General features: G+C 42.1%; 1 protein-coding gene across 1 annotated transcript; it reads right to left on the reverse strand.

Moving 5' to 3' along the window:
• Window positions 1-8,045: 8,045 nt before the first annotated feature.
• Slc9a4 (solute carrier family 9 member A4) lies at window positions 8,046-59,848 on the reverse strand. The gene is made up of 12 exons (XM_034521633.2): window positions 59,073-59,848; window positions 54,998-55,461; window positions 37,813-38,072; window positions 35,135-35,352; window positions 31,194-31,396; window positions 30,523-30,609; window positions 28,035-28,105; window positions 26,127-26,288; window positions 19,095-19,191; window positions 14,978-15,109; window positions 14,223-14,310; window positions 8,046-9,560 (listed from the first exon to the last, which is right to left on the reverse strand). The coding sequence occupies exons 1-12, from the start codon at window positions 59,326-59,328 to the stop codon at window positions 9,205-9,207; spliced, it is 2,394 nt and encodes a 797-aa protein (XP_034377524.1). The 5' UTR covers window positions 59,329-59,848; the 3' UTR covers window positions 8,046-9,204.
• Between the last annotated feature and the right edge of the window lie 6,830 nt (window positions 59,849-66,678).

Genomic DNA, 66,678 nt, shown 5'->3' on the forward strand with positions numbered 1-66,678 from the left:
AGACCCATTTATGAACTTTCATGTGGTACCTGCCTTGGAAAAGAATCCTGCTCAGTGACTTTAGCATGAACCCACAGCTCTGATATCTGGTCAACTTTCACATCTCACTCAGTGTTAGGAGCCAATTCCTAGCAGAAATCAGCTATCATCTTTGTAGCCATCTTGGGCCATATATTTGCAGGTTGATACTTTTCCACCCTGACAAGAGACTTGTTTTTCTAGCACAATGTTTTTGCAAACAGCCCACAACAGCTGAGCACACTCTGATAAACATCTTGTTTTTCTCAGACATATCCTGGACTTGTTGTTTAGTGTCCCCAGCTGCAAGGCACTCATGGTTAAGTGTCTCCAGCTACACTCCCCTGCTTGTGCTTATATACCCATAATTGCCTTTCAATAAACGAGACTTGATCAGACAACTGTCTTGTCTCCGTTCTTCACTTCTCTTGCCCCTCCATCCCCACGCTCTTCTTTGCAGACCCAGTTGACTGACCCGAGGGCCAAGTCAACTCGGCTCCATTTCCTACATCCTCCACAAAATACTTGCTCACCTGATTCTTTTTCAACAAGAATCCTGTTAGGTCAGTTTAACCAGATCCCAGATTCCTGAGGCTCTGTGGTTACTTCCTATCTACTTGGCCAACCCTACAGATTCTCACTTGCCTATGCTACTTTCACAGTGCAGCCCAGTCTCTCCCCATAGCATCCCACTGCAGCCTCTTTACCTGTCATAACTGTCCTTAAAAGTCTTCTTTGTCATGCTTTAGCAAGAATCATTGAATATTTTTTTCTTTAGCACACTGGCTTGTTTATTGTCAACATATCACAAGCTAGCATCATTTTTGAAGAGGGAGCCTTAGTTGAGGAAATGCCTCCACCAGACTGACCTGTGGGAAAGCCTGTGGTACATTTTCTTGCTTCGTGATTGATGTGGGAAGGCCTAGATAACTGTGGGTGGTGCTATCCCTGGGCTTGTAGTTCTGAGTTCCATAAGAATGCAGGCTGAGCAAGCCATGGAAGCAAGCTGCATCAGCTCCTGCCTCCAAGTTCCTGCTCTGTTTGATTTCTTGCCCTTACTTCCTATGTGATGGTCATGTGTGAACAAAATAAGCCCTTTCCTCCCTTCCTTTTTGGTCAGTGTTTCATCACAGCAATAGAAGCCCTAACTAAGACATTCACTACACACTATTCAGCTATCAAGTGTTGAGGCCCACATTCTGCCTCAACACTTTGCCTCAACACTTTTGGGGCTAAGTGCTCTGATCAAGAGAGAGTGTGGCTCTTGGGGCAAGAGACGCGAAGAATGGAGACAAGACAGGGTGTGATTCAGTCTCTCTTCTATTTTCTCATGTCTCCCCTATTGAAGGGAATTCTGAGGTATTTATATATACAAGCAGGAGAACACAGGTGAAAACATTTTACCACGTGCACCATACAGCTGAGGTCACTAAACAGCAAAACAAGCTATGTGGGATAAACAATATATTTATCAGAGTGTGCTTCAGCTGTTAAAGGCTTTTGACAACCAAGTCTTTCATCAGGGTATATGGTTCCAGATGGCTGCAAAGTTGATCTAGCCGCTTTCTACTAAAGTCGGCTCCCAACAATCAAGCACAGTGCTTGCATATGAGAGGGTTTTCAATACCAAAGAGCAGGATTCAAGTTCTGACATATTTTACTGCCTTCGTCCCATTGGCTCTTGGATTTCCTCTGTTCATTCATAGCTAGGCACTCAAATCACCCTAGACTTTTGAGTTCACAAAACTATGAATCTCTCTGGAATCTCAGATCCCCTTCAAGAGGTTGGTGGAGCAGATTTCAATACCCTAATTTAGGGACATGGAACTGGCTTGAGAAGTTAATGGGATCTGTCAGTCCACACAGAGAGTAAGGAAGCCAGTGTCTGGACTCACATCTTCCACTCCTGCGATCTTTTATGTAGCCAAACTGGGGGAAAAGGGCCTATAGCATCTATAGCATAAGCTTTAAGTGGATTGTGTCAGGTGGCTCAGGATAGGAAGTCACCTGCTGCAAGGTAAATGACTTCTATAATCCTAGAGAGAATTCAGAAGCCTGCAGATCGTACACTGTGGTGCTGAACCAGAACACCAGGCTGTACTCTAAGACTTGCTGATAACTTCTCTGATGGAAAGCCATCTTCCAATTCTGAGTCTCCTGTGCCTACTACCCTAACTTTGTGACAGTGCCACAATGGTGCCTTTCTCCCTCAGCTCCTCCCCTTCTCCCTAAGTCATTATGAAACCATCCCCTGCTAGGCAACGCTCAATATCCCATTGTCTGTCCTTTCTCCCTGGGAGAATTTAATTACCTGTAGTCCAGGTAGATACAGTTTCTTCTTAAGTTTTCAATTTCCTTTTGGAAACAGTGTTGAAATGTGTTTGCCTGAGCCCTGCCTGAAACGCCACATGCTGTGGAGAGAAACCTCCTCCGCAATACTGGCTGCATTGTCTACACTCAGACTTGAACTTCAGCTCTAGGGTTGTGGGTGGGGTGTGGTAAGTATTGTTTATTAAACTTCATGCTTTCAGCCCTGATGGTCTGTACCAACTGACTCTGTGGCTCCTTCTACCATGGGCATACCATGGGGTCTACTTTTGCCCCTTCTAAGAATATGCTCCATTTGGAAGACAGAATATTTATCCCGTGTCCCTCTTTCCAAATGGTGGTTTAATTTGTGCTTTAAGGGCTCTAGTGACATGTTCCCTCCCCTCCCGGTGCATGCAACCCCTTTAGAGATGGCACAGTTAGATAACAGAGCTGCCTCCTGAAAGGCGGTCCAGGGAAGCATAAATTCAAAACAAAGGTAGCTTCAGCTTGAAACAGAACACTAGTGAAACCCAGAGTTCCTCTCACCTGTTCCCGGTTTACTTAGAAAAACACCTACCAGGAAGCAAAATAAATGTAGCACTGTGGGCTCTTCCTTCCCTTAAGCTGGTGGCACCCACACTAACCAGGACACCCTCTGCTTTTAATATTTTTTAATTGGTTCTGTTTCTAGTGTTGCCATGAGCATAAGATAAAACCCAATGAGAATAAAAACGCAGAAAGCAAAAACCTGATGTAAGAAGAGTGCACATCTTTCCTTCCCTTTACTTAGCCAGAGCTCACCTTCCTGTCAGCTTTAATTAGCAGGTCCGTCGGCAGCCCGCAGACTGTATGTGTATGTGGGACAATGTCATGTCTCTATCTTGAAATTGGCTGTGGAGACTTCCCAAGTCCTGTCCTTTCTTGAAGGAACCCTAGCTTGAAGAAGGCTGCACAATGGAAATTTTTATCCCTGACCTGTTACAGTAATGTAAGCACTCCTGGCTTGGAAATGCACCAGAGTCCTGGGAAGAAAATAAATTTATTAAACCAATTATTCACAGATGAAAGGGCCCATCGCTCCCACTCACAGGGTGACTAGCCCTGTGTGGGCTTCTTGTTAACTCCTTTTGGCCAGTGACCCTCTGAGAAATCAGCTGTGACTGTTAGCCACAAGGGAAGATTTCTGTTGGTACTGCTTGGTTTTCTCAATGGCCAGGGCATTAGAAATTAAACAGTTGATAGAACTGTTTAAATCAAAACAGGTAAGAAACTACCTATTTTATTAGTGGCTAAAATATATCTCCAAAACCTTTTAACAACACCAACAACAGTTTGCTGGCTTTTACATTTGTAAATGTTAATTGGTCTGATTTGGGAGCACTGCGGGACATATCAGAAGCTCTTTTATTCTGAAAATGCACCTGTGTCTTTCTCCGCATTATCTGTACGACAGGCATGAAATCTTTTGTAGGAAAAGAAGTTCCAGGGTGACAGACTAAACCCCGGTGAGATTTTCTCAAGGAAGAGAAGTTCCTTTGCTCATGGCCTGTCCAGCACAGCAGGATGAAGGTGAGACTAATAAGTTTATTTGAAGATAAATGAAGGTTAAAGTTGTTTTCCAGGACAAATGTCCCAAATTTGGCTAAAAATAAGCAAGTGGGGTATGTGTACTTTGACTGAACATTATGATGCATTAGCCTGGCTCAGGTTTGGCTCCATATGAAACATGTCAAGCAATGTGCTGATACAGGTTTTAAATGTTCTCTGTTGCTGCTATTCACAGAGAACAGTTCCCAAATGCCACCTAAGTACCCATCATTCCTTCAGCCAGAGAACCTTTCAGCAAGCCTCAAGCGTCACTTATGCTGTGTTGGGTCACTGCAGCAGACAGTCAGTGTCTTGTGTTAGAAGTCGATGTACTTTAGCCTAAATAATAACAGACCAATCAATAGAATTATCATTACAAAGGCAAATAATAATCTGAAAATTACATGTATTATCTCATTTAACTCTCAAGTTCTCTCTCTAAGAACTATAATCCATTAATCCACTAGGATATAATCCATATCCTATAATCCATTGGCAAATTTCAGCTTAGGAATGCAATGCACTTACCTGATGAATGACATCAGAACCCACATCTTGATTTAACTATATTTATTTGATATCTATCTAAGTGGGCAGAGCAGCAAGCTTCCGAGTTGGTAAAGGACGTTTAAGGGGCTTCCTTACAGGATTCAGCATTTTCTGCTGCTGCAGCCTTGAGCTGTCTACACAGCTACATGAACGTGTATCCCTCAAGTAGGAATGGCAGTCTCATTGAAGAATTGGGTGGCATTTCCTCCACCTCAGAGGATACATAAGTTTTGTCCAAGAAGGAAAGTGCAGAAGCAAAGAGCCTCCGCAGGAGAAGGGAAATAAGTGTAATTAAGTGTGTAGAATCTCCACTTTGCTGTTGCAAGGTCCTTCTCATAGCCAATGCTTCTCTTCTTATAGAAAGACAGAGTAGGGCTATGAGCCCCGTGTCAGATTAAAGGAGAAAATATGAAGAATGTTTACCATATCAGAGAAAAAGCTTTCAAGTGGGAAACTGTGAGTTACAGGAACACGGAAAGGAAAGGAAAGGAAAGGAAGGGAAGGGAAGGGAAGGGAAGGGAAGGGAAGGGAAGGGAAGGGAAGGGAAGGGAAGGGAAGGGAAGGGAAGGGAAGGGAAGGGAAGGGAAGGGAAGGGAAGGGAAGAAGGTAAGGGAAGGTAAGGTAAGGGAAGGGAAGAAGGGAAGGGAAGGTAAGGGAAGAAGGGAAGGGAAGGGAAGGGAAGGGAAGGGAAGGGAAGGGAAGGAAAAGATCTTCACTAAACCTTGGAATCCACTGATATCCAGCACTCCTCATATTAGCAACTTGTTTTCAGATCGTTAAAAACAAGCAAAAACTCATTGGAGGAAACTAGAATTTGGGAATTTTCCATCTGGTGTTCTCTCTCTCTCTCTCTCTCTCTCTCTCTCTCTCTCTCTCTCTCTCAGGTCTCTGGGGGGGGGTTGAAAATAAAATGTTAAGTTCTTTGGTTCTTTGGGGCCTCTGGTTCGAAATGTTGACAGCTTGTGGTTGAGAAGCCAGGCCCTCGATAGGAATCCAAATGTCATTTCCCTCCCTCCCAGTGAATGGGGAACAAAAGTCAAAAGGTCCTCCCCACCCAGGTACACACCCAGGAGGAAACTCCCTCTGTTGTACAGGCTGGCACCTGCTGGAGAAACTCGCAGGTGAAACCCACAATCCAGAGCATTCTCAGGCACTTGCTAACCAACCCCCAATCCACTTCTGCCATGAGCTGCCAGTAAGGAGAATACAGGAAACAATATTACATCACACACAAAAACCCTGCTGCACGTCCACAGAGCCCATTTTAAAATGAGCCCCCCCCCCCAGACTGATAGAGCCACCAGCTGCATCACAGGGCCCTTCACCTACCTGTCACTATTTAATCAGGAGCTTTGGGGCCATCTCCAGTCTCCAATGGCCTTGGGAAGACAACACCTACTAAAATACAGTCTGTGTTGTTGCTGGGTTACAGGACTCAGTGGCCAGAGAATCGGGGTGACTGCAGCCCTAAAACATCTTTTCCCTTGGAATGTTCACCAGAATTCAGAGAGTCCAGCCTCTCCCCTTCAGTGGGCAGTAATGGAGTAAGGAAAGCAGCCAGACAGCTTAGCACAGTTTCTGTTTCTTGCTTACCTTTGCTCTTCATGGAAGAGTGGGGTTCCCTGTTGCCAAGTCCCACTTTCCACAATTTCAATCACCTATGATCAAATGCCACCTTAAACTACTAAGTGGAAGTTTCCAGAAATGAGGAATTCTCATGTTTTTAAATAGTTGTTAATAATACAGCATCGCACCTAGTCTGTTTACCATTATAGCTAATCTCTGACTGTGCCTATTTTATAGACCATACTTTATTATAACTATGTTTATGTAGCAAGAATTATTAGCATTTAGGTTTGGGGACTATCTGTGGGTGAAGGAGTCCTATGTGACCCCTGTAGGTAAGAGTGACAACTCTACAAAATAAGGCCGGACAAGTAAGCCCTGCAGCTGTGAGTCTCACCTTCTTATTCTCAATAGTATGTCAGAGGTAAGTGTCTCTGGAGTAATTGTTTCCCTGCCAATGAGCCTGGATTCTCCCCATTCTTCTTTGCTCTGAGCTCATACTCTGCCTGTCGAATGTGGCTCTTTGCTCAGCAGTGAATTTTTAAAATAACATCCACCATTATTACATCTCTCTAAATCCCAGGACCTTTCTTTTGAATGCCATCGGTGTCTGGGAGAAAACCAATGGATGCCTGTAATCCGTAGATATGACTGAGTACTCTGGGATGGAGCCCTTGTTACTTGGGTTGCTATTGCTATGTAAATGGAGTCCCAAAAAGTAGGTGCCATCTTCTGCCTCTGAAGATCCGGTTGCACACAGAGCTTTGCACCAGTGTGTTCTGGTGACCACTCTCTGCTTGTGTACCTCTAGCTGCCGATTAAAGGCTCTGACTCCTAACCTCTCTGCGAAGCATAAAGGCCTTTCTTCCTTTGATCACTGCTTCTCTGAGTTTTATGTGTGCTTCCTCCCTCAGAGCTTATTATAGTCACTTGACAGGGTCTGGATTTTATTAAAATAAAGATATTGTATGGTTTAGAAAACACATTCTAGTTCAGATTCTGAAGAACAAAGAACAGTGGCCTTCTTTGATTTTCATGTCTACTTCTACCATAGGAACCTGGGTGAAAATCACCCATGCCGTATGAGTCTGGCGCAAAGTCACATGGTCACCGCTGATAGCTTTAGGTCACAACAGAGGACAAGTCCTCCCCCCGCCCCAAGGGAAAGTGGACCCTGTGCTGGCTTTTGACACCTGAAAAAGAGTAATGTCTGATGACACCTTCTCTAATATTCCTTCCGGCTCAACAGTGTTTTCTTCTGTTCAGTATCTATGCATATTCTTCCATGTAGAAGACACTATCAGAATAATGAAAGGAAAGTTGGTGGAAGTCAAATATACACAATAAAAAAGAAAACAAGGAAAAAGTCACAACTGATAAATGGCTAAATTAATCAAACTGTACAGCCTTATTCTTTGGGTCACAAGATTAAACATATGTGCCCAGAGGACAAGCCAAGTCCCCTCGCACACCCGAGGAGCACAGGGCACCTAGAGAGTTGAGGCAGTTCTTAGCAACAGGGAGCACTTGCTGGTGGCCTTGGAAGATGTGCTTGATTAAGTCATATGGGCATGGTAGAGATGGGTAAAGCCATGATTGTTGGCATTTCCTCTAGGCTCTACTCTACAGTTACCTGGCAACAGCCAGGTGTGCCTGACTCAGTATAAAAGAGGCTGTTTGCCCCCTCCTCATTCTCTTGCTCCTGATTTCTTCTCCTCTTGCTCCTGTTTCTTACCCTCTGTCTTCCCATTCTCCTCCCCCCTTTCTCCACGTGCTCATGGCTGGCCTCTACCTCTCTCCTTGGCCCCCCCTCTCAACTCCTCTCCCCATTCCCTGAATAAACTCCATTCTATACTATACCATCTATCCATTGTGCGACAGCTGGTACCTCAGGAGGAAGGGATGTCTCAGCATGGGCCCGCAGAGGCACCCCCTTGCCCCACACCATACCATGCCACCTACAAACATATCCCTTCCTCTCTATCTTTTTATAAAACACAACAATGATGACAAAGGGTATTTATTGAATTGATTGCCATACGTCTAGTTATCTGGCAGAGTAAGTAACGTTTCAGAAATGTTATTCACATGTAGTTGTGGAGACAGAAGAGAAGGAAAGCATAAGGTGGGAAGAGAGGTAAAGAATGGCTGGTAAAACTGGCAAGCTAAAGTGTCAAGTCCAATTAGGTTTGGAATAACCACTGTGAAAAACTCAACTGAAGAATAGTTACTAAACTCCAGAGCAGAACTTCACAAGTTATAACACACAGCAGATAAATACTATTATTCATCCCATAGTTATTAAACCGTAGCTCTTATATTGTTAAAATTTATTTTAAATTAATACTTTAATTATAAAAATAGTATATAGATGTGTAAGATCAGCCTCTATAGGGCAAATCATGTCTATCAATATCACTGATTAAACATAACAGTGAGCAACAAATTTTAGCTCTCATTTGAGGTAAATTATGGTATCTTTGAAAATAAAGGAGTTCATTTAAAAAAAATGTTAAAGCCAAATGCATACAACTTGCAAGGTGACCAATATGCCACGGGACCTTTATCAATGTGTCTCAATTTGAAAATGCAAGGCGCTGAGCCAGATGAAGACCCCTGCCAGCTCTAAATGATTATAAATTGCATATACATACAACTGATAGTAATTGCTGACCAATCATGTGTAGTTCTGGACATAATGACATGGATCAGAGGGTTGTGATAGAAGGTTCCTATGAATTCTAAATGAAAACATCTTTGTTCTTTTCTTAGCAGTGGGTTTTCCTACTTGGCTTCTGTCATTACATATCTCCAAGTCCCAGCATCCCTCTTGATATCTGGGAGGAAACCAGGAGCGCTTGATGGATTTCTGTAATCCTCAGAGATGGCTGGTTACTCAGAGAAGGACGATGTTCTGCTGCACACAGAATTCGTCTACAAAGGCACAAGAGCATGGCTTAGCCTTTGAGTACACTGTGAAAGCTCACCCTACTTCTATAGAATGGTGTCCGGAAGTTTCAAAAAAAAAAAAAAAAAAACCACAAACTTAGTAACTGTTCCCGACTGGAAGAATTTTCATTTTATAAAGTAGGATATGGGACTCAGGAAAGAACCAGCAGCAATCTGAGAACGATGGTCTATTTCCTATGGAGCAAAGGACTGTGGGACGATGGTCTATTTCCTATGGAGCAAAGGACTGTGGGATTTGTGGTGCTCTCTGCTGTGTCTGTGCTCAGCTGTCCATCTGGACAGGGTTACCGAGGTCTCCTCCTCCGTGTGCTCTCCAGAGTCATACTCCTCATCTACTGCATAAAACAGTGGCTTGCGCTGGAGGACATCCATCCCATGCCATCCAGCCCGTTCCTCCCGACTGGTGTTGCTTCGGTAGCCGAAGCTAAGCGTCTTCTCTCCACTCTGCAGCCCCTTCATTGGGATCATTGCCTGGGTCGGTCGCCTTTCCTGAAGGGACCCTGCTCTTGAGTGTGTGCTGAACATCAAAGGCTGGAATCCTGAATCAGTGCCATCATCATCTAAGAAGACATCATGACAGAAATGGAAAGTACATTTGAGATCAGAGTTAAGACTTCATGCCCAGATGGCAAGAATGCTCGGGACTGCAGCTCCTGCACTCAGCGTGGCACCAGACTGACTTTTCCTTTCAACATCACAACCCCAGAGGACTGAGAAGGCAGAGGTGCATGCTTAGTATTACAAACGAGTGGGGATCCATGGAAACCTGTGCATTTAGCCACTCTTCCTTAGATGAGCAGCCGAGCATCTTCTCACAATTATGGGTTCACAGCAGCATAAATCACGTACTACAAAGATGCTCTACCCTCTACAAGGCAAATGCTCTGCCAAAGGTTCCATCAAAGTGTTTGGCTTTTACCCTGTTTCCATTTTGTTGAGGCAAGGTCTCATCCTGTCCCATAGGATGACCCTGGACTTACAGTGGTCCTCCTGCGTTAGCTTCCAAAGTGAGGTGACAGGTGTGAGTCACGTGCTTGGCTCTTAGTTTGATGTTTAATGCCTACCTCTCTAAGAGTTTTACATCTGAGTTCCACTGCTTTGACTTTCGAAATGTAATCTTGGAGAAACAGAGATGGGAGGGGTGGGGAGCCACAGAAGATCCAGGCTGTGACAGATGCTCCCCGTCAGTTGATGATGGACAGATTACGGTGGTACATGAAGATAATGGTGAAACTGAGCGCTTACCCTCATAGGGGAATGACTATGTGCCTGCCTCTGTGATAGTCATTTGCATATATTATAACATTTAATCATCTGAATGGCCTTTGAGATGGGTAAAACTATGGTCCTCATATCATATAGATAGTGCCTGAAGCTGTTCAAGATGAGGTGACTTTCACATGATACTGCTGGTACAAATAGGATGGGAGCCACTTCTCTGTATCCTAAGTAAATATACCAAGATTCACACATGCTTCAGTCTTTCATATAAAATGACACAGTATTTGCATATAATATATGCACATCCTACAGTTTTTTTTTTATTTTTCCCTTAAATGCTCTCCACAGAGTTTCAATATTTTTAGGCATTTATTTGTAAACCTGAGAATCCTGGGTTTTTTTCTCCCACTTTCTAGTCCCTCCTAAAAAGGCAAAAGGAGAAAAAGCTAAAAGAGCATTCATAAAATTAACACTGTCTGCCCAAAGATTTGTAATTGACAAAAATGTGTATATATTACTAGATGCAAGAAGATCTTAAGTACTTGATTCAGAGATGCTTTTTCCAAAATGCAGCCAAGTCACGTAGGCAGGTAGCTGGGAGACTGACAGAGAGGATGCTCTACTGGAGGTAAAGATAATAGCATCATCTATTTGCTCATTTTTTCTTTTTTACAATTCTCCTTTTATTTGTGCTGTAAGTGGAGCCTGCACCTCAGTTCCTCCAGATCCTTTGGCACTGGGAAGCCTCTCTGAGGTGTGGACACTTCTGTCTACAGATCCTGACAAAAGAGGTTTCACTTGCAAAGATGAACTCAAGATAACTAGTTCTGCCCAAAATATGAAAACTCTCTGCAAAGTAGAAGTTGAAAGGAGGAAGGACATGGACTATACCTGGTCCTCATTCACATGCTCACCTATAGTAAGCACCCAGGCCTGGCATCCCAAGGAAGAAAGATGGCTACCTCCCAAGCAATATGTGAGCGTCTTGACCTTCCACCTACCAAACATGCTTAAATACTAAGGCTAAATAAGAAACAGGTAAACAGGGAAGGTGCTTCTGCTTGGGACATAGTGAAGATAAACCCACAGGGGATTAGCTTGATCCAGTGTGAACTGTTTAGGGCCCCAGACCCAGAGAGCAGAACTTTTATATCTGTGCACATAAAAGGTACACATACACACACTTACTTAACATTTTAAACATCTCAACCTTTTTTTTTTTTTTTTTTGGTTTTTCAAGACAGGGTTTCTCTGTGTAGTCCTGGCTGTCCTGGAACTCACTCTGTAGACCAAACTGGCCTCAAACTCAGAGATCTGCCTGCCTCTGCCTCCCAAGTGCTGGGATTAAAGGCGTGTACCACCACTGCCCGGCTCAACCATTTCTAAGTACAATTTAATGTGCAGTTTAATGGCACTAAGAATGCTCATGCTTCTGTGTAATCTTTACCAATGTCAATTGCTCAAGAGCTTTTTGCATATTTTCTAATTCAATGAATTTAAACCTGCCTTACACATACAAGGAATTTTAAGGTGAGGGTCCCCATAATTGTAATACAAAATGAACCCCACAGGCAAAGGAGAGTATGCAGGTCTCTAAATCCATCATGTAATTCACGGGCATTCTGTCGGGAGCATTTGAACCTTGGCGGACCTGAAGACAGCCAGGAAGAAAAGTGGTTCTGTAGACTCAGATTGGTTGGCCAGAGACTACACAGTTGAAGAAAGCCTGATACCCAAATTCCCCCAGAGCATCCCTCTTCTTCTGGCACTTGGAAACAGGTTGCTCTCAAGTGATCAAACCCTTAGCTGCACACTGAGGACTCTGCATTTCATCCTGATTGCTACCATAATCCTTTTTTGGAGGGGGGGGACTATTTTGTTTGTTTGTTATTTGTTCTTGCATACATTTTGATATATATATTTTTAAATCATAATTAAGCAACTCTAATTTGTTCTGCCCATATATTTCTAGTTGTAGGGCCATCTACTGGAGCACAGTTGACCTAAAGAAAATGAACCCTTCCTCCCCCAGAAACCATCAACTGTCTATAGTTCATAAGTTGGGGTGGGGGTCATGAACTCCCCACTCTATGCTAGAAGGCTCGATCTCGTTCAGACAGACAACTTCAGTGAGTTCATGAGTTTTAGTCAACCCTCTTTCTTTAGTAAGTTCCTCCAACTAATAGTGTCTCATTCATATTTTCGGTTGGGGAGTAGGTGGCAGTACGAGACAGGGGATCTATAATGAGCTATGGGCAAAGTAGGAGAAATATCAAAATATACTGCATGCAAGTTTCCAAAGAATTGATAAAATATTATAACCAGGTAAGTGTTAGAGTCCCTTCACTGATTAAATCTAACGAATACATAAGTACATTTCCAAATGCTAAACAATTTTACCTTCTAGAATAAAGCACACTTCTCATGGGTTAGTATTTAGAATAACCATTTGGCCGTTTGTTATAATGCTTGTTTACATTTGTATATCCCCACCCAAAACCTGCTAGGCTGCCCCCATGTCAGAGCCCTGCAGTATTGATCATCACCCCAGAAAATAGCTGTGGGGCTCGCTTGTTTTCACTTAAAGGACAAGATCAGACTTGAGTTATTAGAATAAGAAAGATATTTTAAAACCAATCTGTTAATGTCCTGTGTTGTGTCTCTCTTCTCAATTTCCTTTACTTTTCTTTGCGAAACTCCCCCATAATATTAAATGATACCAGAGTATCATCAGGGACAGATAAAAAGAATGAAACAAAGTTACTAGTCAAAAGACCCCTTCAGAAGGAAGGTTTTTAGCACAAAGCTAGCATTTCATTTCCCAGAAGAAGATGGTGTTGGGAGGGAACACCACTTCAGCAAGCAACTTTACACGTCTATCTGACTTTTTCCATTTCCAAGGAAAGGCTCCAGATGGGTTGGAATGTAAATAAACCATGATTTTGCTCTATGCAACTGACTAGTATTTTACCATTAAAAATGACAACTAAATTTTTGTCTTCTGAGATGAGAAATCTCTCTTCTTTAGGTCACTGCCAAGTGAACTAGGAAATTTGAGGATGGGGAAGACAAAACGATCGCTAGTGTTTGATTTTATGAACAGGGTGGTGCCATGCTTTCATGAATCAGGACATCCTCTGTGGAGGTCAGGAGTGTGTGGAGAGGACTTCAGAAGGGTGCTAACTAAAATGTTCTATAGTGATTACAGCCCAGTCTTTAAAGTCTGTTTAACTCCTTCCATGTGTGTTTACTCCAGTGATGGATTTGTGTTTTACATGAAGCCTGTTTTAATAAGAAAAGCAAAGAGCAGCACAAACAAACAAAACACCCTATTTAAAAGAATAATTATACTGCCTTTAACAAATAATTATTTAAGGTCCTATGCCTTCGGTTTATTTGACTACCCCAAGTGATTTTTTTTAAAGTTTTACATAGTTTGAAAGTCATACAGGTAGCATAACATATGATCATATTATATATTACCCTTTTCTAGTAGAGATCATTTGATACATATTTTTAAAATGCTAAATTGGCTTTTATTGGAATAATAAACATTTTCAATACCTAGGACTGTCACTTATGTGTTTTATGGGAAACCACTAATCAGTAAATATGACTAAATACCTCCAATAAAAAGCTAACCTCGGATTTGAATTGCATTGGCCTGTTACAACAGTCCTGGAGTGAGCCTTTTGCATACATATCTATAAAGGCACCATGGAAGAGGTCATGGTGGTGAGATCATGTGACCTACTAATCATCTCTACCCTCAGAAAGGCAAGAAAAATTAAAAGAGGATAATAGTGTGTAACAAAATGATAATAAATCTAAGTTTCTGTGCCCATAAATAAAATTCTGGAATTTATTTATAAAGAATGCCTTCATTTTGTTCTTGGTTATGTTTCTGCATATTAGCCTTGATTGTCTCTCTTGGCCCTGGGGTCCCCAAATCTCCACCAGACCCTGCACAGGAGGAAATGCAGCAGCCAAGCATGGGTTACCTGTAGATTCAGCAGCCCCTGCCTCTCTCCTTGCTGCCTGGGGATTGTTGTAAGGGAAGGAGAGGTATCGAAAGTTCTTGGTGCCTGCCTGTGGGTAACAAGAAGAAACAAATCCAGAATTATGATACTACAGTTTCAACTGACACACAGACAAAGGGCAGGATGCACCTTTCTGCTGGGCCATTCCACGGGGTTACTGACATTTAATTACCTGTGTCTAAAGGACACATAACTCAATATGTATCCCTGCCCTGCCAATGTGGAAAGGACCCTTGTCAACCTTCCAAAGTTACTGTCACAGCCCCACTGAGGATCAGCCTTTGAGTCTGTTCTACCCAGGAGTTCCTGTGTGATGAGCATGATACAGCCTTAGCTAGTAAGATGCCATGTGCTCACTGGTGATATGAAGAGGGGGCTTGAAAGCCTAGGCAGAAGCAAATCCTTCTAGACAAGCTTTTGAGAGGCCTAGAAGCTTTCATCTGAGGAGGAGCTCCAGAAGATTCAGAGCTTGGCCGCCATGGCTCCTAGTGTGTAGACTCATCTCAGGGACCACTTGGATTCACTAATATACCTTGGAAAACATCTCCCTAATATATTTCATTCACAGATGCCTGAGTCCCTAGAGTCCTGGATCCAGAGGAGGGGGGATGCTTTGTTGCCCCCTAAGGCTTTTTCATCTCTCTGGTAGCAAGTGAAGTCTGAGTAAGTAGTACTCCCAAGGACAGGCCCAGTTATTTAGTGATAGCCTTACATACCGGCTTTCCCCAGGGCAGACTCTGGCCTTTCCGCATGCTCTCCCTCAAGGTGTTCTGGCGACGAATCAGAATCTCTTTGGCTTGCTTCTCACTCGTTTGGGGTTTGAGGTTGTATTTGTTGTAGGACAGGGTCTGTAGGTAAAGCATAATAATAGTCAGGTAATAACTCCAGGGTTATCTCCAGTGGAGTCTGAGACAGCTAGAGTAGGTAGCATGAGCTCAGATTTGCCTCTAGCATGACTGAGCAAGCTTCAGTGGGGTGGGAGTAAGGCTGCAAAAAGACTCAGGACTCTCGGGCCTGGCTATGACTGTGAATGGTGAAGCAACTCTATCTCTACCCCCAATCTTCCCTATGGCACTCACACACTGTGGCTGTCCTGAACAGTCACATTCTTTCCAAGATTATTTTCAGTGCTAAGCCATTAAATGTAATGGATAAGAAAAACATCAAAACTAATTTTGAAATTTCCACAAAGTTTCTGCTTGTAATTAAAGACTATACACACACACACACGCATACACACACACATATGCACACACACACATGCACACACACGTGGGGGAGGGGCAAAGGGAGGGAGAGAGGGAGAGGTTTCCCAATGAAAATACTTGTTAACTTACAGACCAGAGCAAGAAAGGACAGCCTGACAAATTTTAAATGACTTTTCTTTCTTGCCTTCACCTCAAGCCAATGGAAAGCTCTCATGGATAACAGGCCAATATCTAGCCATAAACATATGTTTGATTAAGTGGAACTTCTTATCCCCACTGATGCTCGCTCAAGTTCATCAGTGAATGTCTGATTTCCTGGAGTCGGTGATATGTGTGTGTGTGCTGATAAACTGCAAAGCTCTGCTGGATCAGGTCACTGTTGCCTGTGTCCTCCACTAGTTCGTGGCTTTTTTTAAAAAGATAATTGCTTCAATAACAAAAAGATGGATATTCTATTAGGAGCTATAGCAAGCAGGGGATTAAAAAAGAATAATTATAAATTTAGGTCTTCCAAAGGCTTACAGCCATCTGGGGGAGCCAAGTAGACAGGGACGTTCGCCTGTACATTCAAGTGAGATAAGATGTTAGAATCACTGGGGAGGTATGGGGAAGGGCACTTACTCTCGCATTGATGGGACAGGCTCACTGGACTGAGCCTGCTGCCCAGTAGAAGTAGTAGCTTCTACCCTGGGATAAGTGCAGGAGTGAGGGGTAGAAATGACTAACCAACTCAGAGGGAAGGTAGGAGGAATCCCAGGAAAAGATCCACTCACAGTCAAACACAGCAAGCACAGGTAAGGAGAGGTGGCAACAAGCCACACATCACCTGCCAGGTGTGAAGACCTTATCTTCCAGCCAGGTGTCTGTTGGGGAAACATGCTCTCAGATGCCATCAGATAATCACCGGAGATAAGAAATGAACATAGAAATGCATACTTCCGTACAACCCTTTCGCAGGGTTATTCGATATTTATATCATGACTCATAACAGTAACAAAATTACAGTTAGGAAGTAGCAATGAAAATAATTTTATGGGTGGGGGTCACCACAACATAAAAAAAACTGTATTAAAGAGTTGTAGCATTAGGAGAACCACTTCCTTAGACTCTGGGCTGGGCTTTATTCTTTGATACGTTTGGGGTGTGCCTTTCTGTCTCCATCCCTCCATGTTGTGGGGCTCCTTGTCTCTGTAGTTGTGCCACTGGGAATCTCCAGAATTAGACCTTCAACTCCCCCACCCATGTATATTCTATCTTAGACACACCAAAAGGAAGTGTTTTTAAAAGATGTGTCCAGAATCAGAGTGGAACCAGCACACTTTCCTATCAACTATAGCTTAGGATAGGCCAGAATCAGACCCTATATTCTTTCTGGCCCTGCCCAGACATGACTACTAAGCCCCACGACAGACTCTTCTAAATTATGCACAGTGATAAATGTCTCCAGCCATCAGTCCTGCTCCTACTGTCCAGATGCAAGGACAACAGATGACCTCTATAGTCTTCATATCAATCCCTCAAGCAGTAGACCATCCACTATACACAGTGGATAATCAGATGTTCGGGGTAGCATTTCCAGGAGATTTTCCTTTGAAGAAGTAGAAGACTTTCATAACCCTAGAAATGCTTGAGGTAGTGGAAAAAAACAGGTGTGTTGTTAGGGTTTTTTGTTCGTTTGGTTGGTGGGTTGTTTGAATGGTTGGTGGTTGTTTTGTCAACATGATACAAACTAGAGACACCTTGAAAGGGGAAAGCTCAGTTGAAGAACTGCCTTTATCATATGGCCTGTAACCCCCGGTCTTTAGGGCAATTTGTTAATTAATGATTGATGTGGAAGGACCAACCCACTGTGAGCAGTGCCATTCCCTACGCATGTGGTCCTGGGTGGTATAAGAAAACAGGCTAAGGAAGCCAGGGAACTGAGCCAGGAAGCAGCAGCGCCCCTTCTGTGATTCCCGCCTCTGTTTCGGTTTGAGTCCCACTTTGACATCCCTCAGTGATCACTGTGACTGGGACATGTAAGCCAAATAAACCCTTTCCTCCTTTCCTCCTGCTTTTCCTCAATGGCATTTGTCAGTATGGATTAATGGGGAAGGGGACTGGTGAGGTCTATTTCCAACAAACTCAAAGTAGAGGCAAAATGGTACCTGCAGCCTATCATTGTACCCTGCTCACTGATCCCATTCTGATTTGATTCTACTTAATGCTTAGCAATGAACCCTTTAATGAATGTGGGCAATAAATTCAAGGAAGGAAGCAAGAAATGTCGCATAGCTCAGAAGAGAGGATGCTGAAGACCAGGCAATAGAAGAAGGTGGCTATCTTGCCCTCCCACTCCAATCACCAATCAAGAAAATGTTCCCCAAGACTTTATTACAGGCAGCATGATGAAAGCAAGCCTGAAATCAAGGTTCCTTCTTTCCAGATGTCTCTGGTTTGTGTCAAGTTGACAGAAACCCAACAACCCACCCATTTTTCCTCTCCATCCGAGAAAAGAGAATGTGGGCAGTGGGCCATTTCAAAATGTATTGGAGTTTCAGAACTCTAACCTCCTTCCCCATATCATGAAGACGGAGAAAACACTGAGTGCCAGGTACTCAGTGGACCTGGCTCTCTCACTAAGCTAGCCACTCTCCACACCAGGAAGTTCTTATCTACTTAGTGAAGGTGAAATGTGAAACAGTTTCGCTTGGAATGATGTTAAAGCCATAGCATTTAGTGAGAACATTGTCACCGAGCTGACCTGTATTCCTTCAGCCTTTCTGACATGAGCCCCTTAGTCAAGAACATTTCTGACGCGAAACTTCAGACCACTGACCCTCACTGTCTGTGTAAGTCTGGAGTCTTAGAAAGAACACCAGGCAGAAGCTCAGCAGAGAACTCTTAACTTACATGTGTCTTATAACCTTGACTCAATCCGATCGACAAGTTTGCTAATCCCAGCATCTACTTGAGAATGAAGAGCTTAGACAGTTTCTTAACCTCATCCAAAGCATGATCTATGGCATTACCAAGAACAGAAACCCTCACAAGAGACATATTTAATCATAGACAAGAGACAGGATGGACAAATGAGCCATCAGACTTGAAAAGGCTTCTGCAGGGATGATGATGATGATTTACCTGTCATTAACTCAGACCCTTTGCTAAAGACTAATGAAGAGACCATACCGATTTCCAGACCAAAACACCAAGATGCCAGTATTTTCCCCCATAGTCCTGCTTTTAGCAATATAGCACCCTGATCCTGATCCAATAAGCTCTGTTGGTTAACTTTTAATATAGTTGACCCCACTGGATAACCTGATGGCTGTCAGGATCCTGGTGCCATCTTTTCTTCACTACAGGAGGATGGCTGCATCTGTCTTCCCTTTGAGGACAGGCAGATCTATGGGTTCTGAATGCTTTAGCTGCAGGGCTGGGGCAGCCTGACCCCTACAGCCAGCAATTGGATTTGCATTTATTCTAAGGCCACTGGTGCCAGCCTCACAGCTGACAGCTAGCTTTCCCTTCTCCAAACACAGCACAGAGGCTACTTCAGGGAGGGTAGTGTAAACAAGACCTGAAGACCTGGTAGGGGCAAGGTAAAGTAGGGCAGGAGGCGGTGCATAGGGTTCACACATACTCTTTGCCGAACTTGGTACATGTTTCTTGTGAGAATGTCCCTCATGGACTCCACATCTTCAGGAGAAAGCCGCTTGATTCTCTGTATCCTCTCAGGCCTGGAAACAACAGTGGTGAAAAGGCATTATTTTTCTGTCTGGGCAAGAAGTGCCATGAAGAAATTTTGGGCCTTGCTCCAGCCTGGAGGAATTCCTAAATTCCAGGATTATATGCGTACATAATTCTTCTTGCTACCCTAGCAAATCAATTAAGTCCAAACATATGTTTTGACTTACAGATTTAAAAATATTGCTCCCTTAAAGTTTCCATGTGGTTATTATTATGACCAATTTCTAAAGCGGACTCAGCAAGGTCGTGACTACCATCTAATTTATAAAATACAATAAAATCAATTTTAGGAAATGATGCCATAAAATGTAGAAATAAAACAAAACACCAAATCAAAGGTTTGTGTGGCTGTCATTGTTAGCCCGGTGCTCAGATAGGCAACACACAGTTCAGGGACCAACACCATCCACACCACTTCACTTTGAGTCTCAGTGATATGTTGGGTTTTTAAGGTTACATGAGTAAAGTTCTCTGGTATTTGTGTAGTTAAGGGCCTATAATGGGTAGTTTTAATTGTCAGTTTGAAATGACCTAGAACCATGTATGAAGAGAGCGTTACTGTAGACAAACCTGTGGAAGATTGTCTTGACTGCCTTAACTGATGGAGGAGGACCCAGACTGAAAGTGCAGGCACTATTCCTGGTCCAGGGCCCTGGGCTGTGTCAGGGCAGACAAAGATAATAAAACACTTATGCTGCACGATTGCCTTCTCTTGGCTAATTTGACTGTCATGTGATTAGTTGTTTCAGGTTTCTGCCTTGACTTTCCCAAAATGATGGACTTTGATGTAGAACTGTGAACCAAACTAACAATGTCTCCCTACATTGCTTAGTATCAGGCATTTGTTTTGTTTTGTTTTAGTCGTTTGTTTTTTAAATCACAGCAACAGAAACAAAACTAGGGCAGGACCTTATTTTTGGTTAAAGGATAATCAAGAACGGAGAATCACATTTTACAAACAGAATCAAACTATTTGTGCCCTGAAGGTCAACCCAGCTGAGGCACTGAGCATCCAAAGACTTTAAAACCTAGCATCAGGGCCAGGTTAGCAATCAATGCCCGTTTGTCCTCTGGGATTTCAAAGCTAAGACCTAGCTATGAAAAAGAAATCTCAAGTGACAGATGTATTTGATTACAATCTAGTGTCATTAATTGAGAAAAACCTTTTCATTACACTGGAAATATACATTCGCTCTAGAACAGGCATTTAACTACAAGGAGCTGAAGGTTCAGTCTGCCTTCCGACACAGTCTGGCTTCCTAACACGCTGTTACTGCCCATGAAGCTTTTACTTTACCAGTCTCTGTTCACTTCTTTGAATAATAAAGGTACTGATGGCTTCAATATCTTTCTTCCAAGTTGTCAGGATAATTAACCACAGGAATGAATCATTAATTTCAATACAGCCGACGTTTGAAGTATTGCCCCACAAACCTTCCAACCATTTAACAATAAAAGTGCTTTGGATGTAATGTGCAATTGATAAAATAAAGCTCTTTTATATGGGGTATTATGGTATACCCAGGCTTTATCAATTGCTATCAGCATAATGTTCAACACCGTTTCTATAAAATGACTGAAATTTAGTGACTTTGATGAGTGTGTGAATGTCCTCCAAAAAAATTTATTCTGACTTAGGTACACCTGCTCACACAATCTGAACAATACATTCCACCAGTGTGTGTGTGTGTGTGTGTGTGTGTGTGTGTGTGTGTGTGTGTGTGTGTGTAAAATGGATTACTAAACAGAAACACCAGCTAGTCAAACATTTCTATGTTCTATATTCATACAAAACAAATAGAAAGAAAAAAACCAGTGATAAAGGAAATGGCAGGTGAAACTTGATACAGCATCAGATCTGGCATTTGCACCAGCTTATAATTGACCACTCCAGGAAGAACCAGGCTTAATTAAAGTCCTCTTGGGTTGCTGGCTGAAGTGAGTAGCACAGGATTCGCACAGCTGCACCTCCCTCTGACTCACACTAATAAGTGGCAGCTACAGCCATACAAAAACACTGTTTTGCTGGAACTAGGTGATGCCTGGGGTTGTCTTTATGTCACTTCAGGGACACAGCTATCCCTGAAATACTCACATCATCGGTGCAAGAAAGACATCACCTTTAGAAAACAGTATTAGTGGAGACCTTAAGGACCAGTGATTCAGAATATAAAAGGTAAAACCCGTTTCTCTGGAGCATTCATTTCTTATAGGTAAAGGGGATCACAGTTGCTAATATAAAACAAGGAAATCTAAATCCAATAGCATCTGAATACAAGGTTCACATTTGTCATGAATTCTTTACTTCCTGCTGTCTTTCTCCCTTCCTTCCTTTCATGAGATGCTACACCCATGTAAAGAGACTTTACAGCAATTGTGAGACCCAACAAGCATTATGTTCACACCATAGTTAAGGATATCAAAAGGTCAACTACTGGGCCCTAATTCCTTGAGAAAAATAAATCTTTCAATAGTCCAGTCATGAACTTCTTCATGACTAGAGCTCGAAGGGGTGACTGGTGGTCCTTGCGGTTTGCAGTTAGTATTCCTCATGAGTTACTCTGTCTGCATGGCTGCATGCAGTGTTCCTCAGGAAACACTCTGTCTATATGGCTGCCGCATACAGTGTTCCTCATGAGTTACTCTGTCTGCATGTCTGTCTTGCATCCTTTTGAAAGGTCACTTAAACATCCAACTCTAGCATGAGTGAAGTGTGGCTTACAAGATACATGATATTTTATCTTGGAATTTACGTCAGAAACTACATCACATAGTTGTCTGTCAGAATGGTGGTATAAGAACTTAATCCCGTCAATGTGAAGTTGATTAAAAGAGTTTTTAAACTACAATAAATTTACCTAATTATTAAAAACACACACACACAGACAGGAAGCTGGAGAGAGGACTTGGCAATTAAGAGAACATAGTACTTTTGCAGAAGACCTGCATTCAATTCCCACCATGCACTTCAACTCTAGGGGAAGTAGATGCCGCAGGTCTCCAGGAGCACTGCCCACACACAGACATTCACACATACACATGATTTAAAAAGCAAAAGAGCATGGCATGCCTGGACTCTTCAGAGTTTAGACATAGAATAATTTGAGATTATATAGGTAGCTAGTTACCTGGTAATTTATGGCTATTTTAATACCTAAAATATTAATCTCTATAAAATTATCAGTGTATCTGAGACAAGGTTTTGTGTAGCTCAGGCTGGCTTCAAACTTCTGCTCTTCCTGTCTCTGCTTCCCAAGTGCTGAGATTACAGGCTGCACCACCACACGCAGCGTGGTACTGGGAATCGAACTCAAGGCTTTACACATGATAGGCAGGTACTATAGCAACAGAGCTGTATTTTCAACCCTACACAAACTGCAAAAAAAGAACTGTATTACATTTTCGTATCCACTGCGTGTGTGTGTGTGGATATGTGTGCTGGTGCACACGTGCAATGGTGAACTTTAGAGGCCAGAAGTTGGTTCTCTTCTTTTACAATGTGGGTGCAGAAGATCAAACTCAAGTCATCAGAAGGCTTGGCAGCACAAACCTTTACCCACTGAGCCACCACACAAGCCTGCAAGCTTCAACACCTAGCACGCTGAATTGCTATTGTTTTGTAATCTCCAACAGTTTACAAGTCCAGTGTGAGATAGATAGCTCTATATTTGAAATAACAATAGAAGTGCATATTCCAGATCTCCCATAGGGAAGTTTGGGGAATTCAAATAAGTGCTACTATAAAATATTATGGCAGGAGGAGAACAACGGGATGCCACAGAAGCAGCCTCCATGCTGCACCAGCCTTCTCCCAAAGGCTCCAGGACTCAGAAACTAAACAGTTGCCTGACAATTGCTTAAACTCATAAAGCAAAGCTATATGTGCATTTGTCTCTTCTCCTCTCCTACTGGATCCTGAGAGGCGGCTGAGTGCGCAGCTTTTTCCTATTATTGTGTGAAGGCTTGGTTTGTGTTCTGTTTGTTTTGTTCCATTTTGTTTTAGGAATCAGCTACTTTGATCTCTGGAGAGGATTTCCTTTTTTCTTGGTGTCCTACAGATTTCTACTGAGATCAAATAAATATAAGTTAAATACTAAAACCGTATTCAACACCGACTTTAGCAAAAAAAAAAAAAAAAAAAATCTTTCTCACTCCGGTGAACTTGCTTGATTGGGATATATGAGGTGGAAAAAAAATCTCTTACCTGTGAGACTCCTAGGGATCTTAAATCACAGTCTGAAGAAATGATTGACTCAGAGAGAGGAGGGGAGTGTGCCAAGCAAAACCAGCTTAAAAATAGCTTTGTGGTCGGGTCTGAAGCAGATACTTATGGCTAATACGTCGTCATGCTGTACAGAAGTTCAAAATATGTTTTAGCCCAATAGACTGAAACATAGATGAGATTCTAGCCAGAGATAAGAGATAAGCACCCGAACATTCCCAGACCGAGTGATCATATAAGTAGGGTGCAAAGTGCTTAAGGAAGTTTCTAGTGGTTTTGGTCTGTCTGGAGTTGTCCAGCCTTTCACTGCCTCTGCATTAACTACAGTACATCCTTTGATGGGTAGGCCATGCAGCAGGAGGTCATGTGACACACACTGCTCCTATACTCACATTGATTTTTATTCTTTATTATAATGTACTGTGAGGTCTCTTCTGTTAAGGGCATGCTTTGTCCATGTCTAGGGCCAGGAAGGGCAGGACCTAGGACAGTGTTCATGGTGTTTAGCACACATACTAGGTGCCTAACAGACAGGCCATGAGCTAAGGTACAAAGTATAAGGAGTTAGCCAGAAACCTTGGTCAAATGTAGGATTTGAGGGCATTGTCTTAAAAAGTGAAATAAAACATAGCACACACACACACACACACACACACACACACACACACACACTCACAGAGAGAGACAAAGACAGACAGATAGAGACAGTGAGAGAGACAGAGAAAGACATAGACAGTGAGACAAAGAGAAAAACAGAGAGAGACAAAGACAGTGAGAGAGACAGAGAGTGAGAGAGACAGAGAGTGAGAGAGACAGAGAGAGACAGAGACTTAGAAGGATAAAATAGCAACACAGTGAATGAAAACAGAATCTGCCCTCCCGGTTTTTCTAGTCAACCTCTGGCTCCACTGTGGCTCTAGGCAGCATTGCCAATAAACATTTGGTAGCACATTCCCATTTTAGCATCAAGCGTCTCCTTTTAGTTACGTAATGGGCAGCACAAAACAAACAAACAAGCCACTGAAAACAATCCCATAGATAAATAAGGTAGAAGGCTTTCCGTTTAGACTGGGCGCCTTTGGGGACACTTGTTTACCTGTTTCCCTGGCTATATGAGAAGACACTGGTGTTTCTGATTCATTAGCAGGTGAAGGGGGAGGTGTTACCTGTGAAATAACACTCTGGCAGTTTGTGACAATTTTATTGGTATCTATTCTTAGCTCTGTTCTCAATCTACTGTCCTGATGTGAAGGCATAATTGAAGCTCATGATCAAGTGTCATTAGCTAAAGAAGACGAAGGGGGGGGGGCCTGCAACATCCTTTCCCTAAATATATGCTGTGATTAACATTTGCAACCTATAAGTCATTGCTCAGAAAAAAGCTGGGCATCTTTAGGGGTTAAATCTTGAAATACTGAAGGAACTGTTATAAAATGTCACAGAATTAAAGCAGTTTTTAAAAATATCCAGCTCTGGGGACAATTGGTTAGCAGATGGTAGAAGATTCACACCAAATAAGGCATCTCCCCATGCCTTGCCTCCACATGGATTCTGACTCATATTGTCTTCTTCTTGCTTGGAAGCCAGACAGCAATTCCAAGCTGCTCTTGTGGATTCAAGATGAGTCTCACAATCTCAGGTAGACTCTATCTGAAGCCCATAAGCTAACACACCTATTAAGCCACCTCATATCCTCCCTGCCATGGTTTAAAGGAAGTCTTTCTCAAAGGTCCACGTGTAAAAGCTTAGTTTCCAGGGTGGTAGTATTGGGAAGTTCCTGTGGGCCTTTATACAGTGTCCCCTAGCAAGAGGCTTTTAGGTCATTGGAAGTGTGATCTCAAAGGGGACTCACTCTAGTAATGCCTCTCCCACTCTGTCCTTATCAAAGGCCCAAGGACTTGACCTGAGACTGGAACTCCCAAAACTCTAAGCCCAAACTACCCTCCCTGCCCTTTTATAAGTAACCTGGTTCATATATTTCATTGTAGTAACACATGAGGATAGATGTATACCCCAAATCCAAGTCAGCATCCCAGACAGCTGATACCTCTCCCCATGGAAGTCATAAGGAAAAAAAAATAAAGCTTTCACAAAATACAACAGTAGAAGAAACAGAACCACAGAATCATGTGGACGGAGCATGTAGGGAAGAAGTTTCTAATCAAGAAGAAAAGGAAGAAATTTTATAAAATATCCTGCCTGTCTATGACTTTACCTGAAGAAAGCAACTTTGTAATTCTCCCAAACTGGTGAAACTGCTTGAGGCAAAGCACAAAGATTTAGAAAATTATAATTCCTTCCTCATAGCTAAAGCCCATGTCATAATTCTTTGGTTTGCAGCCCATAGCACTACTGGGAAATGAGGGACCATTATGATATGGTATCCAGTGGGAGAGTTTTAGGCCTTTGGGTGCCTGTTGTTGAATGACACATTGGGACATCCATCTCCTCTTCCATCAGATGAATAGTTTTGCCATAACGATGATCATAATATGCCACAAATCGCCAACAGGTCATCTATTGAAACCCCCATACCATGAGGTACTAAACAGACTAACTCAGGTATTTCTTACAGTATAGAATGTTAACTGCCACCTCTATCTTTCCCCTCTTTCCTGTTTGCTACTTGTTTCAAACGGAGCCAGGACTTAGCCTTGAAATTCAGATATTAAAAGTCTAGATCAAAAGGCAGATGGAACTCACTGATAGGATGCCGGAGAAGCCACAGAGCTCAGTATTCCGGTCTCTACCATCTCAATGGCCTGCTTCATCTCCAGTTTCTTATACAAAGAAACGATGCTTGATTTTGGCAGGTTCCTCCGGATTAGAATTTTCCGTAAATATCTATGGTCAAACTTCTTGAACCTAAACATGAAGACCAACATCTTTATTTTTTTTTCTTCTTTAAACAAACGTCAACTTAATTCTACTCTGAAAAATATCAAGGCAATGCCTAAAATCTGCTACATATGAACACATTTTTTTTTTAAATCAAAGCATTTGTGTGTGTGTTTTTTTTTTTTTTAATAGCAAATAATAGCCTTTTGACCCAAATACAATGAAATCAACTAAACAAAAAAAAGAGACAAGGTGCAATCAGGGCAGAAAGTGTGCATAAGAAAAGTCAGGGTAGCCTAGTCCCACTCAGCTTCAACTATAAGAAAACAATTGAGTCGGCTGAGGCTTTTGAGAAAGCATTGCCTCCTAAGAGCTCCTGACAGCCACAGCTGCACTTACAGTAATGTTGATCTATTCAGTCGGAACCCTGTAAGTTTAATATGGTTGCTAGTTAGAGGGTAGTTCTGCCTCATTGTGGTTCAGGTCACTTTGAATCCTGCCAATTAAAGAAGACAACTACCCCCCACCCCAACACACACACACACACACACACACACACACATCACTTCAACAGTCTAAATAATAGACGATCTGAATAGGCCCAACTCTAATGGCAGCTCTGACTATCGCCTTGAACTTCTGGTCGACCATTAGCCTAAGCTGCACACACGCAGTGATTCCTTAAGACGTTAAAAGCCTCTCTGGAGTCACAATTTTCAAGGCTTCCACTTATTTCACTTTCAAAGGGGCAGTTGTTCTGTGTGCTTTGGTTTTTGATGGGGCACGTAACTTCCTGGAATGTGGGCTTATTATGTAGGGTTTGTTCCCCTGGACCATGAGGTAAGCAAGCACCATCAGTTAAGTCCTCTCAGAGTAAGGTAGGCTGTCCTCCTGAGCTTTGTCATTTTTTCTTTTCAAGTCACCCGATCTTCTCAAATAGGTCACCCCTTGACCCTCTGACCTTTGTCATGAGATACTAAAATTCTTCTACAACCCTCCATAATCAGCTCTCCCAAACCCATCTTCACAATGTACTTGACATTTCTCTTGCAGTCTGTCTTGACCTTGTGCTTGCCAACTCTTGTGGCTGCCATTGTCCTCTTGATGTGCCAGGCCCTTCCTGTCACATTGATTCCTCCTGCTCCCCTCCCATCCTCTCTGTTCACTTCTTCCTGGCTTCATTTGCTCTCCCATTTCCTCATCATCTGCATGTTCAGTCTGCTTCTCTCCATGCCTTTCATATAATTGCACACATGCCCACAAGGTAGCTTCTAACTACCTGCTGATGACTAACTACCTGCTGATGTCTAACTACCTGACGATGTCTTACCATCTGTGACCAGCCACGTTTTTCTTTCTCAGGACTAAAAGAAACCATTCAAAATGTAGGGTCTGGTAACGAGAAGGCTCTGGGCTCTCAGAAGAATCAGTGTATGATTAAATCTTAGAAATCTCAAGCTAGGGTTTCTCCAGGCCCTAAGTGAGTCACTAAAGTCCTGCACAACTTCATAAAGTTGGTCACATAGTTGACTGACTTTTATGAGTGCTGGGAGGCACTTTCTAGTTTCTACCATTTCTTGTGGGATTCCAATTTGAACCAACCTGCCCCACCTCTACGGCTCTTTCTTGAGACCTCTCATTTCCCATGCTGGGCATGTCCAGCTGATTCCTGTATAGTGTAACTCCTAGGTCCTTCATCTTCCTGGCCCACTATTCTTCAAGAAGCCAGCCTCAAGGATCCATTATTAGGTAATGGAACCCTACCCTGCTTACTTATCTCTCACTTGGTAGTGACTCCACTGTCCACACACATCTTCAATCCCAGCTTTCAGATGATCCATAAGCTGCCAAAGCAAACATAAGAAGATGAAGTAGATGAAATACTAGAGAAATATGAAAATATGAACTCTAAACGGCATACACCACACACACACACACACACACACACACACTATAAGCTTTGGAGGCTAAGGAAGGCTTTAATTTACTTGAGCATAAACCTCTACTGTAGCACTCTGGTCATATCCCTGGAATATGTCATGCCTTTTATAGAAATTCAATTGCTCTTCCTTATTGGAAGATTCTGCAGACTGATAATATGAATCAAATACAATAAAAATAGGGTACCTGGCACTTGGTTTGAATAATATTTTTCTGGGAAGATCTAGAAATTTCTTATTACTGAAATCATGTGGAGGAAAATTGTAATCATTAGCTATTACTTTCATTGTGAAAAGAAAATCACATTTCTAGTTTCCAAAACATTATTCTTTAGATGTTCTTTTATCATAAGTACATTTGTTTATATTCTTCATTTTTTTTCCACATCAGACATATAATGTGTGAACATCATAAGAAGTTTGAGGGAGGCAAAGGCTAAATACCCAGTGGATTCACACTAACAAACCAATATAAGATCTTCATCTTCATCCTAAAAATTCAATCCTTTAGTCTGGAATTTACCGTTCAACGCACAATTCCACATTTGTTTTGTTTATGATGGCTTAGAAGAATTTTGGAGAAGATATAATTTTAAAATGCTTATAAATAGATCTATAAATTATTCAAATTAAAATTTATTCAGGTTTATGCTGGTTTCTGTTTTGATTTGGAAAAATTGAAAACTTATTATTTGAACCCTTAATTGGCCTACTGTATTCTATTTTCCGAGACAGAGTCTCTCTGTATAGACCAGGGTGGCCTGATCTCACAGACATCCACCTGCCTCTGATCTTCAAGTGGTGCATTAAAGACTTGTACCAGTAGAGTCAGCCTTAGGCATAACCGTGTAAGAAAGGAAAATAAGTAGGGCAGAAGCGAAATGCTGGAGTTCCGCTTAAAGACAGGTTGCTAATTTCTCTAAACAAGGCGATAAGACTATGGACAAAAATGTATGATCAGTTTAAAAGTATTAACATGGTTTTTAACATTCTCTGTCCTAGTCTGTTAAATAGTCTCAAATAAATTTAAAATTTGTTATTTTGATTTCCTGGAATTTAGATGACTTTATTTCCTCAAGTGTCTATTTGTATAATATTCAAGACTAACACATGAGCATGTCATCCATCTCTACAGCATTAAAACCATCAGAAGTAGGATCCCTATGGGGTAGAAGTCACAAAGAAAATGGTCTAGTTGAATCATCCCACTGAGATTGAGTCTCTGGAGCAGTTCCAATGACAAGGCTTCCCAGCCATTGCTTGTATACAGCCATTTTGGTGAACACTTTCTATGCACATGTGTGCATGTGTGTGTTCATACGTGAATTCGTAAGTATAGACATGTGTGTTGTGTGTGCTTGCATGTGTGCATGGGTATGTGTACATGTGTGTATACATGTATGTGTGTGTGTTTCCTGAATGTGTGCCAGAGTGTGTACATGCATATATGCATGGGTTTGTACATATGTGTGTGCATATATGCATAGATATGTGTGTGGCATGGTTGTGTATGCAAGAGTGTGTGCATAAACATGCCCATGGGTGTGTACATACATCTGCATGCTGGTATGCCTTTCTACACATTAGTTCTTGTGTCTATTCATGGACGTCATCCTGAATGTTATGGTTTTAATACCATGTTGAACTCAAACAGACAAGTAGGAGCCATATTCGTGAGAAACAATGTCTTCAGCATCCACTAGGGCCATGTTGAACATTAGCATTGCACTATCCTTCAGGGGTGTTAACTTGATTAGGCAAATCCCCAGTTATCTAATCAAATGCTAATTTCTATGTTGCTGTGACTGTATTCTGAGGATCTGAGAGAACTCATCATCAATCGCTTTAAACAAGGAGGAAGATCCTGGACAATCTGGGTGACCTAATTAGATCTGCTGAAGACCTTCAGAACAGAGCTACCTTGGGATTTTCCAGATAAAAATTCAGCACAGTATTTGTCTACCATGTGCAGGACCCTGGCTTTCATCCTCAGATGACAACAATATAGGAAGCCTACAGAGGATGAAAGAGACAAAGATTCTTCCCCAGAGCCACCAAAAAAGAGTATAGCACTGAAATACCACTAGTGGGACCTAATTCCAGAACTCTAAGATAATACACTTGCATTGTTAGAAGCCACCACAATTGCATTTATTCCTTACAGTAGAAATAGAAAGAAAAAAAAGTGCAGTCCCTTTTAATGGAGCTGGAAGGAAAGAGGCAGTGAGTCTCCTGACAGGTACACAGTCTCCTCAAGGCTCTCATGGAAAACGGGAAAGAAACATTGTATCAATTTATCAGAAAGGGACCGGTTAACTTACACGGATGTGAAGCTCTTCATTGATGGATTCTTTTTTATTGGTCTTTCTGACATCCAGGTACCTGACCAGTGGGCCAATTGTCATTCCCTGTAACATAGATAACAAAGTAAAGGGTTTGCTGAGGGGAGCATTGCTACTATAGAGAAAAAAAGATCTATTGTCAAAACTATAAAAAGCCCAATTCCTATCCATTTGTTTCTAGCACCCATGTAATTAGATGCATCAAACTTACTTTAGTTCTTAGTTCTTCTACATACTCCAACAAAATAGACGTTATAATTTATTTTAATACAGTATCTTGATTTTTTTTTAAATAAATCTTTATTGGCTCATTAAGAACTCACTTCACTAAATCAAAACTTTGTTTTATCAAGTATCAGGGGCCATAATAAACAGATTAATAATCTGATTTTCCATAATAAACAGAGTAATAATCATTGACTCCTCACCTGGGAACGTTTTGATTAATATGTTGTATCAACTCAAAGGCAACAAATTTCAGAAGTTAAAATTTTACCATGAACTAAGGCCTCTAAGTATTTTTGAATCTATTTTAGAGGATCAACCAGAGTTCTAAAAACCAGATACAGCACCTTTACTTACATCCTACAAGTTTAATATATAGCTATGAAAGAATCTATTGATTTTAAATAGGAAAGAAATCTACCAACCTGAAAAAATACAGTAAAGTATGTAACCACTAAAGTTGCAGTAACAAACAATTTCTTCCTAGGAAAAAGGGACAGAGGAAGCAAAAATGCAAGGGAGAAGCTTCCTGCTCCTCTCACGCCACTGTAGAATATTATGAACTGGTCCTTGATGGAGAAGGGGAAAGTCCGAAACTGGTTACTGACATAGAAGAGGGTAAATACGCCTGGAAAGGGGAGACACGTATTAGAGCAGCGGAGTATGCGCGGTCCAGATGCAGAGACTAAGCAAGGCAGCCCAATCCCATCACACAGAAGACCACTCAGCTCAAACAGATTCTCCCTCAAGGCTCTGCAGCTCTGTGATATTTTGGCTTCTCGGGTTAAAGATATTCTCTGGTTTTCCAAGCCCAAGTCTAGTGTATGTGTGCGTGTTTGTGTGTGTGTTTGTATGTGTATATTTGCGTGTGTCTGTGTATATTTGTATATATATTTGTATGTGTGTACATTTGTGTATATGTTTGTATGTATGTGTGTTTGTGTTTATGTGTGTATCTGTGTGAGCATGTGTGTGTTGTGTATGTGTTCATTTGTGTATGTATCTATGTGTATATGTGGTGTTGTTTGTATGTGTGTCTGTGTTTGTGTGTTTTTATATATGTGTATTTGTGTCTGTGTTTGTATGTGTGTGTGGTGTGTGCGTGTATGTGTTCATTTGTGTATGTGTTTATTTATGTGTGTATCTGTATGTATATGTGTGCTGTTTGTGTGTGTCTGTGTGTATTTGTGTATGTGTTTGTATGTGTATTTGTGTGTGTGTTTGTATGCATGTGTTGTGTGTATGTGTTCAATTGTGTATGTATGTGTTTGTATGTACATGTGTATGTATCCGTATTCATGTTTATCTGTGTGTCTGTGCACCTGTGTGTGTTTTGTGTGGTGTGTGTGTTTGTGTGTGTGTATGTGTGTTTTTAAAGTAACAAAAATCTTGGTTTAAAAAAATGAGGTGTGTATTTCTAATCTATATCCATAACACTTATGGTACCTTTTAAAACCAGGTAAAGTTGTCTGTGAAATACAAACCTCCTATCTCAGGCTTTCAGGGGATACCTCTCAGAAGTCTGTAGTTTGAATGTAAAGGGAGATCCCTTATGACTGTGGACTGTGCATGACAGGCAGATTGCTTATGGCTGGCTTAGTGCTGGGGATTCATGTGAACAAACAAGAAAGTCTGCAAGGGTCCAGGGATGGGGATGGGAAACTTTCACTGTCAGTAAGTGTAGGTTGGAAGGGAGGGGAGCTTGTGCAAAGCATAGAGGCATGTTCTACCACACAGATTCTCCATGTGGTCCACATGAAAGAAAGCCACAACTGACGTGCTGGCCCTTGGTTATAAAAAAAAGAAAGTCCCTCTCCTTCTCTCTTTATGTCCCCTTATGCCTACACTCATATCCCAGAGATATCTCAATTTAACATCAATCATATTAGACTAGAAGGGACAATAGAATTCACAAGTTTGGTTGATGGGTCTATTCGAGCTTCTCTTTGCCTGCTAGGCATGTGACTTGGGTTCCTTATCATTCTATATCATCAGATGTCAGAGACAAGAGCATAGTCAGTCCTCGGGTTCCACAGAAAACGGCCCAGAATTCTCACAGATGCTCAAGAACGTGAATGCCCGACTCCCTTCTATTGCATGAAGTATTTGGTTGTAGATGGTACACATTCTCATGGATACTTGAAGCTGTACACTAGATTGGGTATGCTATGTGTGTTGTGCTGTATTGTTTGGGAAATGATAATCAGAAATAAAGTCTTTTCACGTGCAATGTAGATGCATTTTTATTGATCTGTGATTGATTGAAATCACAGGTGTAGAACCCACAGACATATAGAGAACCAAGTGTACTTACTTGAGTAGGTAGATGAAAAGGTAGATGAAAAGGCATGCATTCATCTGCTGTTATTACCATCTTAATATTTCTACACTCTTGTTCTTAAAAATTAATATATATTTTATTATATGCATAGGTACTTTGCTTCCATGTATGTGTGTATGTATGTATGTATGTATGTTCAACACATGTGTGTAGTGTCCATGCAACACTGGATCCCCTGGAAGAAAAGTAACAGAGGACTGTGAGCTACCATGTGGTTGCTGGGACTTTGAACCCAGGTCCTCTGGAAGAGCAGACAGTTCTCTGAGCAGCCCCTTTTGTCATTCTTTTTATGCATCCCTAAAGCTATCACAAATTAATTTTAATTAATATATTAAAATTGGCTGAAAGCAAATGACTAAAGTTATTTAAAAATATAATTTCTAAAATAATCACACACAGACATGCACACACTCACACACACACACACAATTTCTTTTGGGTACAGTGGTACACACCTTTCTTTAACCCCAGAATTCAGCACATATTAGTGGGTAAATCTCAATGAGTTTGAAGCTAACTAGATCTATATAGTGTCAAGCTAGCCAGGGCTACACAGTAATACACTGTAATATCCTGTCTCATATATATGTATATACATATATATACATATATATATATACATATATATTGAGAGAGAGAGAGAGAGAGAGAGAGAGAGAGGTCCTATACATACAGTCCTGCCATTGGTGGGAACATCATGTGATGTAGTAAATACTTCTTTCTCTCTCTGCCTCTGCTCCTTTTGTATAATCATAATCCTTTTTTATATTATATATAATCATATATACTCAACAATTAAAAGGCAACATATATATTTTAGCTCTGTGCTGATATTCTTTCTTGCTCCTGAAATAGAAGTGTATAACGGCTACTGGATCTTATTCTTTATAACAGGACTTATTTTCCAGAAGTCAGGTTATTTATAGTATAGCTGCCTTTACTAATTAATATTATAATCAAGAGTGTTCAGGAGAGGATGCACTTAGGCCTGCTGAAACTGGATGTCTCAGCGTGGGGTGGTACCCAAGGATTTGTAGGAGTGGGACTTGGGGGTGAGGTGTGAGGGTGCTGTGATTGGGACGAAAATGAACAAATAAATTAATGGAAAAAATGTTCACGCTGTCTCTCTGTTTAGACCTGAATGTGAGCACACACAAAAGTGTCTCTTGTGTTACTGTGTGTGTATTTTGTGTGTGTTAGTGTGAGAGTGTGTGTGAGAGAGTGTGTATATGTGTGTGTATATGTATATGTCTGAGTGTATGTGTACACTCACACAGAGGCCAGAGGGCATGTCTTCCTCACTCTCTTCTCCACCTTATTTTTGAGAGAGAGGCTCTTGCTAAAACTGAAACTCACTGATTGGCTGGATGGGCTGATCTTAACCCCCAGAGATCCTCCTGCCCCTTCTCCCCAGGAATCACAGTGTGAGCAGCAGTTCCTGGTTTTTGTGAGGATTCTGGGAATCTGAACCCAGGCCCTCATTCTAGGGCAAGCTCCATCCCAGGAGCAAGCACTTTAAAGCAATAGCTCACTCCTTTGGTCCTTTGCTGGCTTTATCCTCATCACCCATCCATCCCTTAGAGCGGCTGTACTATTTATGGGAATGACAATGTTTGTCTCACATAGGAGACAGTTTGTGAGATCTCACTTATCCTGGATCAAAAGTGTAAATGCCCACAGTTTATAATCTATATCCGACTTGAAGTGCGAGAGGCTACAAACTGGCAAGGAAGTGGAGCAACCAATATATTTACTGAGTTATATTTAAATGTGTAGATATGAAAAGTGTTCTCTTTCAACAAAACACAAAACACTCCCTGCTCCATCCTTGCTTCTGAGGACAACTCCAATGGTGACTTTGAGCTGGCCAAGGAAGCCAACAGCAAGTGTCTGTAAAAACAGGGTGTCTTTACTCCCCTTTGCAGGACAAACCGCATCAGCTCCCCTCTTGTGGTTCAACTGAGGGGAAAAGAGACTTGGGTTGGAAGCCAGTCCGCATTCTGTTGGGGCCCTGGTGTCTCTTACTGATTGCTCTCCAGATCTGGCAGAAGAGCAGAGTGAAGCAGATGAAAGCCCAGTTCCACTCGTGGTTTTTCCCAATGGTGGACACGCCCATGAAGATGAAGATCAAGGTCTCACTCACGCTGCTCAGCATCTTCATGAAGTACTTGATGGTCGTGTATGATGTCTGGGACACGTTCTCTTCCACGTACTTTTTCATGGTCACTGCACAAGCAGTGATGCTACAAGAGGGTCAGAGGCTTAGAGAGAAGCATCATTGCCACACCAGAGGCTGCCTGACGACAGCAAGGTTGTATATAGAGCCCCATCTCTGACTAGAGTCCATGTTTCATTATTCTCTTCTCAGGCTGTGGGCCACAGACTGTTGCCTCCCTCTTCAATCAGGTGTATGAACTAGCAAGTGTGGGTGTGGCATTCATAACACACACAGGCACACCATGCATCACACACACACACGCACACTGCACACACACCATATATCACACACATACACATACCACACCACACTCATAAACAGACACATCACACACCATACACACACCACACAATACAGTCACCCAACTCTCTCATACACACACACACTTACACCACACTGATAAAGACACACCCACACAGACACTGCCCGTACCATATATCATACACATACCACACACCACACATTACACACCACATACACACCACACACACATACAAACACATACCACACACCTACCATGCACACACATATAAACGCATACCATACACACCTACCACACACACATAGCACACACACAGCACACACACATCCAAGCATACACAAATGAATACCACACACCCCTACCACACTCACACATATACACATACCACACATCACACACATACCACACACATACAAACACATATCACTCACACACATAACACACACACCATACACACACCATACACATACAGTTATACACACACACTCATACACACACCTGCACATTACACTCAAACACACACACAACACATCACACACAACATATACACACCGCATATCACATACACACACACACCACACACATACAAACACACCTGTCACACTCACACACAGATACACACATATCATACACACCACACACACACATATACTCACCCACACCATACACACACCACACACACACTACACACATACACTAACTTATACAGGTACTCACACACACTCACACACCATATGTGCGTGCACACACATACACACACACTGGCAGGCCTTTCAAAATTTGTCTGGACCTCCCTTCCCTGACTGAGAGCTTTTTCAGCCCCAACTCAAGCTAGAAAATACTTGACTCTGCCTTAAACCCGAGTAAATCTACTTCATTCGGTGAATGGAGCACTAAGTATGCTCTCTTTTTAATTAAAAAAATTCCTTCCTCTGTGTCCTGAGTGCTATTATTACTCCATCCAGCTCCCAAACAGTATTTCTTACATAAATATTACTCAAATATTTCAAGTTTTTTCGTTTCTGCACCCATTTACCTAGGACAAAGTTAAAAAAGCCCCTTTCTTTGTCCTTGAAGTTGTGGTCATTTTAAGGTGAGAAAAAAAAAATAATGATGCCCTAAAGTCCATACTCTTATATTTACCCAGCAAAGGGATTTCTTTACAATTTCTGTACAATCAAAGCTTTCTGCCTGGAGAGTTGGCTATCAGGATGATGTCTGGAAGAAAACAAAACCAGATCTAACAAGCCAAGCTGAGAAGCTTCATTTCAGTTAGGGGTATGAGGTTGAACACCTAAACAGATATCTTCACTGGGACAAAGTACTGGGCGTTCACACTTACCTACTTAGCTTCACTCTCTCCTGGTGGCGTGGGTGTGGGGTGTGGTGTGTGGTGTGTGTGATGTGTGGTGTGTGGTATGTGGTATGGGTGTGGGGTAGGGGGTGTGAGTGTGGGTGTGGTTATGGTTGTGGGGTGTGGGGTGTAGGGTGTGGGGTGTGTGGTGTGTGGTATGGGTGTGGGGTAGGGGGTGTGGGGTTGGGGTGTGGCGAGTGTGGGATATGGGGTAGGGGCTGTGGGATGTCAGTGTGGAGTCTCAGTGTGGGGTCAGTGTGGGTGTGATGGGGTTGGTGGCTAATAATGACAGGCAGAGCCCAGAGTGGAAGTTCCTTCTGGCTTACTTCCCTTCTACTTTACAATTTATTACTGTTGTTACCACCACCACCACCACCACCATCATCATCATTATCATCGTCATCATCACTGAGACAGGGTCTCCCTCGCTGCCCTGGAACTCGATCTATAGACCAGGCCGGCCTTGAACTCACGGAGCTCCACCCTAACTCTGCTTACTGAGTGCTGGGATTAAAAGTATGCATCCCATGCCTGACTCTCAGCTTTATTTTTCCAGGAAGAGAAGAAACTGCTCAGATGGACTTTAAGCTTGAAGTGCTCCCAGCTCTGTTCGGCACCAGCTTCTCCTGAACATTTTAAATTGACATCCAGATTGCTAGACGTTCCTCAGGCAAATGTCAGGAGAGAACATTTGTTTGGCAAAGTACCAGGATCAGCTTTCAGAAAGTTAAGAAATCCTAAACCCACCAGTGCCTGGGGCGGGGGGTGGGGGGTGGGGGGGGGATAGCAGCAGGCTTTTCCCAGATACTCTGGCCAGCAGCTCCTAAAGCAGCCACACATTGCCACGTGACTCCGCAGGTTGTACTCACGCCAGGATTCCGGAGAGATAAAGCGTCTCCGCTGCTAAGTAAGACAGATAGCTGAACATGAAGACGATGAGGGGCTCGATCGCAGAGATGTTCTGAGTGAAACGTGTGATAAATGCGGAAATGAATCCAAAAATGATGCCGAAAAATACTCCCCCGCACCCCACGATGACGAATCTGGCACACCCGGCCAAAATGTCCACTGCTTCTATGTCCTCAAATTTATGCATCTTAGTGAAAGCAATTAGTATGTTGTATAAGACCTGGAGAAGTACAAATGAGAGAAACATAAAGTGGAAGTTGCAATATGTTACACGTGGATTCTCAACTTCGCATTCAATTAAAACAGAGTGCACTAATCAACGGCACAGATATCAACACAGGCACCCAAGCTTTAGATGCACAACTTGTTAGGACATATCCAGATTTACCGAAGAAGGGGGGAAGTGTTGAATTTCATAATTGAGCGCATGACAAATGTTTAAGGAGGCGAGAGTGTGAATTATCTCAATTTGATGATTACATATTGTATACATATTGAATGATTGTTTCACCCCATTCACAAGAGCAACTCTTCCACCAAAGGAAAGTGCTTATAAAAACGGAGCGCTCCCTGTGAGCCATTCTCTCCACCCTGCTTCCTGTTTTCAGTTAATAGTATTGCTTCTCTGCTTTGAACCTTACCTAGGACACTGTATCATAAACTCTGCAATGCCTTTCAGCTTTTCCCTTAAAGTGAACACAACATTAAGCCCCCTTAGTAGAGAAAGAGTGCAGAAGGAACACTGCAGGGGAAAGGTGCTTCTTCACCTTTCTCTGGGTCCCTCTGAGAGAAGTCAGCAATGTGGATAGGAGGACTTCCGGTGGAGCCTGAAGGAGTCACTGAAAAGAATTCCTTAGCAGCCTTGCTGCTTAAGCCTGCCGAAGAGCTTTCTGCAAGGGGCCCAGCAGGAGGTAGTGCTTGGGTCTAACCCAAGCAGCACATACTCTTCCTTCCCTGTGTCTTCTACTCTGACTTTACAGCACCGAGGTTTAAGCAAGCCAACTCAGGCTTGCCTCTTTTTTCTTTTTTTCTTTTTCTTTTTCTTTTTCTTTTTCTTTTTCTTTTTCTTTTTCTTTTTCTTTTTCTTTTTTCAGAAAGGGACATCTAATTTGTGCAGCCCCTCTTGGCGAGGCTCTAGCATAGCTGAGTCGGCCAGCTTCTCTGCTAATCACTGGTCTATACACATTTTCCCCAGTATGTCAGAACCCACGCAGGTTTTTACACACTGCTCAGCTTCTCCGGGCCTGGACTTCCTGCTTGTTCCTACTTTTACACTCTTCCTTATATAGACACTTGGGGAAACTAGAACCTCACACATGCTCGGCACGCAATCCACTATTGAGCATTTAGCTAGCATATCTCTAGCCCGTTTAAATTTTATTTTCTCTTATTTTATTTTGAGACAGGATTAATAAGCTTAATAAACTTATTAATAAGCTCTTAATAAGCTGCCCAATTCAGCCTTGAAATTCTATCGTCAAAGCAGGCTGTGATGGTTAATCTTCATCCTCAACCCCGTGGGACTTGGAATCACCATGGAAACTAATACCTAGGTGTGTCTGGGAGGGAGCCTTCTAGATTGAGTTAACTGAGGAGACCTAGCTGTGAGTCCAGGGCTGCATGAGAAGGAGAAAAGAACCATGGTGCCAGTGTGCATCCCTCTCAGCTTCCTGACGGCAGACGCAGAGTGATCATCTTGTCTCACGTTCCTGCCTCTGTGATGGTCTGTATGACCTCCAGCTGCAATAACCTCTTCCTCCCTTAAGCTGTCTCTTGTCAGATAATTGACCACAGAAAAGGGAAAAGAAATTAATTCATAGGCTTTTTAGACTTACATCCCTCCCACCTCTACATCCCTTATAGCAAGGGATACAGGTATCCACCAGCCAGCCAGGCTACCTCCATTCTTCATTGTAACCCAACAGCTTTTGGGTTCTGGCTTTGGCATCATCACCTGCGGGGCTTGCCAGAACTGCATGCTTCTTCTGCAGATACTGACAGCTCAGCTATGGTCCCCAGGCTGTATCGGCTGATCCTCCACGGATGGTTTGCCAATCCCGACCTCTCTGGGTCTTTTTCTAAGCCTTGCTGATGCTGATTTCTCACACAATTACTTGCCAATTAATGATTGTTTACCAACGATTGATTATTTTTTTAAAAAAATAATTTTATTATTAATTACGCGTGCATGTGTTTGTCTGGGCATGGTTGTGCATGTGTGAGTGCAACTGTGTGTGGAGTTGCATGAATGCTTTGCGTGTGTGTGTGTGTGTGTGTGTGCATGCACATGTGTGTGTGACTGTGTATGTGCAGAGAGAGAGACAGAGGCTTGCTGAGGATACTGAGAACCTAATTCAGGTCTTCTGCAAGAGCAGTATGTGCTCTTAACCACTGAGTCATCTCTGATCAGTCATGGCCGAGTAACCCTCCAGACTGCTATCTGACCACGTGGGTAATCATGAATAACTACACTGAAAACCATGCTCTCTTCCAGTCCCATTCTAAGGAGATCCTTACTTTGAGGAGAAGTTCCACTATGGGCAGAAATAGTAGCAAGTAGTCTATGGGGTAGATATCCTTTTCTGAGGACCCTGGAGTCACCATGTGCCTTGTTTCCTGGTATGCATGCATGTATGTATGCATAAATGTATATATTATGTATGGATATATGTGTGTATGTTTACTTATTCTGTTGCCTACATTTGTGTAAACGTTACAGCGTAGTCCTTAGATGTAGAATGTGAGCTGGCAGAGCCGGTGATTCTTCAAAGCAGCTCAAGTGTCTGTCACCAGACTGTTCAATACGCCTCATGGACGAAACCCTGCCGGAGAACAGAGACACAGGGAAAGTCCAGGTACACATTAGAGGGTGAGCATTGGTGGTTTGTGACTAATGTCACAAACAGTAGCCAGTAAGTTTAGCAAGATATAGAAGTGCTGAGAGATTGTAGCAAGGTTTTCTTTCTTTACCTAAAGAGAGGTTGTAACTCATTTGGAGGAGAAAAAGTTGGGGGATAACGGAGGAAGAAGAAATCCTGTGCACATTTGCTGGAGGTAATGCATGCACATTTGTATCTGCACACATACACGGATAAATGTAGCGAATTTCTGAAACAGGAAAATTACTTTTAAAGTGGGAGATTGGCTTAAAAACTTTTAAGCCAGATTTGCACGCATTTGTGTGTGTGCATGTGAATGTGTGTATACTAAAATCTAGAAATGTTGAGAAAGGAGAGTACAACAGATGACCTGCCTGTGAGCTCGCAATCCCTCCCACAGAGACACTATAAATCTGTCCTTCTTGTTCCTGTTTGTTCTGTCTGTGTAGCAGATCCTCAGTGTCTGTGTCTGTGGCACTCAGAGTCCCTCAGATTTCAGGCTGCAGAGAGGGAAACACCCCAGCCACCTATAATTAATCTCCTTCAGTTGTTCTCCAGTAAGGACTGAGGTGCTATGGCACTGAGGGCTGCCCCTTCCAGGAAGCAAATACTCTTCCTCAGTCTGATGGTCCCCAGGGGCTAGACAAACTCTGAAAAAGGCAGCAAGACAGCTCCAGCCAGTTTTCCTTCTGCCTTCTCTGTTTCGCTCTGATCACCCCGTATCTGGCCCTGAGGGCTATCCCTGCTCCTTGGCTTCCTGACATGGGAGCCTCCCTAGTAAACTCTCCACACATCTGACACCTTCTGTGTTCTTGATCTGTAGTTGAGCTAAACAATATCTATGGATGAATGCATGTACCAGCCAAATGTAATATATTTATAAAATTTATTAAGTATGCAAAATTTATTAAGGCCTGTTTGGGGAAGAGCTTTGCTGAGCATTCGAAGGTGGTATGTGATCCATGGTTTCTGAGTAAATTCAAAAAGAGAAACAAAAGACAAACAAACAAACAGAAAACCTGTGTGATTGTGATCTGACCCAGTGAATTCACTTAGCTTTGTATGGTTTTTAAGCTGACCATGGCGTGATCCACATGTGAGTCTTCAGAACTTCAGCTATTGCCCCTTTGGGCTGGATTCACAAAGGGGTGTAACAGGACCAGACGATGGCTCCACAATCCCATAAGAAGTAGGTTTGAATGAGGTAAAGTGGGGATGTTTATTTGACTCTCAAATCCAGAGGAAATCCAGAAAGCATGATTGAAGCTCAGAGATTTGTATATTGTGGCCTCAAACCCAAACTCTTATATAGCTTTCCAGACTACCAGTGGCTACATAGTCACCTGGGCCTATTTGGCCTCTGGATTCCAATGGTGGTGGGTGTAGGAAGATGTCCTGGCACTTTCAGAAGCTAAGTGGTCACATAACTAAGACTGCACTTATGCACACTCTGTACTACTCCATGAAAAAAAAAATCTTTACCTTTCAAAATAGCAATCTCTGGCTATCATTATAATGACAAAGAATGATTGTCTCTGGACTCATTTCAAATGTATCTATCTGTCCAGTGTGGACAAAGAAGTTAAATCTCAGGAAGATCCCTGACACATGAGAAATAAAACTCATTTGTCCCTCTTGACTTATTATCTCAAGGAAAGGGCCATGTGACTCTTGACAAACCCTCCCAGCCTCCCATGACTACAACCAAGGCCACCGTGAATAAAGTCCATTCACTCCCCCAAATCCCTCATGTGAGGACTAAAAACTTCAGCTGACACACGGAGGCTCTGAAGTGGAGAGCTGGTTCCAAATGCAAACATTTCTTCCTGTCTTATCAATTTTTTTCTGAACGACTGATTTCTACATGATACACAGCTGAAATGGGTGGCTTCTGGGCCATGCTAAATGCCCATAAAACAACCACTTTAATGAATATACAGAGACCATGAGCTGCAAGTGTGAGCTCAAATGAATCCTTCCTCCTTAGCACTAACCATCTCCAGGTTTAATTCTAGAAAGCGGCACCTACGCTATGACCTTGGTGAGTTCATGAAAGAGTGCTCTATTCTACTAGGGCTATGGATTCCTAACCATCTTCAGAAGCCATCATACCACCTGGTGACTGTACATGATCTTAGTGACCTTAGCTATATGAATTCTCTAGACTCTAATAAGCAGAAGTTTTAAGAATGGTTATCCTTGGGTTGATCTTCATCTTTGGGGAAAAGTGTTGGATGGATTCTTAACCTTTGGCATGATGCAAGCTGCAAGTTTTCTATCAAATCTGTTATAAGATTGAAAAAATGGGTCTGGAAAGATGGCTCAGTGGTCATGAGCATCTGTTGTTCTTGGAGAGGGCAAGGTTCAGTTCCCAGCACCTCATGGTGGCTCACAATCATCTGTGACTCTAGTTCCAAGCAATTTGTGAACACCATACATATAAGTAGTACACAGATACATGCAGGCAAAACACACATACATATAAAATACAATGTAAAATAAAACATTTTAAAATAAATACACCAAGACCTAAAAAGTTACTGATTTGTTCTACATTGTCATGAGTATTGGTCAAAAATGAGTGGTGAAATCTGCCAAATAATTGACTATATTTGTTAATAAACTCATGTGTTTTCTTTATGAGATGAATTCACAAACATCTTTCTGTGGTCATAATTTGTGTGCTTTTTATATGTTGTTAAATTTTACCATATTTTATTAATAACTTTTGGCCAGTAGTCATTATGGATATTGGTCTGCAGGTGTCTTTCTTTATTATATCTTTGCCTGATTTTGATGTTGGGATGAAGTTGGCTTCATAATAAGTTGAGAAATTGATCCTTTCTTCATTATATCAGAAAGAGTTTATAAGGAGTAGATATTCTTTCACCCTTTAGGTATAAACAAGGTATCATTTTTAAAATGATAAGTTATTAAGTATTACCCTTACCACTGCTGTCTTACTACTACTTCCTTTAACTTGATTCCAACTTCTTGTTACAGGCAGAGCCTTACATCATTGGTTCGGATCTTTCAATTCTTTAATAAAGAGGTTTGACTGCTACAAATGTTCCTTAAATCACACATCACATAAATTATGAATGCTGTATTATTGCTATTTTGTCAAAATGTTACTTAATTTTCTTCATAGTTTCTTTGAGCTACAGAGTTTGAAGAAATATACTGTCTAATTTCTAATTATTGGAATTTTTATTTTTGTTTGATTCCAGTGTGGGTGAGCACTGAAAACACTTTGGAAGGTCTGAAGGTTTCTAAATTTATGGAGGTTTTGTTATGGTTGATTGCAGTGGTCATTTTCCTTAAGGATGCACTTACAATAGAATGTTAGCTTTGGGTGGTCAGACATGGTGCTTATAAACAACTCAGCCAAGGTGGTTGGTAGAGTTTAGACTCTGCATGTCTTGCATGAATTTTTCTAGCTTATCCTATCACTTCCGAACACTGAGTTATTAGAATCCTCTACACTGCTTGAAGGGGAGTTATTGGCTATTTGTGGGCACTATCAATAGATACATACATGTGTGTGAGTTTGGGTATCCTTATGAAGTAACTTTTTCATCATAATGATATCCTCTTTAACTGTGCAACACTTCTATCGCTATAGCTATTTGACCTGGTGACTGTGTAACTGTCCCTGCATCCTTATGCTAGTTGCCTACATTTTTCATGACTTAGTATTAGGAAAGCTGATCAGAACAAGAAGAGAAATGAAAAGATCTACTGCAGTAGAGTCTAAATGAATGGCCACATATGTGCCTTGGGGAGTTCTGAAGTGACAGTCATCGGTACTGTTCGCCCTGAGTTTTTTTTCCTTTAATAGACACATTTTAGGACTGCACTTGCAGCCTTGTTGACATTGGTCATCACCAGTCTCACTGGACATGTTTGGAGTGTGGCAGTTTTGGGCAGAGAAGAATATTTCATTTTCAGGATGGATCACTTGCTTCCTGATATGAGACTACCCTCCCTATAGCACAGTAAACAGTAGTATTCAATATAGTAGATCCTGTATGGTTTCCTAAAGAGCTACTTTACAGTTAAAAGGAACAGGACCTTGAGTAACTACTATGAAGAAACAATCCCATTGCCCCCAAAGGTGCAAACATGCAGCCTAGTAACAGAGACTTGAACACAGGACCTATTAATCCCCTGGGGTTGGAATCCCTTAGCATTTGTTCATAAGCTCAGAAAACTGGGGCCAAGCTAACAAACTGCAAAGGTGTCAGAGGCTATATTGGGGAAGAGGGAAAACTGAGTGGTAGTTCACTTGAGGAATAGTCAATGAGTTTTTGGAACTCCTCTCCATCTAAAAGGAATGGACAGAATTCTGAGCTCCTGCACCAACTTGGAGCAAATGTCAGAAAAACTTTTAGGGACTAGTATCATCATCTCATCTCATCTCATGACACAAAGAGTCACTTAAAGCCTGCACTATGTCTTCAACTGTAAAAGCAAGAATCAACAGTGATCAGTCAATTTAAGTTCACTGAAGACTAGACCTGTGGTTTGTTTTTCTGAAAATGCCACGGTTGACATCTTGGAAGGAGCAGTGCCTGAAAAGAAACTGCTCAGTGGTGGTTTTATATGGACAGACAGATGACTGGATATGAAGAAGTAGATGGGTAGATTGGCAGATGGATGGATGGATGGATTGATGGATGAATGGACAGACAGATGTGCAGATGGATGGACGGATAGATAGATGGATGGATGGATGGATGGATGGATGGATGGATGGATGGATAATGGATGGACAATGGATGGACAGTTGGGTGGATGAATGAGAGGGACACAGAACTTTTGGCTCCACCTAAGACAAGTGAACTACATCATTAAGATAAGAGCATTACAGGATGAAGATATGGCTCATGGTTTAAGAGTACAAAGTACCATGCAGAAGACCTGAGTTCCATTCACAGAAACAAGGCCAGATGCTCACAGCCAACAATAACAATTCCAGCTTCGGGGGTATGATGGCTTCTTCTGGCTCTTGTAGGCACTTGCATTCGCAAGTATATTTGTACACGCGGCCACATAATTTTAAAAAAAATAAATTTATTTTATTTTACTCTGAAAAATCAAAGGGTAGACTATGCATTTTTGTGTTGAGGGGGAATTATTTCAAAATCCCCAGTATAGGAATCCCCATGTGTACTGACTGGTGTGTGTGTGTGTGTGTGTGTGTGTGTGTGTGTGTGTGTGTGTGTGTGAACTTGACACAAGCTGGAGTTATCACAGATAAAGGAGCCTCCCTTGAAGATTCCTCCATGAGATCCAGCTATAAGACATTCTCTCAATTAGTGATCAAGTGGGGAGGGCCCATTGTGGATAGTGTCATCCCTGGGCTGGTAGTCCTGGGTTCTGTAAGAAAGTAAACTAAGCAATCCAGGGGAAGCAATCTAGTAAGCAGCACCCCTACAAGGCCTACATCAACTCCTGTCTCCAAGTTCCTGCCCTGTGTGAGTTTCTGCCCTGACTTCCTTTGGTGATGAACAGCAATGTGGAAATGTAATCTGAATAAAACTCTTTCTTCCCAACTTGCTTCTTGGTCATGATGTTTTGTGCAGGAATACAAACCCTGTCTAATACACCATGTATAGGAAGCTTCCCTTTGAGTTGTTGGTTGGGCAAGTCCAAGAGACCCTACAAACAATATAGGCATTGCTGCAGCCCTTGGTTCCCTCCTAAGGAACCAAGTGTGTGTTAAAGACAACACACACTCCAGACACAGGACCCAGAAGACTCAAGCAAGAACTGATCTGGAAGCCTCCTCCCTAAGGACTATTTCTCATAGTATCTGAAGCTGCTATGCAAGCTGCCAAGATATGAAAGAAATCAGTAGTCCTACCCATGTGTAAACTCTGTGAGTCACAATAATGACTTGCATGGCAAGATATTCACAGAAATGAGATAGTGGTACATACACCTTTGGGTAACCAACAGCTGCCTAATTGAATGTAAGGCGTGCTTGATTCAAAGAAATTTATGCATAGTACTATAAACCAATTACCTGTGAATAGTAAAGCATGGACCCTAGAGGGAAACCTACTACTGATACTTTCCTAAACAAAAATAATTTCTAATTGCATTCTAAATTCCTATCCTTATACAGAGAAGTGCAGCTCTCGCCCCTCATCAATAAAACTTCCTTTTGCAGCAGATGTGATGACCATTATAGAAATTCAACACTAGTGAAATTAAAGAGAACAACTGACTATGAAATATTCAACTTCAACTGATACTTCCACAGCACAGCCCCAATACCAGAGACTTAGAGAACACCACAAAGCAAGAATCAGAGAAATTCTAGGAGCTGGAGGACTGGTCTTCTGAGAGACGGTGTCTTCTATGCACATCAGGGAAGCTGCACCCATGAAATCTCAACAATATGGTTGCTTAAACAAGTCTTTTGCCATAATAGTTGCTGACTCAAAGGAGGAGAAGCTCTCACAAGGTTCCACCACTAGATTAAAAGCTATAGACAATTCATGGCTTCAGAGAGAGAGAGAGAGAGAGAGAGAGAGAGAGAGAGAGAGAGAGAGAGAGAGAGAGAGAGAGAGAGAGAGAGAGAAGAGAGAGATGAGAGAGAGAGAGAGGGATGGATGGATTCGGTTTTCTTCAGGAATGATACCCTTCAAGGACTGTCCAATTCCAAGAGGTCAGTCCTGCACACAAATACATATAAACAACACTAAATACATTCAATAGGTTGCATACATGTATAAACACATATACACATATACACAATATATATACATCATATACATAATATATATACACACATGCCTATACATCACATACACAGACATATATAGACACATACATATACACCATACACATAGGAGGAAGTTATGAATTTGTGAGGGAACACAGGAATAGTAGCAGTGGAGAAGTAAAGATGAAGTAAATATAGTTTTCATGTACGAATTTCTCAAAAATTTTAGGTCAAATGTTTTAAGAAGTTGCCTTTGGTGATGCCTCAATTCTTCCTGTAGCATTAGTCTATTGCTTTCTGATTATCTTGGGCATGGTTTATGTTGCACTCTTCTCATGTGCTAGAGCTTGGTGCCAGTGTGGTACTGTGGAAAGGTGAAGAAATCTTTTAAAAGTAGGGTTTTTCAGAAGGTAATGAGGCCCACAGGGCACCTTTGGAAGGGATACACAGTCTTCATAGAGGAATTCTTTCACTCTCACTGAAAGCTTCTTAGGAACATACAGATTACCATATCTTAGAGACAAAGTCAAAGGCTTTCTTCCCCTTACATCATAGTCTAATGCTATACTGCAGGCTTGTACAACAAGTTCTACTAAGTGATGGCCATTTGCATAATTACCACAGAAGCCATAGGGAAAGAAAGTTCTTGTCCGTCAGTAACCCCTCCTCCCATAATCCACATCACGGGGCTTTTCACATGACACTAAGCATATTATTTCATATTGCAGCCCAGCGCGCCCAACTGAGATCATTGGCACAAGTGTTGGCAGAAGGTGGTCTATCAAATAACCACAAGACTAGGAAGTCCTCCTGGCTATATCTGGCATGCCAGGGTGTTCTCCCCAAGCAGGAATTTCCATGAAAATGTTACATAACATTCTAGGGAACCTTTGTGGCTGGGACGGGTTCTAAGAAAGTGCAGAATAGGCGGGCACATAGTTGTAGACTGTAGGTTGATTATAGCTTAGCAAGAACTCTGAAGGCTTCCGGTGTGGGGACTCAAGGCAGCATACAGAATAACTTGCTTTTGCATCAAAGGCAGTTAGTATAGTTGGTGGAGACTGAGGTCCTTAGTGGTATGGACCTGAGTTTTGCTTCTGAGTTTTCACCCTGGCTCTCATCATTCCCTAAAGAGTTAAAGGGCCATCGCTCTCCCACTTAGTGTTTCTCCTCCTCTGAATCCATTTCTACAGATTCTCAACTCCATCTCCCAACAGAGAAAGGGCAGCTTGCTTACTAGCTAGATTTTATTCCTTCTTTCCTACCCTTGGGGCTAAAGTGAATGCCCATCACCCCAAGGGGCTCATGAATGTCCCCTGATTAAAGAAATACCATTAAGTAAAATTCAAATCTCAGTTATTCCCTTCCTTCAAGCAGCAACAGATGCTCCAGATGAGCGTTTGTAGTCAATTTTGGGAAACTTTCATAAAATCACGGTTGAAGATCTCTATTTAATATTATGTTTTTCTAGCATTGCTGGGCTGGCCCTCGCTAAGGTTCAAGTCCTTCAGGTTGCTTATTGGTGAGCCTGTAACTCAGACAACAGATGTATAGGAAGCAATCTGTTACCCACTTATGGGGGACATGAGGATTAGAAATGTCTCCCCCAAGTTAGTAAAGCTGAAATACACTCCTAGGAACTTCAACTGGCTCCCTCGCTCATAACTCTGGATGCCTTTCCAGCCCTGCTGCTGGTTGCTCTCTCTCTCTCTCTCTCTCTCTCTCTCTCTCTCTCTCTCTCTCTCTCTCTCTCTCTCTCTCTCTCTCTCTCTCTCTCTCTCTGTCTCTCTCTCTCTCTCTCTCTCTCTGTCTCTCTCTCTCTCTCTCTCTCTCTCTCTCTCTCACACACACACACACACACATACACACACACACACCAGTACCATGTCTCATTGTCAGAGGACAAGCTTACTAAATAAAGCTCCAGTTGTTTGGCTGACAACACATTTATAAATGCTGGGTCCTTGTAGGTGGGTCTGACTCCAGTGCCTCTAGTGGTCTGGAAGTGCTCTGGGAAGGACTTGGGCCTTGGACACATCACAGACTCCTGAGCCAACCAACCAAGGGTTTACTGATCTGGTTGCCTTAGATTATATCTTTATGCCTTTGCCTGGTAGATACCAAGAAGGTTATATTTCTTGTATGGATCTTCTTCTGGGTTATGAGGATGAAGGGATATTTATCCATCACCTACCATGAGTCAGATATCCACAAGTTCAATTTTGTGGCCCCCACAGCTACCCTCTCAGGTTGGCTAAGTCCACCCCATCTCATCTATAAGGAAGCAATCTTGAGATCTCTGCTTACAAACTGTGACTTTATAAGTTTATATCTCCTCATACATCAACCCTCACATGGCTCCTTGCAAGAACTTGGTGAAACACATCTCAATAAACTCACCACACGCTGGAAAGTTCATGACTAAAGTACACTGAATTCAGATCATCTAGCCCTGACCCCAGCTCAGCATCCTGGCACACTACAGAATATTGAATATTTCCTCTCAAGAGCAGGGCCCTGACTGAGGAGATGGCTCCATGCTACTGCTCAATACTCAGAAATACTACCACAGCACACTGCATCAGCCCCTGAGGGCCCATGTCCGGTGTCTTTTACCCCGTGGTAATGTTACAGGGATAACCCTTGGAGACCTTTTACTTGCTCAGAGCTAAATGATGGGTTCTGTGGTGTCGATACCAAAGGGAATCAGCCGAGATAGAAATCAAGAAAACTACCAGGAATCCCTTCAGAGAAGTAAAGGATATGAGACAGACATGGAAAAAGAGAGGCAATGAACCCTAGGTGGGGTTGGGAAACTTAGGATCTAGAGCTAGACACATGATTGTGTATACAGAGAGGATGCAGTCACAGAGCAAAGGAGAAGCCAAAGGTGTCTACCACAAGCTTCTGGTAGTCCTCTCAGCTGAAGGAAATGGCTGGCTGATCCAAGCAAGCAAGGAGAGAGCCACTCTGTCTTCCGGATATTACACTGCACAAATTAGATTACACTCAATTAATACAGGATTGGTCTCACTGGGAGTTTGTCTTCATTTCATAAACGACAACCAAAAAAAAAAAAAAATTGAATACACAGAGATCTGCTAAGTCACCCTAGTGCTTACCTTAAAAACAAATGGCAAGAATGGGCCCAGGGGCCTTGACAGTTGAACCTATGGGAACTCTACCACAAACTACTGTATACTGTTATCTCATAGAGCAAGACATGATAGGATTCCTCACTCCATGATGTTCTATGAGGCTTAAGTGGGAAAAGTTGACAACACATTTATCAGTGAGATTGACTCAAACCAATGCTTAGAATGTATAGCTCAACTCCTTCCACCATAGCATCCCTTTAGGATGGTAAACTTAAAGCAAGAAGCCACAGTGCCTTGAAAAGGGAGGTGGGAAAGGACAGAGGAAGGCTGGAGAGGGTCAATGTGGGAGAAGCAGTATGATGAAGTGGTCCAGAGAAAGCAGAGGAAGGCTGCCTGGGTTCCGGTCTCAGCCCTGTCCTCTGACACTTTAGCTTTCCAGACAAGGTGGAGTAAGAGATGAGGAGAAGAGGTGGGGTGGATAAAAATATGAATATAATTACCTCTTGCTTGTCAAGCAAGCTGGTGTATGGTAATTAGAGATTGATGGAGATAGAAAAACACTACCCTACAGCCAATCAGGTGAGTCCATATTCAAAATAAGCTACCCAGCCATGGCAATCCAGAGTGCTCATGAGCTGATGTGAAAGCTGCAGACAGGAACTATTCAGTACCCTTTCCAGTCCAGGAACTCACTGTACTAAAAGCTGATTATAAATTCTCCATGGACCCTGTGAGCTTAACAATGTCTTTCTTCCAATTCTACAGCAAAAAGAGCCATGAGTGAACAGCCTTGCTTAAAGCCTTGCGTGGCGATCAAGACGCCAGCCATTTTCATACAAGGGAAAGAACAGCTGTGTCACAGACCTTGATAAGGTTTTCTCTGCCTTGCAGCTCAGAGTTGAAATTTCAATTGGCAAAAAGAAAAAAGGAAAGTGGATTGAAGGCACAGAGCTGGGCACCCAGGTCTGCTCTGTAACACAGGGTGTTCTAACCTCTCACGTCTGATTATCTTCATTTTTGAATGGACAGTATCTTTTCATACTTCATAATAATATCCGTGGATTTAATGACATAGCAAGTGCAAAGCTGGCCATCACAGGCCATCACAAAATTACGTGATGGAGTAATTCTGTCTCTGCTGCTAATGGGATCTTAACCATGGCACTCCGCTGGAGATCTTGGGGTAATTGGTTTTTTTTTTTTTTTTTTTTAGCAATATTAGAAATATGTTTTAGTTTTAAAAAGAAAGTTGTAGATATTCAAGTCGCACACTAGCACATCCTGATAAAATGATTCTTATAGAATAACTAAATAAGAATAACCTCTCTCTCTCTCTCTCTCTCTCTCTCTCTGTGTGTGTGTGTGTGTGTGTGTGTGTGTGTGTGTGTGTGTGTGTGTGTGTGTGTGTGTGATGAAATCCACCTTCATAGTAAATCTCCACAAATCTCCAGCAACATTTCCAGTGCACACTGCAGACCTGGGTGTGCACACCTATCTGGCTTGTGCTTCTGTTCTGTTTGTCAGATGTGGAAAGGTGTGTTCTAGTTAGCAATGCTATGACCTGAAAAATTCATCAAAAAGGAAGGACTGAGTGGGAGGGAAACCATGAGCTGAGATCCTGACGTGGTTGATTCTTGGTGAATCGGATATATGAATAAATCCAATTGTTCTAGAAGTAAGATCTGTACTGACATCACATGGAGTCCTAGACCACAGGCTACCTCTGGGTGACTCAGACTGCTGGGTTACTGTGACTGCTGCCCTTGGGAAGGCCTTTGGCTCAATGAAAGGGTGAGCTCAAAGCCCTTGGCTCAAAATACCATTGGACGGCAGAAAATACCAGTTGCTTTCAGATGCTTTCTAAATCTGACCCTGGGCTTCTCTGGTTTCACTTAGGGACCCAGTGGTGCTCCAGCACACACTTAACACTCACTGTGCTGTGGGAGACCAGAGATGACCATGTGGGCAACCTCACCAGAGCCAATACAACGGCAGCGTTGCCTGGCAGAGGTCACAACAGCAGACACTACAGTCACTCAGAAATTATAATCTTATTTTAAAATGATCATTCTTTAGAAACATCTATATGGAAGCAATTTAGCCTGAAGAAAGTCAAGCAAATGTCACCAGTGATGGAATCACCACCAGAAACCACAATATGGGGTTGGCTCTGGACAAGACAGCTAAAAAAAAAAAAAAAAAAAAAACCTCGGGGTGAGATCTGACCCTCTCCAGGCAGCAGCAAGCAAGAACTTGCTTTGGTCATAAATACAGATGATTTCTCAGCGAGAATTTCTGCATACCACATGATTGCGCTCCTGATAAAGAGGCCATGCGATCCAGGTAAATTTAAAAAAGTCAACCCTGCCTGTAGAAGCAGAAGCTGATAAAGTCTTTTTGGAAAAGCTTGGTGGCTTGAGGTCACCAAGTTCAATGTCATGTGTTACCTGGGCTTTTGGAAAAAATCCAAAGGTGTCCAGCCTAGCTACAAATTCTTATTTCTGCTGCTGCACCTTTAACAGCCGGAGCCAGATAACTCTCCTGGGCGTGCTAGTCTGTAAATTCTTCACACAATTCATACACATTTTCTCTGAGGACCAGAGTGATCTCAGCCTTCTGCCTGCTCTCTTTAGTTCCCCCAACCTGCACTCTTCAGTCTCTGAGCCTTATGTTTGTCCCTTCAATGTCTGCTGGTGTGTCCTTTTTTCTAGAGCAGTCTATGTGGTTTGGGGTATTATTTGGTGTCCCAATCCCCTGTACTAGGCTTATGCTTTCTGAAGACCTGCTCTTGAAGCTGTCTGTACCATTGCAGTGGTTAGGATGAGAATGGCTACCACAGGTTTGTGTGTTTGAATATTTGATCTCCAGTTGGTGGACCACTTTGGTAAAGATTAAGAGGTACAGCCTTGTCAGAGGAAGTATGTCACTGGTGTTAAACTTTGAGATCTCAAAAACTTGCGCAATTCCCAGCATGCTCTCTGTCTCCTACTTGAGAAACAAGATGTGAGCGCCCAGTTTCCTTTGCTCTGCTTTCATTTACTCTAACCCTACGAAACCACAAGCCCAACCAACCCTTTATTTTATTACATGCCAACAATAACAAAGAAACTATGATGCAGGTATCATGTCTTTGTCCATCTCCACAACTCTCAGTGATAACTTCTTATTTACCGATGGGGTCAACAGGAAGTAATTAAAACAGCCGCATGTATCAAGTTTTAAATCTACCCATTGCTTAACCAGGACACTTCATTACTAGTTAAAATATGATTTTAAAGTAGTCCCAAGTGAAAAAAAAAAAACCAGGGCCAGGAAGAAATAAGCATATTTATTGCAACATTATTTGTAAAAATTAACAACAATGAAAAAACAGAAACTACTAAATGACCATCCGTAGAGGAAATTGTGAAATAAATTATGTTACTTATTCTACAACAGCTGAGGAGACATGAAAGACCCTGAAGGGGCTACAGCTAAGCAGCACATATAGTGTGAGCTATCCTGAGGGCAGTATTTATTAGAACAATATGCATCTGCAGCTATGCAGCTATGCAGCTATGCAGCTGTGCAGGTGTGTATGTACATGCTAGGAAGCCTGGAAGGGAACAGGGCAAACAGGTTAAAGTGGAAGCTTCCTGTTTCTGCCTTATAATTTTATACTAGTCACCTCTTTCACACTGAAACCTATTCCAATGTTGCCTATGTGCAGGAATCTAAGTTTTAAAAGTGAAATGCCATAAACGTTGTATAAATGCCTTCTGGGCCAACAGGTGGTAAACGCTGTCATTTTAAGTGAAATTGATCAATGGACTTAGCTTGTCCTGAGGATTCCAGAAACCCAGGTGTGGACATTTCCAAAGTCATGGTGCTATGTCTTGCTCTTTCTAGCCTGTTCATCCTCTTCGGGGTTCTCTAGAGAATTTCTAAGCATTGACGTTTTCTGTAGGACGTAAGACTGACTGAGCACCGCATAATTCCTCTATCGTGTCTCAGTGACCAGAGGGATTTTATTTAACTTCATCTAGAAGTTCATTGTGTGTGTGTGTGTGTGTGTGTGTGTGTGTGTGTGTGTGTGTGTGTATTATACATTTATTAAAAACAAAAGAACTGTCTTGACCAACAGGAATACACATGGTGGTTATAAATAATAGTTTCTCCATGTTAAATACAGAAATATTCTTGAATTGGAACGTGAATTGAATTACGTATTTTCTACTCCTTTTCTCTCCTTTTTTTTTTTTTCCTTTTCTCTCCTTAAAGCAACTAATGAACAGTTAGATACACGTAGTGGATCTTTCGGAATGTTACCAGAATTCAGATCACAACCTTGACATGGAGATCCAAGGCAGCCCTGGCCTCTATGGCCCTGGATAAATCCTCTTATCCACACCGCAGATCCACCCCATCCACAAACATGAGCTGGACCACTCACCACGCTGATTCCGTCATTGAGCAGGGCCTCCCCGAAGATCATCATGTAAAGCTGTTCATTCACCCGTGCCTCCTCGAAAACAGCCAGCACGGCCACAGGGTCCACCGCCGAGATGAGGCTCCCAAAGAGCAGATTCTGTAGCAGGTTGATGTCACCAAGGCCAAAGGCCTTGATCTGACAGACGAAGTAGAGAGAGAGCCCAATGCCAAAGGCGTTGATCAGGGCCCCCAGGCCTGCCCACCATAGGATAGAGCCGATGTTTTCAAAGAAGGGTCTGGTGGGCATGAAGTAGCCGCTTTCCAACACAATAGGTGGGAGGAGGTAGAGGAAGTAAATGCTCGAATCCATCACCGGAGGCGATTTGTGGTGGGTGCCAAAAATGATGCCGCCCACCAGCGCTCCCACGAGGATGAGGAGGCAGCTCTCTGGCATGAGGTGCGGCAGCCTGTGGTAAAGATGGAAACCTGGGAACACAGAGGGTAGGACCGTAATCTGCCAATGAACAAGGCTGGGTCTAGCCCAGTTGGCCTAGCCCAACCTTCCTAATGCTACCCTTTAATGCAGTTCTTCGTGTGGTGGTGACCCCAATGATAAAATTATTTTTGCTGATGCTTCGTAACTGTAATTTTGCTACCGTCATTTTAATGTGAACATTAAAATCCATAATTGTTATGTTATGGAGGTTCGTCAGGAGGGATACGTCTTGACTTCATTACATATTTGATTTGGGGATGATTTTAGGTCAGTTTTTTAGAAAGCTGTTTTTATTGATGCTGATAAATTCTTCACGACTCACCGCATTCCACTGCGCAAGCGCAAGGCGAGGTTCTATGCCATGGTTTAAGGAGATGGGGTTTCCAACCCTGTGTATCTTACTCTTAGTTCCGCCTAAGATGTGGAAGGTACTCAAAGTACCCCATGGATTAAACTAAAGGTGATCATCGAGCATTCTATTGTCAAGATCAGCGTGCTGTTGAATTTAATGAGGTAGAAAGCCAGAGATGTAGATTATACTGCAACTCCAACTGTTGGCAAAGTTTAAACAGTGAGACGTGAATAATTGCGAAGAATGAAATAGCACAATATATGAGGTTGTACTGGCTGGTGTTGTGTCAACTTGACACAAGTAAAACTCATCAGAGAGGAAGGAGCCTCCGTTGAGGAAATGCCTCCATGAGATTTTCTCAATTAGTGATCAATATGGGGAGAGGGTTGTTCAGCCCATTATGGGTGAAGCCATCCCTGAGCTGGTGGTCCCGGTTTCTATAAGAAAGCAGGTGAGCAAGAGATGAGGAGCAAGCCAGTAAGCAGCATCCCTCCATGGTCTCTGCATCAGCTCCTGCTTCCAGGCTCCTGCCCTGTTTGAGTTCCTGTCCTGAGTTCCTTCAATAACAAACAGCAATATGGAGTGTAAGTCAAACGCTTTTTTTCTCCAACTTTGCTTTTCGGTCATGGTGTTCCATTGCAGCAATAGAAACCCTAACTTAGACAGAGGTGATATACACTACAAATACAAAGGCATCCGAACTCAGTGGTTCGCCATAGGGCTTCCAAAGCAGCATGGTGCCACAAGTGCATCCACCCTTCAATACAGCCAATCAAAATCCTTTGCCATCAGGTTCCCTTTTCCTGTCTTGTTCATCTCTTTCTCCTACCTGAATTGTCCTTTTTATTTGCCTTTATGTCCTGCTCAGAATTTGATGCTAAGCCTTTCCCAACCCCCCCACCAGAGGGATTAATGTCCGCCTCATAATTACCGGAACAATTTCTCTCTCCAATGCTTGTATAGTAACAATGATTCTAATCTACAACGTTTGTACATTACTTCCCTGCACTAGTCTATAAATTCTAAGTAGATGATCCATGTCGTTACATTGCTTAGCAAATACCCACAGCTCGGTCTGTGTGATAGCTGGCTGTAAAGGTGTACAACTGAATGAATGAACTAACTGGTCATCAGGGACGCTCTCATATGGACGTTAACTGGGTGCCCTGGGAAACGCTAAGATTCTCAGAGTTGGGTAACAAAATGAGAAGCATTGTAGGGAGGGGAACTTGGGGTGGGAATGGTCCTGGAAGACACTTCTCCCCCTCATTGAGAAATGATCCACCCGGCTTGAAACTGTGGATTGGGAAAATTGTTAAGTAGAAGTTGGAGGATGGTTTTGTCCCATAGAGTGGAGAGCTTGACTCCTAAATTAATTAAGGTAGATTTCTTTCCATACACTATGGGGAACCAGTGAACGTCTCCTTGGAAGATTTTACATTTAGCCGTATAAAAAGAAGATATGGGTCTCCCTCAGCACCATTTTGAACTTATGTTCTACACACAGACAGGTTGATGCAGTTGAGTATAATTATCGCCAAAGGATGTTACTCTCAGTGAGACTTCGCTGGTGGCAAGACCGGCTCAAGGCCTTCTAAAGCCCCTGATTCTCCATTTTCTCATCACAACCTCCTTGGCCTCCTTTTTTCTTCTTCACCGGCCTTATTTTTGCCTTTCAATTGGTGTTTATTTTAATCAAAATTAACTTCTAAATTATGCCACGGAGTAGAAGAGCCTGAGGTGTGTTTTTTCAGGCCTGTGTCTCACCATTCTGGCCTTGTTTCCTTGAACCCCGGTTCCCGGAAATGGATCCAGTGTCTACCCACCTTAAGGCAAAGTAAACCTGTGGGGGCTGTGGCCAGAACAGGCCACATGCTGGTCACATTGCAGTGAAAAAGACTTAATGCGTTTTACACTTTGAAACATCTGCCCACTTTCATGAATGCCAACAGAGTCACAGAGGCAGTTATTCAACTCTTGTAATTCCGATGCTTTAAAGGGGACATGGAAAGAAACAATGTCCCCAGAAGTAGAAGATTTCACTTCATTTCAATGCCCTTCTTCCAGATGGTTCCAGGAACACTTCCCATAATAGTCCAAGAAGAAAAATAACTCACAAAGTCAGAAGTGACTTTAACCATTTTTGTTCTATAATATCTGTGTAAGCTAACCACTTAGCAAACTGCCAAGAGATGTCTTCCACTAACCAGTTCCTTTCCATCTTAATGGTTTAGTAGCTTCAAATACATAGCTGCTTTAAAGAAGCCCCTGAGCACACCCATGGCCCTGCCCCATAGGAAGAAAGGAGTTACATGGGTAGACATGAGTCTTTAAACATTAACTATACTACACATGGCTCAATCTAAATTTCATATCTGTCATATGTATGTGTGTGAAAATGATAATGCTTGAAAGATTTTTACACCAATAAGACAATCTGTGTGCCCAAATTATCTAGTTTATCATAGAGGAGTCAAAGGCAATATTAGCTGCAGTAGTGGACAAAATTGTATAAATTTTCTACTTTGGACTAAGCTGTTTTAAGGAGACACAGGGCTGTAGATTAGTCATCAAACATGGACCACTACCATGGTTTTCCGCATGAAGAATACCTGACAAGAATGCAGTCCACTCATTTGAGCTCACTTCTGTTCACAAAAGAAGGCAGAGGTGGGCAGGAGCTCCATTTGAGTCAGGAGGAAAGCCACACTTACAAATATTGACTCAGTGTACCCCACAAGTCATTGCTAGTGTGTAAGAGTTGTCCGTGCTCACTTCCCCCTTGCTTCCTGTCATTAACAAGAAGCATGAGCCTCTTAGAAAGAATAAATAATTACAGCCATTAAAACATTACGGTTCTGTGGCTAGTAATGAATGAAGATTCATTATATATTCATTATATAAAAGAAGTGTTATGTAGTCTCCGGCATTTCCCGGATGCTGTACACTTCGCATTTTATATTGTTTTAAACATATAGCATGAGGTTTTTACATGATAGAGAAGACAATATGAAATATGCAGTCAAAACAATGCAAGACCAGGAAGTATGCATTTAAATTTTAAACACAATCCTGAAACATAATTAAACAGCCACATTTTCACTTGGCTTCAGGGAAATGTAATCTTAGTGCACTACAAGTAACAGTTACTGTCTATTTAACTCGCCGTCATCTGTCATGTAAGAGGTTTTCATACATGACAACTCAGGTAAGAAACAATCCTCCCTAGACATGTGCTTGAGGACTTACCTATCTTTGCAAGAGATGCGAGCAGTATCCAGAGGGTAACTTCATAAGGGATTTGAACATAGTCATAATCCAGTTCAAAAACAGATATCCCTTCCTCGGGGTCTGAGCTGGAAGCAGCAAACCGAGCATCAGGTGCCTGCTGTGCAGTGGGATTGGAGGACTCATTAACATACGATGATGCTTCCGAACATGTAAGGACCACCAGCAATAGCACGCAGTTCCACGAACTAAAAGCCATAAGCATCGCAGGACCCATGCCTGTGCGTCTTTTACTTCGCACCTGGTTCCTGATGTGTGCCACGCCTCTGCGGCAAGGTGAGTTTCCAGCTGCATTACCTGACCAAGAGGTAATTGATTTGCAATCCAGAAGTCATTCCCAAAGAAGTCCAGTGCGATGACTCTGCAGGTGCATCCTTTCAAATCTTCTTAAAATCTGCTGTGTTCAGGCAGCTCAGATCTGGGCTCAAAGGTGGGCTTCCAATGGGATCTACCTGTAGGACCTTCATCCGACTGTGAATTGAAGGGAAGTTGATAAAGAGAAATACCTCTTCATTCGAAGCGGTTTCCTCATGCACTGAACACTGGCTCCATCTTGTGAGTGTGAATTGGGAAGAGCATTCATTCCGTGAAACACTGAAGCCCTTTAATACGGAAAGGAATCCTTTCTGCCCTGTTGGATCCCAGGAAGGAGCCACTTGCTCTGTACCTGAGCCTCCCCACCTCCCGACTCTGTCTCACCTGTTTTGAACCGGGTCAAAGCTGCAGGTAGCTTTTGAACCACAGTTTAATTATTTGCTTTGATTTGACTTTTGTAATGAAATGCTTGCTCCGAAGGGTCTCGGCAGGCTACACTACTGACATCTAGTGGGCACCTGCAGCGTATCAGCCTTTGAGAGTTGATAAGGACAAGACGCTGACCTTGCAGTTAGCACTCAAACCAAAGTACTTTTGAGGATGAAGAGCTGTTAGTAATTGTGCCAGGCCATGAGAACGAAATAGGACTGCCCTCGAAGACCCATAAGACTGTCTTCACAGACAAGGGAGGAGGAAGTGGCAATGCAAGGAAGTTAATGAACACTTGATTTCCTGGCCAATAAATTATGGAAGAAACAAGGCCCCCGCTCTCTACAAGCTGCACAGAGAGGTTCTGCAAAGGGAAGAAACCAAAATGAGCTGCTTTGCGAATGCGTCTGAAAACCCAGTTGTAAAAAATGTTCTCAGATACTCAAAACTGTTAGCTAACCAACCATTTTTCCATTGTGGTCTAGCCATACAAAAGAAGTGTCTACACGAACTGTCTGTCTATGAGGTCCACAATGGATTTTGTCAACAGTTCTGTATGTGGAAGTGGGTAATCACATTCACCCCATGGAGCAGATAGAACAGTAAATAAAAATCAAGAAAAAGAAGAGGATAAGGAGAAGAAGGAGGAAAAAAAGGAGGGGGAGGAGGGAAGGGGAGGAACTTCAAAAGGCCCAAATTGCCTACAGATTTAATAAATATTTTTCTAGAAACAACTGAAACAAGGACGTTAAAAACAACTATCGAGCTTTGCTTGAGGCCACAATATCACTTTGAACTTTACCACGTCAGCCCCCTCTCTTGTCAAGTGCACCTCACAAAACCACCTTCTGATTACATTTACAAACGGAAATTTTTTTAAGACAGAAGATAGAAAGTAAGAGCTTGGGAACGTAAACAGCACACCAACAGCATGGACAGAGAGATGGGGTGGTTTTAGGAATAGCAGCTAAGTAGCGTTTGAGGTAAGGAATTTCATTGGCCATACAAGGGCTCTCTTAGACAAATGAACATGTCAGTCATTCAAGCAGACAGGTAACTGTGTCAACCATGGGTTTACAAAGTAAGGTTAACTCCAGGGAGAGAAGTTGGATTGATTTCAACATGATTTAGCAAGATAGGATGAAAATCAAAGTCATATAGACCATTTAAATAAACTGAGGGGAAAAAATCAAAAGAAACCAAATTAACACGTTTTCATTTAAAAAAAAAAAAAACCAAAAAAAAAAAAAAACAAAAACACAGACACCAACTATCCCAAAAGCTGTTATCTGTTTGTGGGATATGTTGTTCTAGCTGGACTGCCTTGTCTGGCCTTAGTAGGAGAGGAAGTGCCTTGTAGAGACTGAAGTGCCAGGGTGTGCATGGGGGTGGGGGACACCCAGGGAGCGCCCCACCACTCAGAGGAGAAAAGGAGAGGGGAATAGGGTAAAGATTGTGGGAGGGGATGACTGGGAGGAGGGCAGTGAGCAGGACATAAAGTTAATAAGTAAAAATATACATACATACATACATACATACATACATACATACATACAAAAAACCAGCCACCAAAATGGAAGAAGAGGGAGATTCCTTGATATAACATTCACAAGCAACAATTTATTTCTTAGTCAAAAGCTGACATTTTCTTCCAATCTTGCTGTTCCATTGAATACTCCATGCAGGCTTTATCCTGGGCAGTTAAGCAATAAAGAAAAGGATGCCCGGGTTGGCTTGAGAAAGTAAAATTCTTTCTATGTGCATATGATATAATCTTCTTAATGGGAAATCATTAATAATTGACTAAAAAATCTGTTAGATCTACTTAAGGTGCTTGTTACCAGAGTAGTCAGAACCAGTTCCTGGGCCCTGACAAGCCCGACAAGCTAAGCTCACACACCTGTCCCACTGTATCAATGAGACTGCAATACTGAAAAGTGAAGAGAGAAAATGTATTCAATATCAGAGAGATGAGAGATAGTCGATGTCAGAGAGAGGAGATGTATTCAGTGTGGCTATGTTGGGGAAGAACAGAAATTCTGTGACACCCACCCATCCACCCCACCCAGCTTCTGAGGTTCTGATGAGATGTTTGGTTTTAACAGTGAGCAAGAAGGCTGCATCACAAAGAAGTCCCCACCGAGGTATTTTTTGCCCGTAATTCACATGTCAGCTGTCTCCACTCTAGACTCTCCATGATGGTGCCCTGACATATGAAATCTCTTTCCTGGAAATAAGTTCCTCCTCTTCCTGGTAGCAGGATTTAGCCATTTTCATCTCCAAGTTTGACCTTTCTGGGAGAAATTCCAATTACCGGTAGTGGAAGAAAGAGGAATCGTTTTCTCTTAAGAACACCTTCACACCTGTTTATAGATATCGTTCTTAGATGGCCAGTGTCCAGTATCTTTTGATTTTTTACTTTAGGGCACTATTTGGAGTTCATAATGTTAGGCCATGTCTAACTCTGTATGCATAGTGTGATTGCCCATAATACAATCGCAGACTCATAAACACAGGTCTGGACAAGCTTCATACTATAAACAATTTTAGTTTGAAGACCATCAGCTTAGTTAGGCTTCCTCAAATGCTTTGCGTTATAGAAGGTGATAGTGTGCCTCTCGGGGTTCCTGTGAGATTACAGCTGACTTTGCTCAACCCAGAGAGGACTGTTTTCAGAGACAGCCTTTCTCCCAAGATAATCTGTCTTGCCCGAAGCAAACAATACCAGAGAAGAAAGACCACAGGTAGCAGCTGTATCAACTTTCTCATTTCCAAGACACCCCATACCTACATAAAGGGTCTTAGCTATCTTCGTCTCTACATTGGACCTCTGTGCCATGGATGATTGTCTTTCCTCTCCTGTTTAAAATAAACAGCTTCATCTGTTATGGTCAGACTCTCGTCTCTCTCTGCCTTCTGTCTTTATAAAATGCCTCAGAAATATAAGGGAAGAATTATTTAATACGAGAGGCGTAAATACATATAAAAGAGCTAGTCACAATTAGAGTCACCAAAAGGTTTAGGAAATTCTATCTGGGTCTCCACATATTACTGAGAAAATTGTAGTTCTCTCTTTGGGTTCTTAGTTTCATTAATAAGAGCATTTAAGGAAAGACTCAGAAGGAAGCTTGAGAAAAAAAATTATTAGAGTTTAAAAGAAAAAACAACAGGGAAGTCAAGCCTGAAACCTTAGCAGCTGCCCAGAAAAAGAAAGAAAGAAAGGAAGGAAGGAAGGAAGGAAGGAAGGAAGGAAGAAAGAAAGAAAGAAAGAAAGAAAGAAAGAAAGAAAGAAAGAAAGAAAGACAGAGCTGGAGAAGAGGAAGAGAGACACTATGCTTTTGGGTTAGGTTGGCATGTTCAGCAACGGAGGTTCAACTGACAACCATACGGTGGACAAACACCTGCATTCTAAAGTGGAGGAGGCTGGGGAGTTTCTTCTGAGAAAGAATGAGGAAACCCAGAATTAAGAAGAAGCATGTCCATGTTGAGTTATTAACTAGCTCTGTAATCAGAAGAGTACACTATCTCCTAAAAGGGGAAATTGTTCCTCTCGTTTCTTCAGCATGGCTTCAGGTGAATTAGTCCTCCAGGGACTCAGTCCATTGGTGGGTGAGTAGTCAGGTAAGTAACAGTCCCAGCCCACCAGAGACTCAGTGGGTGATTAGTCAGGTAACTAATAGTCCCAGATCAATTAACTTTTAAGAATCACGTTTATTTATTAATGTAGTTACTATTATTTATCTTGTGTGTATGCGTGGAGTGGTGATAATGTGCGTATGCTATGAGCACACATGTGTAGAGCGAAGAACAAATCTGAGTCTGTTCTCTGCTTTCACTGCATTACATAGGACCAAACTCAGGTCTCCAGGCTTTAAGGCAAGTACTATCAACCCCTGAGCACAGCCCAGAATTAACTCTCAAAAAAGGAGACAATGGTGTCTCAACTCAGGGCCAGAGGCAGACTCCATTCTTTTGAGCAGGAGCAAACAGCCTTTAGCTTGATAGTCCTCAAAGGAGCCCTGGTATTCTCCAAGAGCTATAGAGGAGTTTTACTCCAGCAACATGGCTGCTCTGGCAAGGGATCACACCTAAAGACCTTGTAGGTCTATGTGATCCAGCTTGATTGACATACCTTTCATCTCTCTCCCTGGAATATAGACACATCCTTAGTACACCCCTTTAATCCCAAACAATGGAAGCAAAGTTAGTTTGTAGAAGGAAGCACCCATGTTTGAAAGTGACATTTAACTAAAGGTCAGAGAAAGTGATGGATCAGAGAAAATTTTGACAGAATGAGTCAGAGATAGAATATGCCCAACTCTCACTAGAATAGACATCTGTTACATCTGGTGAATAGAAAAAATTACAAAGACCAGGGTACCCTCCTTCCCCCATGAAGAGGTTCAGGAACATTATCTCAGTTATGCAAGAATGGTTTATTGAAAGCACACCCTAATATTTGTCAGGCCAGGGACATAGCTCAAAATTATAACTATGACAATAGAGAACTTTTTTTTTCTGTCAGCATATAAAGGAAAAATCCACAAAGCCCACAATGAGTTTGTAAGCAGGTGCAGGAAGGGCTGCCTGATGGTCAGCTCTGACTCAAGATATTCTAGACATAAATGTTCATATTAACCTTGCGTTTGATGGGTCCTCTGTAAAGCTTTGTGGCTCTTTCTTAAGATTAGCAAGGCTTGCCGGGCAGTGATGGCGCATGCCTTTAATCCCAGCACTTGGGAGGCAGAGGCAGGCGGATTTCTGAGTTTGAGGCCAGCCTGGTCTACAGAGTGAGTTCCAGGACAAGCCCGGGCTACACAGAGAAACCCTGTCTCAAAAAAAAAAAAAAAAAAAAAAAAAAAAAAAAAAAATCAGCAAAGCTCATACAGAACCTTCAGAACATACAACATAACAGAGTGTATGGTCAGCATCTCTTTGCTCTGAGTCAATTTATTTTTCTGTATCAATGACGGGCAGAGGCATGTTACAGCAACAATATGAAATAGCTGGCAGGCATGGAAATAATGGCTACAGCTATACTGCAGGGGTGGGGGGAGGGGTCAGATATAACAGGAACCCTAACATCATTTAGGAAATGGGTTGAAACTGGAAGACAGATGTAGCCCACTTCCACCATGAAAATCCAGATGCCTAGTTGGATTTCCAACGTTGTCTTAAATAGCAGGCTTTGCAGTTGAATGGTTCTGATTTTTAAAAAAAAGGTAGAAATGTCATAAAGAATTCATTGTCCATTTGATTATGTTGACAGTCCACACATAATGCATACTGAATAAATAGCACTTATTAATTATTGTGCATGCATTAACCTTACAGGTTAGTGGGCATAATCTCAGCACTTGGTTGGCAGAAGTAAGTGGATTTCTGTGAGTTTGAGGCCAACCTGGTTTACATAGCAAATTAGAGGCCAGTAAAGCTTGTTTTTGAGAACTTGTCTCAAAAACAAACAAACATACATGCCTTTAAGTAGTCAAACTTTTACATAATATAAAATTATATAATAAAGTTTCAACAGTTTCTAGCCATAGGTACATAATATATTAAATAAAATAAACATTTTAAGATAGTTGCTTGAAAAGTGGTCATTGAAAGACCCTAACATAAACAAAAACTTAAGTGAACCTCTATTCTGTTATGACAGTTTCCTTGCATGTATGTCTGTGTACCAGTGCATGCCTGGTGTCCAGGGAGGTCAGAAAGGTGCATCTGATTTCCCTGAAACTGGGGCTACAGGAGTTTCTAAGCCACCCACGAGGAAGGTGCTGGGAACTGAACCCAGGTACTCTGGAAGAGCAGTTAATGCTCCTAACTGCTGAGCCATCTCTTCAGCCCTAAGAGAGTTTCCTAAGTAGTCAAAAACCTGAACAACAACAAAAATCAGTAGAAAGCACTTTCAAAACAAACTCATGTAGTAGTTTTACAATGTGCATACACACTAAATTTGGTATCAAAATATCGGATCTCAGGATCATTTGTAACAAACTATATGGTCTGTGAGCAAGTGTCCTAATAAAATCAGCTTATCTCAACACTGATAAAACATATGCATATTTTATATGGGCTATAGCTTTGAAGTCATACAGTCTTTCAGTCCATAGGCTAATCCTAAAATTGATTCTTTAAATTTACATGTTAAGTTTACTTAACAAATTTCACTTTGGGAATTTTCTGAGCATTTAACAAAAGTATTTTTCTGTCCTTATTTTCTGTTACTCTAACTATCAATAAATAATTGCAATTTAATTTCTCTCTAGAAAAATATTTCAAAAGACAATTCTTAAAACTCTATGTAGTCAATATTATTTTATAACTTAAAAAAAAAACACTTATATTATGACTTCAGTGGGTGGTTTAAATAAAAATAAACCTGTATTTTCAGTAGCATTTTAGATGTTATTGTCTCTCTAAAATAGTGGTTTCAGAGGCCCATACATCTCTTAAACAAGCATTTTCTCACCCTCTGTGTTCAGGTTTCTGGAACTAAACCATCCCGGGCAAGAATCTTGATGAGGCACTTCAGCAAGTTGATACTTCAGATAGGCCTGACTAAGACGAAGTCCTGTACTGTCAGTTTCCCTTCAATCCCAGATTTTAGAGTCATTTATGAAATGTCTGTACTTCAGCAAATAGCTTTATTAAAGGAAGAGAGAAACAATAGAAACAGAGGCTCCTATGTGGTAGCGTAGTGCCCAGATTATCCCTAAACATGTGCATACACTCACACATGACACGTGACACACCTGAGAGGATCTGTGCAGCTGTATGCCCTCTTGGAAGCCAGAGGAGCACCTCCAGTGTCCAGCTC

The sequence above is a fragment of the Arvicanthis niloticus genome, chromosome 17 (genome assembly GCF_011762505.2).
Source record: "Arvicanthis niloticus isolate mArvNil1 chromosome 17, mArvNil1.pat.X, whole genome shotgun sequence".
Classification (NCBI taxonomy): domain Eukaryota; kingdom Metazoa; phylum Chordata; class Mammalia; order Rodentia; family Muridae; genus Arvicanthis; species Arvicanthis niloticus.

Coding starts and splice junctions, on each gene's coding strand:
- Slc9a4 (XM_034521633.2), bottom strand. CDS start 59,328: ATGGGTCCTGCGATGCTTATGGCTTTTAGTTCGTGGAACTGCGTGCTA. Junction 28,106..30,522: donor ATGAAGAGCTTCACATCCGT/GTAAGTTAACCG, acceptor TTGCTTTGGCAG/CTTATGGATCATCTGAAAGC. Junction 15,110..19,094: donor TGTACCAAGTTCGGCAAAGA/GTATGTGTGAAC, acceptor CTTTACCTACAG/ACCCTGTCCTACAACAAATA.